General features: G+C 31.6%; 1 protein-coding gene across 1 annotated transcript; it reads right to left on the reverse strand.

Moving 5' to 3' along the window:
- Nucleotides 1–35,443: 35,443 nt before the first annotated feature.
- Nucleotides 35,444–59,217, reverse strand: LOC114331581 (uncharacterized). Its single transcript, XM_028281186.2, has 4 exons — nucleotides 58,528–59,217; nucleotides 56,226–56,431; nucleotides 47,461–47,760; nucleotides 35,444–35,654 (listed from the first exon to the last, which is right to left on the reverse strand). The coding sequence occupies exons 1-4, from the start codon at nucleotides 59,084–59,086 to the stop codon at nucleotides 35,514–35,516; spliced, it is 1,206 nt and encodes a 401-aa protein (XP_028136987.2). The 5' UTR covers nucleotides 59,087–59,217; the 3' UTR covers nucleotides 35,444–35,513.
- Nucleotides 59,218–60,948: the final 1,731 nt, after the last annotated feature.

The raw sequence follows: 60,948 nt of genomic DNA on the forward strand, positions 1-60,948 counted from the left end.
ATATCTTTGTTCAACTATATAATATGTGTATATAATATATACATTACGGATATATTACATATACAGTGACCTAATGATAAACGAAAAAGAAATACAGAAATAGCGGAGTGTTAAAAGAAGAAAGAGAAAAAATAATCATGGCAAGAATAGGATACAAAAGTTAACAGTAGACGGTACAAAATGGGAATGATATGAAGAAAACAAGAAGCTATACGAAATAATACAAGATGAATATGCACAAGGGGGCCAAAAAATTAATAAATAGTAATCAACAAAGGAAAAATGGTAACGACATGGATAAGATACGGATCATGATTTTCGTCAAACAGAAACAGAAATAGAACAATAAACTTAAAAAATAGAAAAAGAAAAAACAGATGAACCGACTGAAATGAAGATAATAGTAGTAATAAGAGAAATAAAAAATAAACAAAATACGGGAAAAATCAGAATGCCAGTAGAAATATTAAAAGTAGGAGGAGATCTACTTCAGCCAAATAATGCCGCTTCAGCCGCAATAATGTTTTTAACAATATTAAAACCCATGAACGCAGAACTATATAAAATATACAACCCGGAACCAGGGTAATTTACGGAAGACCTTGGAGAGGTTTTCATAGACCGGGAAACATTCCGAATAAAGGTACTACTCGAAAAAGGAAGAATTCAAAAGGAGCTATAACTGATAGGAAGTATGATACACGGTGTACAAGAACTATGTCAAGAGACAAAAATCGTAAATTGTAAGGATATAATAGGGAAGTTAGAGGAAGGGCAAAGAAAGGCGGAGTCAGTTAGCGAGGCGTTGACAGTAGAAATAAAAGGAAGAGAAAAAAGAGGTATATTAGAAACAATATTAACCTCCGTATTTGGCATCCAATGACGACCAATATATTCTTCCGGTCCTTACATATGGATGTCAAACATGGACGTTCACAAAACCGAATATGGATAGAATTGCGAAAACACATAGAGCAATGGAAAGACAAATTATCAACGTAAGACTGTCAGATAGAAAAAGGAATTCCTGGGTAAGAAATATCACAAAAGTTAAAGATGCTACTCGTCAAACAGCTAAACTAAAATGGAAATTCGCCGGTCATACGATTAGACAAAAAGACGAAAGATGGAATAAAATTATTACAGAGTGGAGACCATGGACATATAATCGAAAGGGAGGAAGACCACAGATGAGATGGGTAGATGACCTAAAACACCAAGCAGGCTCAAAATGGATGCACATGGCTCAGGATAGGGAATGATGGAGGAGCGAAGGGGAGGCATATGTCCAGTATTGAATATCGCAAGGCTAATAGATAGACAGATATATATATTTGACGTAAACGACGAAGCCTAGAGTAATATTGAGGCACTAGACAAAAACCAGAGAAACTTAAATAAAGGGATCACAGCATCAGACAAAGATAATATTAGAAACAATAACGTCAATCAACCACACGGACATGAAGATAAACGATCAACTAAACAAGTTTCACAAAGCACTAACAACATGTCTACAAAAAATAGCTAGAGGACTAAACGAAGTAGAGGACAAAGCACAAAGATTAGAAACCGAATATAGCAGGTTGCGAATACAAACTGTAGCATTACAAGTTACGGAGTTCATAAACGAATATATTCAATTTTACGAGGGAATAATAAACCTTCACTACAACCATGGACATTTCATTGATATAATAAAACCGGGTCAAATAACCAAGTTAATAGAAGGAGCAGGGCAGATACTACCACAAGGAGTTGAAATACGACGACAACCCATTATAGAAACAGAAGACAGCCATGACGACAGATACATAACAGTCATTGGCTACTTCATAGTGACAGGGCAAAATAAGTACAACATGCTCAAAGTCACTGCTATACCACTAAAAGTCAAGGGTTTGCCGTCCCAAGGAATCTACTGATCTAGATTATAATACACTTCACTACTTCGAATTGACCGCGGAAGATAGAGATGCTTCCGGACATTGAGAGCTAAGGTTACGGTTGGAAAATGCTAATTTATTCTTAAACTATTTATGTATTATTATATTAGAAATATCTTATGTTTATGCTATACTTGTAAACGTCGATACTGACGCTTGGGCCAAATTGGCCGTGGGGCAGTATGTCCAATACCAAATATTCAGAATTAATATTCGATATTGAACAGTATAATTATAACCCAGTAGACCGCACAAAATAATTTGTTTTTATATTTACAGATGTGGATCATTAATCTAGATTCTAATTTGTCAATATTAAACAATATAATTTGGAAATTATACAAAAGTGCTGACGAAAGTAAAACTATTTTCCTTTGTTAGATACACAAATCACGCGGGTCTCGTGTCAACGATGACCCAATTTCAGCTTCTATAAAACTATGATATCTCAGCTAGAGAAAGGGTCTTCAACTAACTCGCGTATAAGCCTTAGTTAGTACTCACCGTTCTCCCGGGGTAACTTCCGTAGTGTCGATCTTTATAAGTAAATTATCTAAGTGCTATTGGTGTTTCAATCAACTGAAGAGCAGCCTCCACTGAGCCCCCGAAGATTAAACATTATGCAATCATTGTGACAATAATCAAATATATTGATCAATGTCTAAAAGTTCGTTGAAACAAAAAATTAATTTGTTGTTACAACGAAATACTATTCAATAATCACTGTTAATCAATATTACGAACTAAATGTTTTTGAGTGAATACTTTGCTATTCAGATGATAACTTAAACGACTACTACAAAAATTTAAAATAACCGCCTAAAAATTAAAGCCTGCGACTATAAACAGAGAAAATTCAATCGATGTTAATATCTAAGAACCCAGTTAAATATATATTACAGGTAATGGATTATAGACACCTGGGTGTGGGAATATCTAGCATCTATGGCATCTATGGCAAGAAACAAAACAGCAGTCAACGAAAGCAGGAAGAATATCTGGTTTACTGAGAGAAATAATCTGGCCGAATAAATATAAATATGAGGAGGGAAAGCAAAGACATGTTTTAGACTGTTATAAGACATGTTTTAGATCCATACTGACATACGCAGCTCAGACAAGTGCCAAGACAACAAAGACCAAACCAATAATGAGAACAACACAGATGAAAACCCTAAGATCCGTAAAAAGTATCGCACTCAGAGATAGGATACGAGACGAAGGAAGACACATTGAGAGAGCTAGGCGTTCAAGACGAAGTGGGATGGACAAAAGAACGACGACGAATGTGAAGAGACCACGTAGATCGGATGGACCATGACCGTATGGCGAAATGGACGAAGACACACAAGCCCAACACCAAGCGACCCATAGGAAGACCCAAAAAACGATGGTACGAGAGCAGGAGCTCCGGATAGCAGCAGATACTGTAACAGAAGAAACAGAGCATAGTTTTATAAAAGAAGAGGAGGAAGAAGAAGAAGAACAATTATGAACAAAATCTACGTTTTTATATGCCTTTTATTGATTTTAAACAGGTCTGAGACACGATCACGAGACGGAATATACAAAGCAATGATATCACCAGGAACACCAAAGTAACTGATATGAATAGTCAAAATAACAATAACTAATACAATCAACAAAGTCGTGATAGAAGAAAGTTTTTCAAATTAGTTTAACATCAATAGAGTATTAAAACAGACCCCTGTCAACAGACTTATTCAACCTAGTACTAGAGAAGATAATTTGAAGGGCAAAGATCCAGACAAGCGGATTTTTCTGAAAAAAAGGCAACAATGCATAAGTTTTGCGGATGACTTGGTCTCTCTTGACACGTTTAAGAATATACAACTTCAAAAAATGTTCACAAAAGAAGAAGAAACTAGAAAATATGGTCTGACCAAATCAAGGGAAAACCAATAAGTATAATATGGAAGTGAGAGAGGGAAGTGCAGAAGAAAATAAAGGAATTACATTGTCCATCTCACCTCATCCTGGTCTTCAGTCTCTCTTAATGTATCCCCATTCCTTATTCTATCTCTAAGGGAAATTCCTCTTATGGTTCGTAATTCTTTTAATTCTGTAGTTCGCACCAATATATTTCTAAGCGAAGTTATAGCTTTTGTTTACACTGCTTACGTTAGCACCCTTGTTACAAATTCTTTATACATATATCCGAATTTTGCTCTGTACGCTCATATTATATTTGTTCCTCTTTATGATATCCCTTAAGTATTCTGGTTGCCTTGTAGATTTTTTTACTTCCTCTGCAATATGTCTATAGTAGTCCACAGTACATCGTCCATTTTGGAAGATAATTAAAAAAAAATAATGTGTGTACTTTGTACGCACGTAAGAAGCTATACTACTATTATATGATTTCAACGAAATCAATATTCTGTAAACAGTTTCTCTACTACTTTCCAAAAATTTTTATTAAAACAATACCAAAAATTAAAAAAAAAATAAAGAAATAAAACACGCACAAACACATTGAAAAATGCCGCAAATGATTTCTGAACAATAATTGTTGCCAAAAATTTTAATTAGATACGTATTTTATGAAAAGAATTATATAATAATATACTTACAATCATAAAATCTACAAAAAAAATTAAAAAATGATATAACTTGCATTGGGCTTGAACCTACTTCCCGTGTAACCCGCCGTACGAGAGTCAAAGCGATTTCAAACTGCACCACCTTCGCGTATACGTCATGTGGGAATATACACAAACTGAACAACTTTTTGACATTTTGTTTATATGAATTTTTATTAGTTTGATTTTTGTCGAATTAAAATACAACAATATATAGAGTAAGAAAACGATACATTAGATGAAAATTTGTAGAAAGTTTGTTCGTAATCAGATTATGTAAATTAAAGCATTGCCTACTAGGAGTATAGCATAGCAAGTACTAGGTAAGTACATTATTTTTTTTACATTTTCCAAATAGGTATGGAGATAATTTTTTATTGGAATACAACTGAAACATTTAAAATTACGTACCTGTGGCTTTTCAAAACTATTTAAAAAGTCACTATAACTATAAATTTGATTTTATTTCTGTCCTCACAACAATAAAAACTAATATATTATACAACATTTTTGTTTACCGATAACCTCCATATTGAACAATTATTGACAGATCATTTCAACACCCAATCAGAGCCCGTATAAAGACTAATACCAAACTGTCGGTGTGCGCATGCGTGCAGATCAATATAAATTCACCCTCAATCTCAATCGCGCCTAAAGAAGTATAACTTCAAAAAGTCTTAAAAATGGTCCTAATTGCTTCGTTTGAGCGAGTCTACCATCTGAAAATTTTCAGAGTGCAGGTTGGACGAGTTTCCGTGTCCCGCATCGTTAACATATTTACGTTGTCGGACTAACAGACTATAATTAAGAGTTTGGTAATAACAAAATCGTAGAGTCCGACACCCACAAGATGTCACTCTAGCGCGGTAGTTTTGTTATGACAAAACTCTTATATTTAATTCATAAAAATTGTCGATCCCTTGTCTGACAAATTTACAGCCGCGTTTTGTTAGTCCGACAACGTAAATATGTTAATGACGCGGAACTCGAAAACGCGTCCAACCTGCACTCTAAAATTTTTCAGAAAGTGGTAGATTCGCTCAAACGAAGCAGTTAAGACCATTTCTAAGACTTTTGTAGTCATCTTCCAAAATGGACGATGTACTGTGGGCTATTATTATATACATATATATTCCCAGGTAGGTAGTTGAAATTTATTACTTTGTCTATTATGTGTTCATGAATTATTAGTTTACATTGGGTGGGGCTCTTTGATATCTATAACTATTGATTGGGTCTTTTCGTAGGATATTCACATATTTAACTTGTGTGCTGTGATGTTAAATTTGTAATGTGGACGCTAGATATCATGTTCATTTTCTGGTATGATAACAGTAAATAGGAACTTTTTTGATATAAAAGTAAGAATTTTTCGATGCTAAGTTTTCTCTCTATTTTATAGTGTTAAATCGTGGACTTTGAACAAAAATGTGTACAAATGAATCGGAGCATTTGAGATGTGGCTATATCGGAAAAGACGTAAGGTCCCCTGAACGCATCGAGCTACAAATAAGAAGGAAGAAAAAGAGTCACAAGAATGAATAAGAACCGGGAGGTACTTTGGACAGATTTTGGCGAAATGGATCCAGATATGCCTTCCTATAAGCCAGCCATTATGGAAAAATATTTGGAAAGCAAGGTCCACAAAGAACAGGAACATACTGGTTAAAAAACCTTAGACTCGGGTTCAACACAACATATGTGCAGCTTTTCAGTGCTGCTGGAGATAACATAAAGATTGCCATGATAATCGTCAACATTTGTCACGGAGGGCACATCAATAAGAAGAAAAATTGGGAAAGCTTAAGTACTTGAAGTATAAATAATAAAATATATAAGTATTATTACAACTTATTCTGCAAGGCAAAATTCAAGAAAGTCAAAATCTTGGAAGACATGTATTCCGACGTGTATCCCGACGTGTATCTATGTGTATCCCGCCGTAATAATCTGAGCGAATGGTGCTTAAAAATAGAACACCGAGACCAAAGTAGCACAATAAAAACATTTTAGTTTTATTTAAGGTTTATAGATGTTTTATTGTGGTAAATAAGAAGATAATGGATTTAAAGTTACCTTGTAGATACTGCCAGAACTTTAAAACTCTTTAGCATTTGTCACTAGTTTTAAAGTATCTAATAAGATTATCAAATAAGACTAATTAATCTTAATAAAATAGATAATTTGTCTTATTGTAGTTTTAAAATGGTTTATTCTCAGTTCACTTTAAAATAATCAGTTTTATGAATAACTTCCGGACTGTTTGGTTTTATTATATTCTAGTTTGTTACCTTTTAGTTTTATTGCAGTTTTAAAGATTCTCCTAATATGACTAATAAAACCTATTATTAAAACTACTTGATCTCAAGACTATTATGTCAGTAAAACATATGCCTTAAAACTATTTTTTAGTTTTCTTTAATGTTGCTTTCTTAAAAGCAACTAGTAGGCTATATTAAAACCAAACGCTCTTAACTGAATCAATTTGATTATCGTAAAGACTAAACTATGCTTCTTGTTAGAAACAATAAAACTATCGCTCACCCCTTCTTCTTTCATGTCCAAAATGGTCGGCCATTTGTTTTAGAGCGAAACAGTAGTGTAGTGTGTTGTAAAAAGTGGAAGTACAGTTAGAATGGAAGAAATAAGTCGCAAGTACTAAAAATATAAACGAACTGGTGATTTTAAAACAAAAATATAACACACACAGCACTATGACACCTCGATTTTAGGTTAGATTCACATTAAAACCGAGTGGCATTATTGACAGCACCATTAAAACCAAACGGTTTTAATTGTAAGGCAATCTCGCTTTTATGTAGGATATATGCTCTTGAAAAGGTATAAAATAAAACCATTTGATCTTAACAATTCTCTGTCGATAGACCAAATAGTTTTATTTGGATTTCGGCCATATTGCTTTCTGGAGATACTAAAAGCCATGAAAGATTACAATATAAAGCTTACATAAAACTTATAAAAAGCGACTTAAAGACATAAATTCGACTTATTTTAACAATAAAACATTAAAATTGTAGATAAAATTATTTTATCGCCAACCGTCACTAAAGTCATTCATTATTGTACTCATTTGACGCCATTTGCGGCAGTAAAGTAACACTTTATTGTACTGAAAGAAGAATTTTACTTTACCTGCCGCGATTAATCAAATTAACCGAGATTGAATGTAAGTGGTCGATGGCAGTAATCGATTATTTATTTGAGTGAACTTAAAATATATTTACTTTAATTATTGAAAATATTTTACACAATTTACGTTATTATTAATTAAATTTATGCCAAAAAGTGAAATTCTGTAGTATTTTGCATTAAATTCATATAAAATTAATCAAAATTCTACCGATTCAGTAATTATTCAATATTGATAACTATCTATCGATTCAAAATCGAAAGCGACATGCAGAAGTCACCTGTCATCACTGTCATATTTAAAAAATTTTAATTGAAAATTGTATTTATTGTAATAAAAGTGTTGATACGAATATAAAATTATAGTACAGTAGAGCTACTTTGGAAATGGAAGAAATTACATGAACGCCACTTGAAATACGCAAGAAATCGTTAGAAGCAGTTTCAGAGCTTCTCTCAGCAAAATCAATCGAAAAATACCATAGGAAATATGACATATTTGAAGCATGGCGTGAAAAAAATTGTATTACAAATTATAGTGAAAGTGTTTTACTGGCATATTTCTCTGAATTACCTAAAGAATATTCTCCATCGACTATGTGGTCCTATTATTCAATGACCACAAATAGAGACATAGATATAAGCAATTATAAGAAAATAACAGCTTTTTTGAAACAAAAAGGAAGGAATTACATTCTCAAAAAATCAAAAACCCTGCAGCAAGAAGAAGTGCTAAATTTCTTATTAAATGCACCTGATAACGATTATTTTTAATGATGAAGGTAATTCAACAAAAATAAAATTACTATTACATATTATATTGTACGTAATAGTATATTACATACCTAGCGGAAAAGTACTCTATTTCAGCCGAGCGGCAAGGTAGTTTACCGAGGTGCGAAGCACCGAGGTAAACTACAGACGCGAGGCTAGAATGAGTTCCCGCGAGGTTTTTATACTATTTTACTCACAATCTACCAATAATAAATAATAATAATATGTTGTCTCATGTAGAAAATCCAGAAACGTCGGCGTCATCATCTATTTCTAAAACTCATAATTTTGAGCAACACGGTCTTACTTTAACCGTTAATAGTAATCATAATTCCAATGTAACTATTAATATTTATAATTCCAAATAGTTTTCTTGTTGTTATTGTTGTTGTTGTTTCTTAATTAAATAAATGTTGAGTGGATTCTATTCTTTCTAAACCATCTTTTAATCAAAAATGACATTGACATTTGCAGGTAGAAAAGTGTCAGATGCTAGCCGGTAAAGTACTTTCCCGGCTAGCTGGGGAAGTAAAGTAAGTAATAAGTCGCTTCCTGATTACTTCAAAGGTTAGAAATCCATAAATTACTAACCGATTGTGATTAAAGTTCTTTTTCATATCCTTGAATGATTTATGTATAATGTCTTTTCATTTGATGTCAATTATTATTTTCTTTACATTTTTTACTTGCCTATTTGTTCTTTTTATACCTAATATCGGCCGTGTCTAGCAAGTGGTTGCGTAGGCTAGCGGTATTTGTATCTAGTTACGGACGTGTCAGTATTTGGTTCGAATCCCCCGTAAAGAAAACTTTTTTGTTTTATATTAATGGTTATTGACATACTTAGACTATTATAAGGACTAAGTACACACACTCTTTTTTCATTAGAAGGATATAATTAAGTAAGTGTTAATGTTTTTTATGATTGGCGATAAAATTTTGTATGCACCACGTCAGTATTAGTCAGTAAAGACTCTTTATCGAACTCGGCTCATAATATCAGACTCGTTCGATAAAGAGTCACTTTACTGACTTGGTACATAAATAACTGTTTCTTTCAAATTAATATTTTTCGGATTTAAATTTTTTTATTATTTTTATTTTTTATTCGCCAAAACTCAGAAATTTTAGGGCCCGTGAATTATTTAGATCTATTTTTGTTAACTTTATCAATAAAGTTGGGTGCGCAAGTGTTTTTCTACCTTAACAGTCCGAAATAACCAAGTACTTTTTATTATTTTATGGTTACAAATACGTATCTACCTATCATAACACATATGTAAAAATTTGTTGGCCTATATTGAGTATATGGGTTTAAAGAATCATTTAATATGGTAAATTGTCTTTAAAAACTCCACTTAAGAAACCTTTTTAAGTTAGCTATAAAACTGCCTGCACTTAAAATGTCTTTTAACATGGTTTAAAAGCACCTTCACAGCAGATTTAAAGCTGGTTGCTTAAGAACACAAAGTTTTTCGAAGGTTTTTATTTGTGGTTTTATTGATCTCTTTTAGAGTGGGTCCTTTTATGCTGAAAACGGTTTTATTGCAACCTTAAGGTTTACTTAAAAACCAAATGGTTTTAATTTTAGTTTTATTCTACAGTTTTAACCCGGGAGTAGTCGCGCTCACTTTTGTAACGTCGATAGTCGCGTGTGAGATTCTATCTCAAAATACGAATTTAAAACAAATTTTTATTTTGTATTATTTTTATCTACTTTTTATATTGAAAATATATATTTATAACAATTTTATTAAAAAAACCTGTGTTAACGGCCACCTGCCAACATCGGCCACTTGTCCTAACGGCCAGTTTAAAAATTTCCCAAACCAATTATATGTCTTCTTCTTCTAAGGGGGCCTATCCGTTCCGGATGTTGGCGATCAGCATGGCTATCCTAACTTTGCTTGCTGCTATTCTGAATAGTCCGGTTGTCGATGTATTAAACCACTTTCTCAGGTTTTGTAGTCTACAATTAATGTAGACTACAAAAATTGGCAATACCGTCCACCTTTCTATATCGGCCAATAGTTCTTTCATTTTTAGTGGCCGTTACTGACAAATTTTACTGTACAATAAAACCTGTGTTAACGGCCACCTGCTAACATCGGCCACCTGTCATAACGGCCAGTTTAAAAATTTCCCAAACCAATTATATATAGACTACAGTAGGAAAAATGAACGAACATATAAAACACGCTGTATTTTCCTGTCACCGTGTCACACAAAAAATTGGCCAGCGCAAGTACATGTAATAATTATTGTTACACGTACTTGCACTGGACAATTTTATTTCATTTTTCCGGCTTTCCGGCTCATTTTTTTAGGCTTTCATTTTTCCGACTGTACAAAACCTGGCAATAGCACCTTTCTATATCGGCCAATAGTTTTTTCATTTTTAGTGGCCTTTACTGACAGGTTTTACTGTATTACGAAAAAGGATGAAATGTGAGATTTCATCTAACGGCGCGACTACTCGCGGGTTAAAGCTAATTGGCTCTCCCCAAAGCCATAAATTCCACAAAAAGAAGAAGAAGAAAATAAAAAAAAAATCCTACGAATTACTACACCCCTCCTCGAGGCACTTACGAAATTTTTTCAAAATTGCAAAATTTTTCATCAAGTTATCGCGAAAAAGGATAAAAATTGAGATTCTATCTCACCACGCGACTACTCGCGGGTTAAAGCATCCTTAAAAGACTTAATATACCCGTTCGGTGCTGCTTGGGGAGTTATTTAAAGCGACGAAAAATAAGATCTGAATTATCATGATAGTTTCCAACCTTCAAGGAAATGGAAATTAAAGAAGAACACGCAAAACTGCGTTTAAAAGCTAAAATTTTGACTCTTCGTCAAAAACCAATTGTTTTCAAGTCTATTACGTAATTATAAGTTTTGAAACTACAAATTTAAAATCTTAAAAAAGTGAAAAATACGGAGATAAAGGAGTGAATGCAAATGTAAACTTCTTCTTCTTAAAATTCCATCTCCTATCGGAGGTTGTATATCATAATGGCTATGGTCACTTTGTTGACTGCTGCTCTGAATAGTTTTAATGAACTACAGTTAAACCATTCTTTCTTGCATAACAATTCTCAGCCACTCATATTTTTCTCCTCTGATGATTTGACCCAAATATTTCTAAGAATATTTATATAATAGTATATACAGTAAGAAAACTATATAAATGTCACTAAATACAAGCTTACACATATTCCATAAAAAATAGGTTACATATGGCAAAAATGTACATTTAAGTAGTTTTTATTAAATTAATCTTTTAGTTTGCTTATTTAATATATTCTACAAAATACACAATTAATTACTTATCCATTTTCCTTTTTAATGCATATTTTTTCATTTACGAACTATTGTTAAAAGACGATGTTAGCCTGCCACATAAAAATATTTGAAATTAACTGTACTATAAGTGATATTTGCTACATTGTTGAATTGTTGATTGTATTCCTAATTATTACTAATATCCTTCTAACAATAATCATAACAACTATTTCTTTTAAGTTACATATTATAAATAATTGAGGAAGAATTATCTAGTTTATTTATCGAACTGTTAACCATATGGTACAATATTTTTTGTGTTGCAAGTCATTTATATTACAAATAGGGTTCCTTTGAAAATTGTAAATAAAATGATGTAATAATCATTAAATAATAAGTTTTATTTTATAATTGTACACCGGCTCCTTAATTGGATTTTGAAACACAGTTTTCATCTTAGTTTTGTAGTGGTATAGCAAAGATTGATGTTAGTTAATATTTTGACAAAAGCTGATCGGCTATTAAGATCGGTAATGAGATCGGCTATTCCAGCTAGGACAAAATTGAAAATCACATTGTCCGATCCAGCTACAGGAAATAGTTATAGAGCTTTGCAGAGGTTATTTCGTGTATCAACATCTGCAATCTCCAAATTTATATTAAAAAAATCAAAGTCGCACTCTGTACTTATGAACTTACTAGATGATCTGTCTACACTTGTTTAGTCGGCGTTTTAGTTGCTAGAAAGGAAAGGTGGGGAAAGCAACTTGCTCAAATAATTAGAAATTGTTTCTCTATTTACTTGAATACACATTTTGCTACTTTAACTAAATTTAGCTACTTAATTTAGTAATTTGCTTTAGCTACTTTAGGGCAGTCAGTGGGGGTATTTGGCTCCGAATTCCATCCTAATACACTGATTTACTTGATATTTTAACAGTAAGTAGGGAATAGCTCAAGAAATCAAGTCTAGCCTATGCCGATGTTCGCTTTCTCTAAATACACCCCCTCTTGGGGGTGGTTCCCACCCCTTATCATCATCATTCTCTTTGCTTTATCCCTATGCGGGGTTGGCTTCCCTAATTGCATTTCTCCATACAATTATATCTTGGATCATATTAATATTAATCCCCTTTACCAACATGTCCCGCCTAATCGTCTCCACCCACGTCTTCTTTGGTCTTCCTCTCCTACTCCTTCCAGGAATCTGAACTTCAGCAATTCTTCGTATTGGGTGGAAATTCTTTACCCCCTTCTCGGGGGGTGGAAAATGTTTTGGTTAAAATAGCTACGGAAGAGACCAAAGAACCTAATTTTAAGCAAAAACTGGTATATAGTTATTTTTTGAAAACTCAATACTTTTTGAGATATTCGTAGTTGAATATTTCATTTTCATTGAAAAATGACACCTTTTCGGACGGAATTTTGCGAATACCTTAAAAACTATGCATCTAACAAAAAAACTATATAAAATATTTCTGTAGGTTATAACAACAAAGAGATTCGTTCCTTCATGGATCTTCTAGTTAAAATACAAAGAGGGATAAGGTAGGTAAGAAGAGTTTGTTTTTTTTTGCTGCATGCTCAAATCGGTGTATTCAACTTGAAATAACAGAGAAACTGTCGATTTTAGGTGTATAATAATGCTACTAACTTTTGTAGTGCTTGAAAAGTGCTTTAAAATGAGCAATACTAAATGTCGATTACATTCAAACTAAGCGAGATATTCTGCAAGAAATTTGATGACTAATGTATTTTAAGATGGAATGAGAATTATATTTAACCCCTCATCCATCACAATTTAAATACATCGTTTTTCTTCTACAATACTTTTTATTGTAGTGTCATTTCTATGTTTCAAAAGTTGCATTGAAAGGACTGCAAAATGAATGGTTTTTGAAAAAAATAAGATCAAATTATGGAGCGCATTTTAAAATTTTCTTAAAAATCTTTCTTTTCCTCCATGTAACTCGAAAAAAATAAGAGATACGAACAAAATATACCATACAAAAATGTGAGGCTTTTTCAGAAAAAAATTTGGTTTTTATTTTTCACTACTGTATCTCTTATCATTTTAAGTTACATGGAGAAAAAGGAAGATTTTTAAGAAAATTTCAAAATACGTTCTATAATTAATTTGATCTTTTTTCCAAAAGCCATTTATTTTAAACCCATCCAACTTTTTGAACATAGAAATAACACTATAAGAAAAGGTATTGTAGAAGGAAAACGATGCATTTACATTTTGGTGGAGGGGGTTAAAATTACTTCTCATTTTTTCTTAAAATACATTAGTTATCAATTTTGTTTGCAGCAAATCTCGCTTAGTTTTAATGTAATGTACCTTTGATATAGCTTATTTTAAAGGTATTTTCAAGCACTACAAAAGGTAGCAGTTTTATATACCTAAAATCGACCGTTTCTCAGTTATTTCAAGTTGAATACACCAATTTGAGAATGTACCAAAACACAAACTATTTTCACCTACCATATATCCTTTTTTGTATTATAACTAGAAGATTTATAAAGGCAAGTGTTTCTTTGTTTTTTAAAACCTACAAAAATGTTTAATATAGCTTTTTTAGTTAGATGTTAAGGTATTCGTAAAAACCGTTCGAAAAGGTATTATGTTTCAATGAAAATGGCCAATTTTCAACCACGAGTATTTCAAAAAGTATTGAGTTTTCAAAAAAAACTATAGAACCAATTTAACCAAAAATTTTTCCACTCCTAAGAAGGGGTGGGAACCACCACCAAGATAAAAGCACACATCGGCGTAGGGTAGACTTTGGATTAGGAGATAAGTAGAGGCTAGGCCCAAAATTTCATTTAAATCCATTCAGTAGAATAGAATTCGGAGGTAATATCCTATTCTTGCTCCCATTGACTGAGACCAAGAGCCGTAAAATCCACACCCTCGGACAAAATGGATGGTTGACATATGAATGGGTGAGCCTTTTCCTGAACTTTAAAATGGGTGTTGGTACAATTTTCAATTTTGTCAGATTAAGAAAATCGAAAATTTCGTGTATATATAGTGTCGCGTGTAAGTGGGGTGGGTGTGCGCCACTGGCGAGAACTGCCGTTCTCTGGTAATTAAGAACTACACCACGAATAACTTTATTTTAATAAATTTTTATGTTTGCCTTAATGGGATCTTCAAAAATAGCAACTACTTTCTAATAACTATAATTAAAACAGAATATTTTACCATTCTGTCATTTAACACATAGTAATTTAAAAATTAATTTCAACCTGTTGGAATGTGTGTAATTTATCAATTACTTAACACTTAATCAAGTACACACCGGAAAGCATGAAGATATAATAGAGATTGGTCATGCGAATATGACCATTAAATCTGTCCACAATTTTTTCTATAACTCACGGTATAAATAAGAGAATTTGGCCTTGGCGAATAATATCCCTGAAGTTACAGACAATTCTTTACATTGCTCGTTTTTGCGAATATTATACAGTGTCCAGAAACTCTACCGACAAACGAAGACAGGAGATTCCTCAGATTATTTCATTCATAGGAGATTCTGACCAATAGAAAGCTACATAAATCTAAATTAAATCGATAATTTTTGATAATTTCCCGTCGTAAAATATATTACGTCAGATGCCCTTCGTTGCTACCAAAAAATTCATTCAGTGATATTAACGACAATTGAAGGGCTTGGGGGTAAAAGGCTCACCGCTTTAAACTGCTTATTTTTGAAAGGGTTATAGTTGAAAAAGCTCGAACGGGTCACTAATCACGAGTGTATGCAAATTTTGAGCAGCCATATTTTAACCAATTTTTGTCTTACGGAAAAATAAAATGAAATTAGCATATTTATAATAGCAAAACCCACATTTTTTACTGTCTACGATTTTTCTTATCACTAATACTTTTTAAGTTATTTCGAAAAAAGGAAATTTTTCTAAAATTTTTGCAAATTTTTTTTCACTGTAAAACCAATTTTTTACAAATGTAAGCACTTCAAACCAATTAAAATTACCGATCGTATAAACAATACATAATATAAAGTTAAAATAAATGGTAAAGCGGTAACGATTAATTTGATTTAGGGTGCTAAATAGAGGGAGGTTTTCACGATTTTTTTACCAAAAAAGGGGCCAACTTTTTTTTTTTCAGTGTAACTCGTTTATTTTTGTTGCTAGAATCTTTGTAAAAAACAAATTATATAAAGCTTTTTTCAGATACGTTAAAAATGTTAATAAGATTTTCCCGAAAAGTGCTTAATTTTTTGGTGATATCGCATTGAATTATTCGATTTGAAATTAGACAAACAAGAATGTATTTTTCATGAGCTGCAACTTTGCTTTTACTTAATTTATAGACTTTACTGTTACACCATTTTTTTCAATTTTTTATAAGCTACAGTTTTGCTAAAAATTTTTTTTTCCATAAAATATTTACTTTTTGAGTTATTTGCGAAAATCTCTTAATTTTAATTTATTTTTTGAAAGAATAAGGAAAACTAACGAATTATTTATTAATATTGAAACTTATGTTGTTAAATTATTTAATGAAATCCCACTTGTTTGGGCTGTGGTTTCACTTCTAACAGAAACTCCTGCAGAATCGCATACATTAGTAGTATCCAACATTTATTCTCTTCAAATACGCGATCAAAGTTGAAAACTTGGAAATGTCAATGCCATCATAAAGAAAAACGGTGGATTTAATCATTGAATATTCTGCCTAGAGGCTTCCAGGAGCTTTCAACTGCATATGTCTTTGAACGAAATATGCCAATAGAGTCTTTTCTTCGATTCTTAAATTCTTGCCTTCGCACCATTTTTTAAAACTGTGGTAGGTATTTTCATAACGGATTTTGGATTTTTCGGGAATAATTGCGGAACACCCTTCTTCCCAAGCCCGGTCAATTTCTTCAAATTCACTTTCGCTCATATTTTAATTTATAATAATTAAAATTGTACTTAAAATTATTGACAACTAAATAAAAACTCAATTCTCCATTGTTGTTATGCACCCTAGTTACTACCTAACAACCAAAGTATCTATCTTGATAAAATGAATGAAACTATAGTCCAGAGAAATAAGATTTTTCTCGTGACACATCCCCCTCCAGGCCGAAATCAAATTTTTTGAGTAGTATGGACATCTATATTAATAACCTTTATGTTTCCTGCAGCCGATTTTGATGATATACATAGTTCTAAACAAATGAAGATAAAAAAACGGTAAATTTTCGCTTTTTTCGTCTATTACTAAAAAGTGAAGCATTCTAAACAAATTTGAGAGTAAGAAACTCATAAATCGTCTAAAAGATTTCAATATGGAGTTCGCTGAATATGTCAATCCTTACTGGTTGCTTAGAAAATTGCAAAATAAATCATAAATTTTGAGTTTATATAAATATTTATAACTTATGTAAAAACTGACTTAGAACCTTCTTATTACACGAATTGCTGAGACTTGTGGTGCTTAAATTATATCTTAAATTTCAAAGCAATTGGTAAAATAGTTTAAAAGTTATTTAATTTATTTTTTCCAAATTAATTTTTTTTGCAACACTATAAGTCAGAAAATTATGAGGTTAGAGTAAGACTTCTGACAGTTTATGGAAGAAGAAAATTTATGCTATTGATTTAATTAAAAAAAATGGCAAAAAGTAGTTTTAAACAGTGTAAAATTATTTTGCAAAAACAAGTCGAATTTTTGCTTACTTTTAAACAATTAGAATAACTTTTTAACCGTTACCCGTAGAAAAATTATTTTTTCAGATTTGGAAAGACTGAATTTTTATGCACATTTAGAAAGAAAAACAATTGTCCTAGGACAATTACGGACGAAGTTAGCCCCCCTTTTTTTTAATTCACATGTTTTTGCAAAATAATTTTGCAGTATTTAGAATTATTTTTTGTCATTTCTTTTTAATCAAATTAATAGTATAATTCTTCTTCTTTCATAAACTATCCAAAGTATTAATGTAACTTTACCATTTTCTGACTTATAGCGTTGCAAAAAAAATTAATTTGGGAAAATCAAATTAAATAACTTTTAAACTATTTCACCAATTGCTTTGAAATTTAAAATATAATTTGAGCACCACAAGTCTCAGCAATTCGTGTAATAAGAACGTTCTACGTTAATTTTTACGTAAGTTATGAATATTTATAAAAACTCAAAATTTATGATTTATTTTGCAATTTTCTAAGCAACCAATAAGGATAGACATATTCAGCGAACGCCATATTGAAGTTTTTTATACGATATATGAGTTGCTCACTCTCAAATTTGTTTAAAATACTTAACTTTTTGGTTATAGACGAAAAAAGCGAAAATTTACGGTTTTTTGATCTTCATTTGTTTATAACTATGTATATCATCAAAATCGGCTGCAGGAAACATATAGGTTATTATTATAGATGTCCATTCTACTCAAACAATTTGGTTTCGGCTTGGAGGGGGTTGTGTCACCAACACGATATTTTTTTTTCCTTATTTCTCTGAACTACTAGTCAATATGACGAAAATGTATAATTTTATAATTTATAATGGTATCAACCGTGCAAAAAACGTTACAATTATGTCGAACGTTAAGGGTAACCGATCTCAGATAATAATTGGAGTCGATAAAACCCTTACCGTTCTCCATACTTAACCCTGCTGTCCTGTTCGGGTCTATTTGACCCAAAAAATAATTTATTTCTTATTTTACAAATTATTACGCGGCGTAACGATTTGGTGTTTCGTGACTTTATTACCTAATATGAGGTCTTTCAATTGCATATGAGATAAACAATCAACTTCCTGATTTTTTTGATAAAAATGAAATTGTTACCTATGGTACGTTCGGGTCAATGTGACCCGAGTATTTAAACCGTTAAAAATTACTTGTGTATGTGTGTTTAGTTGGCAGTATTCTATATTAGCAGTACCTGTGTGTTTGTCAGCCGCATACGTCTGTAAATAAAAACAGGTTACTGCAAGCTAAAACTTGTAAAATCAACTGTAGTGTAGCTGGACGATGTTGCAAACCAAATTATAAATATGACCAACATGGACAGACAGCATGTATTTGGAACCAACTGGAAAGACATAAATAAAGTTGGTTTCCAAGCATACATTGGTTTTTTATTTTTAGCTCGAGTTTATAAGTCCCATGGTGAATCAACTAAAAGTTTATGGAATGAAGAAACGGGTCGTACTATATTTAGATCAACAATGTCGCTTGATCTATTTACAGAAAGTTTGCCAGTAATACGTTTTGATAACAAAACTACTAGACAGGATAGAAGACGTTTTGATAAACTTGCGGCAATACGTGAAATTTATGAAACATGGGTAGAAAATGTAAACAGAACTTTTAACCCTGATAAAAATGTTACCGTCGATAAGCAACTAGTTGCCTTTAGAGGCAACCGCTCTCCCTTCAAATGGTATATTCCAGCAAGCCAGCGAAATATGGCACAAAACTTTAGGGTTTATGTAATTATGAACAGTAAAACTTCTTATGCTCTAAAATTGAAGATCTATACAGAAATGCGTGTGATGTGTGACTTGAGTAGTGATTTGAAATGCCACAATATTACGTGTATAATAACTTTTTTTCATCGTAAAATTTGGGAAAATTTCTTCTAAAACAAAGTAGATACAACGCCTGGGATTATAAGTAAAATAAACCGGAGCTTTCAGCAAAAATCGCGAATAGAGAAGTTCATAGCTCGTCTTTTTTGCTTCATGCAAGATTTGACAATATTCCCAAAAATAATAAAAATGTTGTTCTTATGAGTACTTTGCATCATGAATCGAGGCATCATGCATCATTTTCATCAAATGAAAAAGCCCCAAATTATTTTAGATTACAATTCCAATAAGGGAGCAATGGATACTCTAGATTAGCTTGTTGGCACGTATATATGTGAGAAGAGATAAATCGCTGGCCAATGATTGTTTTTTATAATCTACTGGACATTTCTGCCTACAACGCGTTCGTATTATGGGCATCAATAAATATCCAATGGAATACCAATCAATTGGGAAAACGGCGAATTTTTCTTGAGGAATTGGGAAAAAACTAATGAATCTAGTCATCATTTCCAGAAAAAATATACCAATAACTAAAGGCTCTTACGAACTGGCAAAAAGGACACGAGAATGAACAAGTAGACAAGATGGAAATGCTAGTGAACCGTCTATTAAATCTAACTCCGCCTGCTAAACGAACACGCTGTAAACTTGCCGTAAAAACGATGACAAGACAAATTGTTATATTGGATTACATCACAAACATATTTGTAAAATCCATTCTTTTTATTAATGTCCCAGTTGTAAACTGAATTAAATTTTTGTAGATATTTGTTACTAGGCTTTTTTGAAAGAAAAAATGTCTTTTGTTTTTGTTAAGAAGGTTTAAGTTACATTAATAACATAATTTTTGTTTAGTTAACCATAATTTATTGTTAGTAAAGTTTTATTTATCACCATTAGCTTATTTTATTTCGATTAAGGAGCGTAAACCATAGTTGGGTCATATTGATCCGAACAGTACATTTGTGTAGTTGACTCGAACGGGACAGCAGGGTTAATATACTATTCTGCTTAGCTATCCTGGACTATGGTTCCCGTAGCTTGAATTAAGTTAATCTTCAATTAGTTTGAGTACATACATTTCACCAGCACCCTTCTGCGATATGATAGACCTCGATCCCGAATATAAAAAAAAGTTGATTAATAGCAAGCTGAAAATTTGTTAATGGTTTAACGGTGTCTAGATCGACAAACTTTTATGTACGGGAACACAGGAGCAGGGAAGTTTTAATTGAGGAACAATTTAAAAATTTGGGACGTCAGATTACGAAAACATCCCATGTATTTTGTCGGACAGAACATCCAATTTTTATTACCCTTTCATTAAACTCTCATGCAAAAATCAGACTGCTATTAATTACTAACCTACATGATTCCTGTCATTTGGCATGATCTTTGTGCTCCTTTTATTAAAATAACCACCAGATAAACACCAGTCTGGTTATTGCATGAGTGTTTAATGAAATGGTAACAAATTAATTGGAAGTTCTGTCCGACAAAATACATGGAACGTTTTCGTAGTCTGACGTTCCAAATTTTTAACTTGTTTCACAAATAAAATTCCCCTGTTCCAGTGTTCCCATATATCAAAGTTTGTCCGACTAGACACCGTTAAGCTACTAACAAATTTTCAGCTTACTATTAATCAACTTTTTTTTGGTACGCGGGATCCAGGTCTATGAACTATCTTTCAATAAATTTGCCCCAGTAAATCTAACTTGGCATGGGAATATTCAGAAATATCATTCAGATCCCATAATATTTGTGCATTGAGATTCGGATGGCGTATATCGAATGTGTGGTACGTATCCACATACACTATTTTCAAAAATGGACTAAAACTGATAAATTGAAGCTGTATAACTATTTATATATTACAAAAATTTATTTCTGAATGTTGGGACACAGAAGGTTTAATTGGCATTTCCAACGATGCATTACCTACCTCTCTGAAAAGTTTTAGTTGTCGTAACTTCAATCGCTTTAACATAAGTAAATAAAAAAACCTCCAGAAATATTTTCACGAATAGGACAGGACAACTACCAATGAGGATAAAAGATGAATCTTGTCTTACTTTTCAGGAAGGTCATTATGAAAAATTGTTGTAGCTTTGCGCCTATTTTAAATTTTATTAGTGGTACTCTTCTTACAGGTTGTCAATTGGTAATGAATCATTACATTGAAACCTGTTGTAAAGAGTCATAGAAAAATATAAAATATATTCAAATCGAAATTAAATCATCTTAAAAATAATAATTCATTCTAAAATTTTTTTTGAAGTGCAAAATATTGTGCTATTTTTGGATAGGGGAAAAAGCATTGAATTCGCGACCGTCATCGCGACCGTCATTGCGACCGTCATCGCTTATGCTATATATTATTTGTATGTATACATATATAATAATAAATTTAAAATAAATGTAAAACCTATTTTACGATGGGAAAAAGAATTTGTTTCGCGACCGTCATCTCTTCAGAGAAGTAAATTTTGTACGTATCTATATTATGTATATGTATACATAAATTGTATTGATGTATTTAAATTTAAAATAAATTTAAAACCTATTTTTGAATGGGGAAAAAAAGATTTATTTCGCGACCGTCATCGCGACCGTCATCTCTTCGACGAAATAAATTTTGTACGTATATTTATTGAAGTGAAGACTTCTTTAGGGAGGTTGTGCACTTTTTGGATGGGAAGATGTATGAAATTGGTGACCGTCATCGCGTCCGTCATTGCTTCGAAGAAATAACTTTTTGAAGTGAAAACTTCTTGAGTGACGTTGTGCACTTTTTAGATGGGAAACACATATTGAATTAGCGACCATCATCGCGACCGTCATCGCTTCGAAGAAATAAATTTTTTAAGTGAAACCTTCTTGAGAGACGTTGGACTTGAGAGACGTGAGAGACTTTTTGGATAGTATAAATGTATTCAATTAGCGACCGTCATCGCGACCGTCATCGCTTCGACGAAATAAATTTTTGAAGTGAAAATTTCTTTAGGGACGTTGTGCACTTTTTAGATGGGGAAAAAGTATTGAATTAGCGACTGTCATCGCGACCGTCATCGCTTTGACGAAATAAATTTTTGAAGAGAAAACTTCTTTTGGGGACGTTGTGCACTTTTTAGATGGGGAAAAAGTATTGAATTGGCGACTGTCATCGCTTCGGCGAAATAAATTTTTGAATTGAAAACTTATTTAGGGACGTTGTGCAGTTTTTGGATGGAAAAAAGTATTAAATTAGCGAACGTCACCGCTTCGATGAAATAAATTTTTGAAGTAAAAACTTCTTGAGGGACGTTATGCACTTTTTGGATGGGGAAAAAGTATTAAATTAGCGACCATCATCGCTTCGACGAAATACATTTTTGAAGTGAAAATTCCTTTAGGGAAGTTGTGCACTTTTTGGATGGGAAAAGTATTAAATTAGCGACGTCATTGCGACCATCATCGCTTCGACGAAATAAATTTTTGAAGTGAAAACTTCTCTAGGAACGTTGTACACTTTTTGGATGGGGAAAAAGTATTAAATTAGAGACCGTCATTGCTTCGACGAAATACATTTTTGAAGTGAAAATTTCTTTAGGGAAGTTGTGCGCTTTTTGTATGGGAAAAGTATTAAATTAGCGACGTTATTGCGATCATCATCGCTTCGACGCAATAAATATTTGAAGTGAAAACTTCTTGAGGGAAGTTGTGCACTTTTTGTATGGGAAAAAAGTATTAAATTAGCGACCGTCATCGCTTCGACGAATTAAATTTTTAAATTGAAAATTTCTTTAGGGAGATTGTGCATATTTTGGATGGAAAAGTATTGAATTAGCGACCGTCATCGCGACCATCATCGCTTCGACGAAATAAATATTTGAAGTAAAGACCTCTTGAGGGACGCTGTGTACTTTTTGGATGGGGAATAATATTAAATTAGGGAACTTCATCGCTTCGACGAAATTAATTTTTGAATTGAAAATTTCTTTAGAAACGTTGTGCACTTCTTGGATGGGGAAAAAGTATTGAATTTGCGACCGTCATCACTTCGCTGAAATAAATTTTGTGCGTATATAAATTATCTGTATCTATACATAAATAGCATAGGACATACGCATCGCATGTATGATATAGGTATGCCACTTCTTTTTGGATGGGGAAAAAGCATTGAGCTCGTAATTTATTTACTATAAGAAGTTTTCACTTCTGTCGGCAATCACACGAGTGCCTTCATTTTTTTTTTTGTTTAGTTTAAATGCTTCGACTGCTAAGGCCATTGGCATGGTATAGTTGATTTTGCAGTCAGAGAGTGTTATGTGTAGTGTGTATGTTGAGCAAATGTCTTGTTACTTTGAAAAGTCGACTTAATTGTCTGTACAAAGAGGCCCTAATTGTATCCAAACGTCTGCGGTCCCACCGGTGAGTACCGATAAAAACAAAATTAAAACACTTTTAATAAAAAAAATAAGCAAAATATTTCAAACTAGGACAATTTATTTAAATTTTGGAACAGGTAGAAATAAAAAAATGATTTAAAAAAGTTTTTTTAATAAATGTCTTTGTTAATGCCAATTTTCTTTTTAAAAATAACAATTAATTTCTAATCAGCGTAATTAAAATTGAACATTATAATCCCATTGTCTTTATATTAGTAATTCGCTTAATTTGAAAACAAGTCTCAACCTGTTGGAATGTGTGAAGTTGTTAATTAACATTCGATTAACTATAGACATAAAACTACAATATACAGGGTGTAACGAAAATACAGGTCATAAATTTAATCGCATATTCTGGGACCAAAAATAGTTTGATTGAACCTAACTTACCTTAGTACAAATGTGCATATAAAAAAAGTTACAACCCTTTGAAGTTACAAAATGAAAATCGATTTTTTCCAATATATCGAAAACTATTAAAGATTTTTTATTGAAAATGGACATATGGCATTCTTATGATAGTAGCATCTTAACAAAAAATTATAGTGAAATCTGGACACCCTATAAAATTTTTATGGGGGTTTAGTTCCTTTAAACCCCCCAAACTTTTGTGTACGTTTCAATTTAATTATTATTGTAGTACCATTACTTAAACACAATATTTTTAAAACTTTTTTGGCTCTTAGTACTTTTTCGAAAATTCAGTTTTTATCGAGATATTTTGAATATTTGTCAAATCCACCACATATTTGTATATGGTTAAGTACGATTATGGAGACTTGGTAATAATATGAAAATTTATGTATGATTTACATTTTTAGGTATATTTTGAACCGTATTAAAAAAGAAGCCATATCTCGTTAAAAGTTGCCTTCTCGAAAAAATACAAAGAGGCAAAAAAGTTTTAAAAACATTTTGTTTACCTAATGGTATCGCAGTCATAGTTTAATTGAAGCGTACACAAACATTTGGGGGGTTTATAGAAACAAAACCCCCATAAAATTTTTATGTAAACATATTAAAAAAGAAGCCACAACTCGATAAAAAATGCCTTATCGAAAAAATACTAGGAGCCAAAAAAGTTTTAAAAATATTGAATTTAACTAATGGTACCACAATAATAATTTAATTGGAACGTACAGAAAAGTTTGGGGGGGTTTAAGGGAACAAAACCCCCATAAAATTTTTATGGGAAGCACAAATTTCACTATAATTTTTCTTTAAGATGCTCCTGCCATAAGAATGCCACATATCCATTTTCAATAAAAAATCTCTAATAGTTTTCGATATATTCGAAACAATCCATTTTCATTTTGCAACTTCAAAGGGCTATAACTTTTTTTTTGTGCTTATTTGTACTAAGGTAAGTTAGGTTCATTCGAACTATTTTTGGTCCCAGAATATGTGATTTAATTTATGACCTGTATTTTTGTTACACCCTGTATAGTGATTATACAGGGTGTAATAAAAAGGCAGGTCATAAATTAAATCACATATTCTGGGACCAAAAATAGTTCGATTGAACCTAACTTACCTTAGTACGAATGTGCACATAACAAAAGTTCCAGACCTTTGACTTTACAAAACTAAAATAGATTTTTTGCAGTTCCAAAACTAAAATATCAGTGAAATTTCTACACCCCATAAAAATTTTATGGGGGTTTTTGCTTGTTTAAACCCTCCCAAACTTTTGTGCGCGCTCCAATTAAATTATTACCGTGGTACCATTAGAGTTAAACACAATGTTTTTAAAAAAATTTTCTTCTAGTATTTTTTCGATAAGCCAGTTTCTATCGGGATGTGCCTTCTTTTTTAATATGTTTACATAAAAATTTATGGGGGTTTTGTTCCCCTAAACCTAATGTTTTTAAAATGTTTTGCCTCCTAGTATTCTCTCGATAAGCCAGCTTTTTAATCATCATCATCAATCAAACCTTTGCATCCACTGGTGGATATAGACTCCACTGTTTTCTGTCCTGGGCGCTTAGAATTTAATTAATGGTCATTATTTTTTATTTTCCGTCCATCTCGTGGGAGGTCTTCCTCGACTTCTTTTATCAGCCACATGACCAGCTCAGTTCCATTTTAGCCAAGTTTAACCACCTGATATAGAACATCTCTGACTCCTGTTCTCAATCGTAGTTCTTCGTTTGTTATAATATGGTCCCGCAATGACACATTGGTGTCGACCTTTCCATCTTACGTTGAGCATTTCTTAGCTTCTTAGCAGATGCGGTTGTTAACGTTAGAGTTTAAGCACCCTAGGTCATAACCGGTAAAACGCATTGGTTAAAGACTTTCCCTTTCAAGCAGATTGGAAGATCACTTTTGAATACGTCTCTGAGTTTACCATATGCGGCCCACTCCTTCTTAAAGTGCCTATCCGTTTCGGATGTTGGCGATCATCATGGCTACCTTGATTTTGTTTACCGCAGCGCGGAACAGTTCAGTGGTAGTCGTGTTATACCACTTTTGTAAATTTTGAACCCAGAAAATGCGTCTTCTTCCCGGTCATCTCTTACCATTTACCTTCCCTTGGAGAATCAGTTGGAGAAGGCCGTAACGTTCTTGATTTCTCATTACATGTCCTAGATATTCTAATTTTTTTGTTTTGATGGTTATGAGAATTCTACACTCTTTCCCCATTCTACGCAGGACTTCCACATTAGTAATTCGGTCAACCCAGGATATACGTAAGATGCGCTTATAACACCACATTTCGAAAGGTTCGAGCCGATTCATAGATGCAACAGTTAGTGTCCACGCTTCCATTCCGTAGAGCAGAACTGTGAATATATAGCGTTTCAACAGACGGTATTTTATTTTTAAAGATATATCTCGACTGTTGAAAGTGGGTCTCATTCTAACGTATGCTGCTTTAGCTTTTATTATTCGCTGTTTAATTTCTGTCAAGTGGTACCATTGGCTATTTAAATTCGTGCCCAGATATGTATAATGAACTCTTTCGATATTCTGTTGGTTGATTGTAAGTTGAGCGTTTAGTATTGGTTTTTTACTAATTGTCATAAATTTGGTCTTCTTTATGTTTAGAGCTTGTTCGTATCTGTTGCTGACTTCTGTTATACCATTTGTTAATATCTGTAAATCATTCAGATTATCGGCAAAAATTTTGGTGTCATCTGCATATCTAATGTTATTCAACTATTCACCATTTATCAATACTCCTTTCGCACAACCGTCTAAAGCTTCCTTAAATACCCATTGGGAGTAAATATTGAATAGTAGTGTAGATAAAATACAGCCTTGTCGTACTCCTCGTTGTATTGCAATTTTATCAGTCAACTGGTCTTCTATTTTGATTTTGGCCGTTTGATTGTAATAAATAATGTTTCTGATAATTCTCAGATCTTTGTTGTAAATTCCAATTTCTTGCATTAGAATTATTAATTTGTCATGTTTTCACTTGGTCAAATGCTTTCTGGTAATCAATAAAGCATACGTATATATCACAATTTAAATCCCTGCATCTCTGAAATATCACTTGTTAAAGCAAAAAGGCTTCCCGTGTTCCCAGATATTAAAAGATTATCGCTAAATTCATTTTAATAATTGTAATATTGAAAATTTAAATGTATCCACAAAATAATGAATTAATCCATATAACTACTTAATTTGTTTGCTTTACAAAATTAACAAACTTGAATATATTTTTTGTTGTGAATGATCATAGAAAAAAATCATGTATACAACTTGTAATTAACTATCATTATGACGCTCATATTATACTCGCCTCTATGCGGCTCGTTTCGTATCCGTCAAACTCGCATCATAATGACCACTATTAAATGTTCGTTGCCTAATGTATGTAATATTAAAATGTAAACCTTTTGTATTACTTATATAATAATAGGACACACTAAATATTGTAAAACCAGAAAGACGTCCATATTATTTTTTTTATTTTTCAATCAATTTGATTCATTTGTAATAATGTTTGGTTATTAATGATCTAACTCCCTTCTTAGTCCATGTGGTAAAACCGCTCCCGTCTGAAAAAATTTCTGATTCGGTTTATTTGTGGATTCCTATTCAAAAATGTCCCCTTTAAACAAATCTGAAGGATGCCGGGCGGAATTTTTGGGCAGAAATTGTTTAAACAATTTTTTTAAACAAATACAGAAGATCACGTTTTTTTCCTCTAAAATATATATTTTGTGGTTTTTTGGGTCATTCTAAACTAGAAATGTATCAAATCAAAAATTGATAGTTTTCGAGTTATAAGCGATTTAAAATCTGAAAAATGTAAATTAGTATTTTTGAGGTTGCCAGACACTTAAATTGAAGATTGAACATTCAGCTTCCAGATTCTAAAGAGTGATCGCTTCTAGCTTTAATTTATACCGTTGATTTTTAATTGTTAAATATGCATGTTTATCCGTTTTTTTTGCCGGTGCGGCGCCCTCTATTGCAAAAATCTCCTATTTTCTTCCCAAAAATTATTTTTCTAGATTCTTTGGAATAGTCTAAATAAAATAAGTTTTTTGACATTTTTCTCAAAAGTTAACAGTTTTAAAGTTATAAGCGATTTAAATTCCGAAAAATAACAAAAAACGTATTTTCGGTTTTTAAATCGGATATAACTTTAAACCTATTAACTTTTGAGAAAAATGCCAAGAAACTTTTTTGATTTAGAATGTCCCAAAGAATCTATAAAAAATATTTTTTGGGGGAAAATAGGAGATTTTTGGAATAGAGCGTGCCGCACGTTGAAAAAAATCGGATGGACATGCATATTTAACAATTAAAAAACAACGATTTAAATTATGGTTAGACGCGATTACTTCTCAGAATCTTGAAGCTGAATGTTTAAACTTCAATTTAAGTATATGGCAACCTCAAAAATACTAATTTAAATATGAGTTTTTAAGCCTCGAAAATGCGTATTTTCGAATTTTTCAGATTTTAAATCGCTTATAACTCGAAAACTATCAATTCTTGAGAAAATTTTTAAGATACCTTTCTTGTTTAGAATGACCCACGAAACTTAAAAATATATGTTATGGAGCAAAAAACTTTTGTATTTGTTTAAAAAAATTGTTTAAACAATTTCTACCCAAAAATTCCGCCCGGCACCCTTCATATTTGTTTAAAGGGGATATTTTTGAATAGGAATCCACAAAGAAACCAAATCAAAAATTCTTCCCGACGGGAGCGGTCTCACCACATGGACTATCACTTTATCAAAACTAAGTAAGAATCAACTAAGGCCGTCCGCACATGGGGCGACGCTCGAACTACTCGACTCGATTCAAGTCGCGTAGGTCTCTCCCCGCCAGTCAAGTTCCTTCGTTGTGTCATTGAGCTCCGTACACGGAGCGTTTAGGATTGCGAATCTCCTCGTCTTGTACGACTCTCGTCCCTTGCGATCCGTAGTACACGAGAAAGTTCGAGTGAGACGCACGTTTCCAGTCATATAGGTATTTTATTTGATTTGTTTCCTTCGTTTTTTGTTGTTTTTTTGGGCTTAATTAAATTTTAGTTTTATTTAAAGATCAGTGCATGCTATGTTCGTTAATTGTAATACTACCTACTAGCTTTGTGGAAATATATTGTTTGTAATATAAAATTCTGAAAACATTGAACTTTTGTTTCTAGGTGTTTGTTATAAAATTCGTTGGGGAAGTAGAAAAATACCCTCAATTGTAGGGTATTTGTAATGTTTATTGTATACAAATTATACTAAAAACGTAATAATAGCGTACTTTTTACAGATCGAAATAGTCGTTTTGGTTAATATATAAAAAATGCGTTCTTCCTCGTTGGAAGATGTGAGCAAACTGAATCGACAAGTCGCCTGGTGAGAACAATAGTCAATAGTGACGAAACTTCAAAATGAACATTTAAAGATGAACATTTTGAAGTTTTGATGAAACTGCTAAACAGTATAACTGACTAAATAGGTCATCATTTTCCAGAATTTTTCTAACTATTTACTTCTAGTCATTTAAACCAATTAGTAGAAGTAATTTAATTTGAAGAAAAGATGGACATTGTATTCATTTTTGATTTTTTTCTGCGTTACGCCATTATTGCATTATCGAGGATGTTTACTGTACTACAACAGTTTACATAGTTTCTGTTTGAAATAATTAAAAAAATTACTTTTAAAAATAAATTAAACGCGTCAAATAAAATATGTTATTTTACACACCAGTTATTCGCAAAATGAAACTAAAGTACAATAGAAAAATAACAAAATAAAATCTTAAGTCATAATTATTAACATTATGTCTGTTAACAAGAAAACGATAAACATGATAAAAGATAAAAATTAAGCAAAAGAACTATGAGTAGTAAAATTTTCATTTCACTCACCTATGTTTCGTATTTCAAACTACTAAAGAAATTATTGTGTGTAGAAGGAATTTATTTATTTTGTAAGACTTCTTTTTAGAAATGAATATTGGTTCTCGATAATGTGGAATTAAACAATACTGATCCAAAGTGGATAGACGCTTTCTTGATTTGCTATTTCTAAGTACCTAAGAACGATTGAAACTGAGTTTCTCTGTAAGAAGTTTCATAAAAAAAACACAAAAGCAAAAACGACCACAGAGACAAAAGTGCTCATTCGCCACTATTGCACATTGTACTACTGTCTTTAATAGTTCAGCGAAATAAGAACAAAATAGCCTGTTGGTGACACAACCCCCTCCAGGCCGAAACCAAATTTTTTGAGTCGTGTGGACATCTATAATAATCACCTATATGTTTCCTGCAGCCGATTTTGATGATATACATAGTTATAAACAACTGAAGATCAAAAAACGCTAAATTTTCGCTTTTTTCGTTTATTGCCAAATTGCTAAGCATTTTAAACAAATTTTGAAGTGAGAAGCTCATAAACCATGTAAAAAACTTCAATATGGCTCCCGCTGAATACGTCTATCCTTATTAGTTGCTTAGAAAATTGCAAAATAATTCATAAATTTTGAGTTTTTATAAATATTCATAACTTATGTAAAAATGAACTTAGAATCTTCTTATTACACGGAATGCTGGGACTTCTGGTGTTTAAATTACGTACTAAATTTCATAACAATTGGTCAAATAGTTTAAAAGTTATTTAATTTGTTTTTCCCAATTTTTTTTTTTTTTTTATTTAGCTAATGCCTCGACAACTAATGGCCATTGGCATGGTAGGTACGGTAATTTTGAACAGTTAGGTACCTAGTGTCATGTGTAGTGTGTGTGTTGAGTAAGTGTCTTGTTACTTTGCAAAGTCGACGTCATTGTTTTTGCAAAGAGACGCTAATTGTATCCGAACGTCTGCGGTCCCTCCGGTGAGTACCGAACCGGAGGGACCGCAGACGATCGGATACAATTTATCCCAAATTAATTTATTTTGTAACACTATAAGTCAGAAAATGATGAAGTTACAGTAATACTTTGGATAGTTTATGAAAGAAGAAGATTTATACTAATGACTTAATTAAAAAAGAATGACAAAAAATAATTCTATGTATCGCAAAATTATTTTGCAAAAACATGTCGATTTTTTGCTTATAAACAATTAGAATAACTGTTTAACCATTACCCGTAGAAAAATTATTTTTCACATTTAGAAAGGCTGATTTTTTATACAAATTTGAAAAAAGAAAAAATTGTCCTAGGACAATTAGGGACGAAGTTGCCGCCCCCCATTTTTTTTAATTCACAGCAGCTCTCTTTATAACAATTACGAAATCAAATCAGTCACATTGGAAAGAACATACTTCAGAGTTTTAATGTACCAAATATTAAAAATATATACTTTCAAACAAATCGTCCACAAAGCTTCAAAATGTGACCCTTAAAATCGGCCGGCTTCGAAATTTGGGAGATCGATGAGAAGGGGGAAGGAAATGTTAGCTGTATCTCTTGTTCTCGCCGCCTATGAATTTCGACGTTTCTTTTTTAATTTGTATGTACTTTTTGCGTACAGTACGAGTATGCATTATTTAAATCGATTAATTGTTATATACACCATCAAATTTGTTTAAACAATTTTTTTTCAATTTTTTTTAATAATATTTGAAGTAATTTTAATCACAAAACATACATATTTATGAATAATATAATAATACATAGTTTTTTATTAAACTTAGTAATAATTAAAAGTATGAAAAAACAAAATTATCCCATTCGATTGTTTCTAAAAATAGTATTGGTCTATGGAAATCAGAAAATCTCAAATAAACCAGGTTTTATTTTTTTAGTAAACATGCTATTAGATGAATGAAAAACTGAAGTTACAGAACCACCAAAAAAGAGATAAACGTAATTGATTGGGGTTGGAAATTAACAGATCTTCTTTATATCAGATATTTTATTAAAATAAACTATCTGCTCTCGCAAAATTGGTTAACCGAGTACTTGTTAGTACAGAGATATAAATAGTTTATGGACTTCGATTATCAAAACCTCAATCTTTCTCTATTATCTATTTTGGAGTTTCTTTTTTAATCAAGTATTCCTAGATAAACCTCCTTTAATTTTATTTTAATAGTCTTGCTATCGTACCAAAATGTATGAAATATATTTTGTTTTTTTGCAATCTTAAAATTATAACTTTCAATGTTGTAAGATACAATTATTACAATATTGTAGAAAATTTCTGAAAATAATTTTGTTCTTTTTTTCCTCTCTCTAATTTTGTTACATTTCATTTTTCGTTTATCTAGTAGCATGTTTATCAAGAAATAAATCCTAGTTTATTTGAGAGTTTTTATTTTCAATTTAATATTATAAGCCAATTTTAGATTTAGGAATGATTGAATAGGATTAGTAATATAATAATTACAGGGTGTAACAAAAATACAGGTCATAAACTTAATCGCATATTCTGGGACCAAAAATAGTTCGATTGAACCTAACTTACCTTAGTACCTATAAATATGCACATAAAAAAAGTTACAGCCCTTTGAATTTACAAAATGAAAATCGATTTTGTCCAATATATAGAAGAGATTTTTTATTGAAAATAGACATGTGGTATTTTTATGGCAGGAGCAGCTTACAAAAAAATTATAGTAAAATTTTGACACCCCATAAAAATTTTATGGGGGTTTTGTTCCTTTAAACCCCCCCCCCCCAAACTTTTGTGTTCATTCCAATTAAATTATTAATGTGGTACTATTAGTTAAACACAATGTTTTTAAAACTTTTTAGCCTCTTAGTACTTTTTCGAAAAGTCAGTTTTTATTGAGATATTTTAAATATTCGTCAAATCCACCACATATTTGTATAATATGGTTAAGTACGATTATAAAGACTTGGTAATCGTATGAAAATTTATTATTTATAATTTACATTTTTAGGCATATTTTGAACCATATTAAAAAAGAAGCCACATCTTGAAAAAAGGTGCCTTATAGAAAAAATACTAAAAGACGAAAAAGTTTTAGAAACATTGTGTTTAACTAATGGTGCCGCAGTAATAGTTCAATTGGAACGTACACAAACATTTGGGGGTGTAAAGGAACAAACCCCCATAAAATTTTTATGTAAACAAATTTAAAAAGAAGCCGCAACTCGATAAAAACTGCCTTATCGAAAAAATACTAAGAGGCAAAAAAGTTTTTAAAACAGTGAGTTTAACTAATGGTACCACAATAATAATTTAATTGGGTTATACACAAAAGTTTGGGGGGTTTAAGGGAACAGAACCCCCATATAATTTTTATGGGATGCAAAAGTTTCACTATGATTTTTCTTTAAGATGTTCTTGTCATAAGAATGATACATGTCTATTTTCAATAAAAAATCTCTAATAGTTTTCGATATATTGGAAAAAATCGATTTTCATTTTGTAACTTCAAAGGGCTATAACTTTTTTATGTACACATTTGTATTAAGGTAAGTTAGGACCAATCGATCTATTTTTGGTCCCAGAATATGTGATTTAATTTATGACCTGTATTTTTGTTACGCCCTGTATAACTAATATGTACGTTTTACAATAAAAGTTACACCAAATATTTTTAAAAAAATTGAAAAAAAATTGTTTAAACAAATTTGATGGTGTATATAACAATAATTGTAACTAATTATTAGTTTATTTAAATAACGCATATTCATAATGTACGTAAAAAGTACATACAATTTAAAAAAAGAAACAACGAAATAAATAATCGAGAACCAGAGATACAGTTAACAGCTCCTTCCCCCCTCTCATCGCTATCCCAAGTTTCAACGCCGGCCGATTTTAAGGGCCATATTTTTAAGCTTTGTGGACGATTTCCTTGAAAGGAAATCTTTTGTATACCTGGTACGTTAAAACTTTGAAGCATGTTCTTTCAAATGCGGCTGATTTTATTTCTTAATTGTTATAAACAAAGCTGCCGTGAATTAAAAAATGAAGGGGGCTAACTTTGTCCCTAATTGTCGTAGGACAATTGTTTTTCTTTCTGTATGTGTATAAAAATTTAGTCTTTCTAAATGTGGAAAAATAATTTTTCTACGGGTAACGGTTAAAAAGTTATTCTAATTGTTTATAAGCAAAAAGTCGACATGTTTTTGCAAAATAATTTTACACTATTTATAATTATTTTTTGTCATTTTTTCTAAATTAAGTTAATAGCATAAATCTTCTTTCATAAACTGTCCAAAGTATTACTGTAACCTCATCGTTTTCTGACTTATAGTGTCGCAAAAAAATTAATTTGGGAAAAACAAATTAAATAACTTTTAAACTATTTGACCAATTGCTTTGAAATTTAGAATATAATTTAAGCACCAGAAGTCTCAGCATTCCGTGTAATAAGAAAGTTCTAACTAAATTTTTACATAAGTTATGAACATTTATAAAATCTCAAAATATATGACTTATTTTGCAATTTTATAAGCAACAAATAAGGATAGACATATTTAGCGATCGCCATATTGAAGTTTTTTATATGATTTATCAGTTTCTTACTCTCAAATTTGTTTAACATGCTTCACTTTTTAGTAATAGACGAAAAAAGCGAAAATTTAGCGTTTTTTGATCTTCATTTGTTTATAGCTATGTATATCATCAAAATCGGCTGCAGAAAACATATAGGTTATTAATATAGATGTCCATACTACTCAAAAAATTTGGTTTCGGCCTGGAGGGGGATGTGTCACGAGAAAAATCTTATTTCTCTGGACTATTAATAAAATATCTAATATTTTAAATACATGCAGGCACTGCGTAATTACAGATTCGCCAGTGTTGATATAAAGTTTGGTGTGCTTTCGTCGTTAATGCATCAAAATATTTGACAAATTCACAATACCATAAAGACTTGTAGGCGCCCTCTAATAATAAGGAAATTAAATCATTGTTAGCCGATATTGCACATAAAAGAGGGCATATTTAGATGTCGGTTGATGCACTTAACTCAGAAACGTTGATTTTCCTGTTTCGCCACTATTTTTCTCACTAAACGAAGTGTGCGGAGAGCAATCGCTTGTGCCACAGGGTTCGTACAAGAAAGCAAGTTCGTACAAGCAAGACGCGCGAACTTAGAGACGTGTCTTCGATCGACCCATGTGCGGACGGCCTAAGTAAGAAGGAATAAGGTAGGTTATATTTATCTGTATCTAAATGTATACGTATTTTGCGATAATTTTTTTCTTTTATTAATTTTTTACTTGTGTTATTTTTCTAAAGTTTTGTTTTTTTCTCATCACTTTTTTACCGTTTATTAAAACAACATACACTTAAAAATAAATTTATTAAGCTAGAATAAATAATTTTAGGTAGACAATAAATATTGCAAAACGTTCGTTATAAAAACTTGTTTTTGTACAAATGTCTCATTACTGATAGGCTAGCTTTTTTAAAACCTGTAGAATCCTTATTTGGAACTATTTGGCTGAAATTGTCGGTTTCGGAATCTCCGTCCAATAGTTTAGCAACGTCTGGAGTCTAAAAATGTTATCGTGATTGAATTTGTTTTTTCATTTTTAAACTAACTAACATAGTAATTAGCTAAAAGATTTTGCGCCACGTTTCAATAAAAAGTTTACAACAAATTATTGCCGAAAACCTTATCTTAATCTTGTTACACAGATTTGTATTTGAGTAGTGTCGTTAAGTTTCGAGAGGTAAAGACACTGAATGGCAGGTATAATAATTAAATGTTCAATAGATTAACATGTATTATTTTCTACCTGTGCCGGAAACTTAACGGCATCGCTCAAATACACACGACATTATAATAAGCTTAAGTTAAGGTTTTAGGCAATACACGTAGGTAGTGCAAAAATAAGTTGCACGTTATATACTAATCAAAAATATCTATGAGAACGCTACATCAAGTATTCGACTACACGAAGGCACAGAAAAATTCAGCTTAGGTCGATGAGTAAAACAAGAAGACAATATTTCACCTAGATTGTTCACGATGCCAACTTCAGATACAGACTTCCAGCTATGTGCCTGCCGCTTCGCATATTTACAGATGCTCCTATATAGTCTAGGCGCCAGAGGGGTCACCGTGTCCTTTTTAATTCTGATGGACAAACTCAACGGGTTCTTATGGATTTTTGGCTGCTGATTACGAATTTCGAGGGTGGATTTCGATCCGAGTGGTCAAAAATTTGTTATAAACAATTTAATTGTTTATAAATTGTTTATAAGGCTCTGGCTCATAAACTAAAAAAAATAAAAAAGAATGTTTTAAATAAAATTTTGTTAGTTAATAAAAAACGAAGAAAAAACCGTTTACTAAACTTAAATCCAACAGTTAGAACTCAAGATATTGTAAAATTAGTGCACAATGCCAATTGCAAATTGCAAAATAAGTATTTTTCGAAGCTTTATCGATCGTAACTCAGCTTCTGCGCATGCAAATGAGCCGTAGAAGGTCTAATTTTAAAGATTTGTTAAGAGGCTTCCAAACAAAGTTTATTAAATTATTTTATCTTCATTTGTTTTAATGTTACACCCGTTTGAAATTATAAATTTCTTAAAAAAATTGTACATTAATTGGTTTATAAGGGTTTCAAGTAAATTTAAGCTGTAAACATTTATACTTTAATTAACAATAATGATAGAAAAATTCAAAAGGAACATTTCAGCTTTTTAAAATGTTCTTAAGTTTATTTTTGGTCAAGATATCGATATTTTAATGGCGCGCTATGAGGCGCAAAATCGGCTCACAGTCAAGTATGTAAGTATTTTTCGACGTTTTATCGATCATAACTCGACTTCTACGCATGCAAATGAGCAAATATGTGATATCCATATAAAAACGGATCGAGTTTTTTTACAGCATCATAATTTCATATAAAACTAGCATTTATGTTGTGGCGGCATACACACAATTGACGTGCCTTGATGATGTTGCAAAAGAACTAGATCCACTTTATATGTGGTTAGTCCACATCATATACTAGTAGATAATTACACTGAAGCCCCAGAAAGTTTTAGTTTTACTGCCTACAAGAACAGACTTAATACCACCATGTAACTGTAAAAATTGCTTTAAGAACTTATGCAGGTGTAAAAAAGCTGAGATTCTTTGTATATCTCGATGCAGATGCAGGAATGATAATGTTTGTAAAAATAGTATTAATAAATAATATCAACTTCCTTTTTAGTTATATATCTGAAATATCAGTTTTTAATTTTTTTCTCATTTAGTACAAAAAATAGAAGACAAAGTAAATAGAATGAAAGGTGATACAAGGTACAGTATGATGATTTAATTATAAGAATTATATGATAAAATTTTATTAGGATCTTCAAAAATGAAAAATGAAGATAACCTATATACATAGAAATTATAATTTGCATCGAGAAGTTAGCACGTGAACCTTTACGCGGTGAGCCAATCTCGCGCCTAAAAGCGCGCTATTAAAATATCGATATCGTGGCCAAAAAGAAACATACGAACATTTTCTTAAGCTCAAAATATTCCTTTTGAGTTCTTCTATCATTATTGTTAATTAAAGTATAAATGTTTATAGCTCAAATTTGCTTGACACCCTTATAAACAAATTAATGTACATTTTTTTAAGAAAATTTTAAATTCAAACGGATATAACTTAAAAACAAATGAAGACAAAGTAATTTAATAAACTTTGTTTGGAAGCCTATTCATCAATCTTTAAAATAAGACCTTCTGAGGCTCATTTACATGCGTAGAAGCCGAGTTACGATCGATAAAGCTTCGAAAAATACTTATTTTTGAATTTGCAATTTGCATTGTGCACTAATTTTACAATATCTTGAGTTTTAATTATTGGATTTAAGTTTAGTAAACGTTTTTTTCTTCGTTTTTTTAATAACGAACAAATTTTGTTTGAAATATTATTTTTTATCTCTTTTAGTTTATGAGCCAGAGACTTATAAACAATTTATAAACAATTAAATTGTTTATAACAATTTTTTGACCACTCGAATCGAATTCCACCCTCGAAATTCGTAATCAGCAGCCAAAAATCCATAAGAAACCGTTGAGTTTTTCCATCAGAATTGAAAAGGACACGGTGACCTCTATTTGGCGCCTAGACTAATACTACGGCACCAGAGTGCTGAAATCGGTTAGCATTTGCTGATATACACTATTACGCTACAAACCCTCATTGATTTCGGCACCTATTAAATTATAAGACTGGAAAATATGCACTAAAAAATGTCTAAAATATGCATGCAATATGCATTTTAAAACAAGCTGAATATGCACAATTAACATGCAAATATGCATTTATATATGCACTTATTTTTATATGAATAATTTTATGGTTTACGTTAAATACATAAATAAATAAAAAATAATAAAAATAAATAAATAGGTTTGAATTTAAACCAAATTGTATTATTATTTCTTAATATATTTTTTTAACTTCAGGTTTTGTGACAAATAAAACGGCAAAATATTTTATTTTGACCACAAGATAAATAAGAGTACAATAAAATAAATGTACATATTTTTATTGTTACAATATTGATTCATATTTTCTAAACTAATATTATAAAAAGAGTACAATAAAACAAATTTACATATTTTTATTGTTACAATAAATAATCATATATTGATTCATATTTTCTAAACTAATATTATGTCTTCTATCTGTTAATATTTGTTTATAGGCAGAAAAAGATCTCTCAACGTCACAAGATGTAATTGGGGCATATTTAAACTTTGCTATTAGAGACGGATCCATATTAATATTTTCATCGAAGTTTCCAAAATTGATTATATTATTTATTGAACGCAATAAAGTGAAACCCTCATTTTTGTTTAAAACGTCATCAAGTTTATCTTTAATTTTTACTCCAATTTCCCCATTCAGATTTGTTATTTTCTGTTTAACCGAATCAACAATAGACATACTATTGTGAAGACATAAATTTTGAGCCTCTAATTTTGTAATTGAACTTTCAATGATATCGAAATTCGATTTTATATACAACAATTGATTTTTAATAGACTTTTCTTTAAAAATATTTTGACAGTTATCAATAGCGGTACAAGTCGGATCAAAACTTGAAATAACGCTTTTGATGTCGTCGTAGTGTTCAGATAAAAATATAGCACTTTTAAGCCAAGTTCCCCATCTGGTTAATACTGGTTCTGGTGGTAAAGGAATATCGGGAAGCATCTCCCTATATACCTGTACACGTAGTGGTGCTTTCAGAAATACTTTTTTTACATTATTTATTAAGGTGTTTACATTGGGAAATTCAATTCTAACTTTCTCTGCAACTCTGTTTAGGCCGTGCGCCAAACATGTACAGTGAATTAAATTAGGGAAAAAGATTTTAAGATTGGATGCAGCTTTCATCATATATGAGGCGGCATCACTAAGCATTAATAATATTTTTTCAAATGGTACTTGATCAGGTAAAAAAAAATGTGTTAGGGATTCGTTAACAAATCTAGCTATTGTAGCATAGTTTGTTTTTTCCAAACATTTTACACTAATTAAGTATGAGTTTTTAAAATCGCCAGAGTCGTTAAGAACTCCAACAATTAGATTCGCAATTTGTCGACCCTTTGTATCCGTTGTTTCGTCGACGGAAATCCAAAGATATTCGGCTTTTAACTGATTTTTAATACTCGTCATCACATCTTTGTAACATGCACTGACATATTTTTTCCGAAGAGTTGAAGAACTTGGTATTTGAGCTGGTTTATCTTTAATCTTGCAATAAGTTTTTAAAAAGTTTTGACACGATTTATGTTCTAACTTGTGCAGAGGGATATTGCAGTTCAAAAAAAAATGGCATAAATCCTTTGCAAAGGTTTCTTGCCCAACTGACGTATTCTGAATCTGCAAACTGTTCTGTAGAATCTGCTGGCGAGGTTTATTATCATTTTTTGATAGCTTAGTTTGGTGAAGTGAAGTTTTTATGTGTTGAACTACTTGGAATTTCTTTTGACATGGAATCTGGAATATAATGATAATGATGTTTTAGATGTTTTCGTAAATAGATACCTACATTAAAATGATCAAACTTTTTAAACCTCCCCCAATTTTTTTTTATTTCTCAAAGTGAAATTGAAATCGTCAAACAATAAAGTACAGTCAGTGTACCGTAGTATACAGGGTGGGCCACTCTCAACACCTCGCTCTGTATAAACCAAACCGTTGCGAACTTTAAAAAACAGTTTTTGAAGAAATGGGACGGTTTGTCATTTTAGAATAGACAGACACATAGATGTGCAAAGAAGTTTGATAAGTTTAAAAATCTATTGAAGTGGAGAACTTACCTTTTTATCACAAATGGTGCAAAACATACTTTCACTGTCGATAACTTTTAGATGATTGTTACTTCCAATCCAACTTCTGAGAAGACTTGATTTTTCCCTTGCTACTTTAGGCATTTTCACAATAATAATAAAATGATTTTTTTACACAGTATAGTCAATAACTTGCAATCACAAAAGTTGAATAATCGGCGATTGATTTAAGACTAACCATTCATAAAATAAAATAATCTATCCTACCCTTAAAATGCTTAAAATTTCGTTTTGGTTGGTTTTCCCAGAATAATTCATAGTTGGCCGACACCAGCAGAAAGTACAGGTAATATTTGTAATGTTATTCAAAATATAATCGGTATTTACTTAGGTAATTTGTAAATTCTGAGAAGTCTATAAATCTTAAATATCCGGATAATGATACCTGCAGCTATAAATAACGCCCATTATGTTTATGGGTACAACAACAAAGGAGCTTAACAGCAAAATATTTACTTTCACATTTTATTTTAATGGATGTTGATGTTACTAATATATACCTTATTTTTAAATGGGGTAGAGTAAATTCCCATCAAAATATGCATTTATATGCTCTTAAATCTCCAAATATGCAAGGCATATGCATTTATGAAAAACATGAGAAATATGCAGCATATATATGCATATGCATTTTGCATATAATCCAGTCTTTAATTATAAGACATCTATTAAATTTTGGTGCCTAAGTTTTTATTGCCATTAATATTATTGTAAGTATTCTATATTTATATTTCAATTTATTGCTTGAAATCAGGAATAGAAATATCTTTTCTTTTCTGAAAAGTCTTTGACGGAGCCAATTAGCCAGACTTGTTTGTGATTGATTGCAGATTCATAGTCATAAATTTCTTATTTCATAACATAAGTACTTACTACAATATTATTTTTATAGATACATAGGTACATTGTATTGCTTAATCTACAATTTTTAATAAACAATCTAAGCTGCAATAAACCTCGCATATTTAAGAATGTGTTTTTTGACCCTAACCCGAGAAACAAATCAAACAAAAATTATAAAAAACGCCATTGAATAAAAAAGTAATAAAAATATTTTTATTTTTATTTATTTATAGGTACAGATATAATTACTCGTATACAGTGCGTCCATAAAGTATCGCATAAATTCATTATTAGCTAAATAAACAACATTATTAGAAATTATCGAAACAGGTCGACCTTTGATTTTAATTTATTACATTTGGCATATATATCATACTAGTGACGTCATCCATCTGGACGTGATGACGTAATCGATTATTTTTTTAAAAGGATAATAGCTGTCGCGTGCTAGCTCATTTATAAGGCAATTCAATTCTCTATTCAATAATATAAACATTAACATAATTATTTATACAGGGTGTCCAATTTTTTTTATATTAAATTAATTGACACAGAAAGACGAATGTGCGTAATTTATTTAATTCATAATACATTTTACTGCTGTCATGAAAGAGAAATAAAATTTTTATTTGGCAAATAAACATTGCCTTTCGCTTAAATTAAATGTTCAAATTGTCAAGAGGCAGGTGGGTGGCAGCTTAAACAGTGAATTTAAGCAAAAAGTAATGTTTATATTTGAAACAAACATTTTATTTCTGTTTTCTGACAGCAGTAAAATGTATTTTGAATTAAATAAACTACGCAAAGTCTTCTTTTTGTGTCAATCAATTTAATTAAAAAATTATTTTTGGACACCCTGTATAAATAATTATGTTAATGTTTATATTACTGAATAGAGAATTGAATTTCCTTTCAAATGAGCTACCACACGATCCCTATTCTTATTGAAAAAATCATTGATTACGTCATCAAATCCAGACGGATGACGTCACTAGTATGATATTTATGCCAAAAAATCATAAATTAAAATCAAAAATCGACATGTTTCGGTAATTTCTAATAATGTTGTTTATTTAGTTAATAATGAATTTGTGCGTTATTTTATGGACGCACTGTATCCGAGTAATTATATCTATACTTATAAATAAATAAAAATAAATGGAGGCCCTTCTTCTTCTTAACGTTCCATATCAAGTCCTCTTGACCTTGGCGATTAACACGGCGAAACTGTCTCTGTCTCGAGCTATTCTAAATAGTTGTTCTGCTTTCTTTACTCCTGTCCACTTCCGGATATTCTTCAACCAAGAGGCCTGCTTTCTACCAATTCCTCTGCGTCCTTCGATTTTACCCATCATAATAAGTTAAAGAATATTATACCGGTCTTCCCTTACTACGTGTCCAAAATAGGCCATCTTTCTATATTTGATGTTATCAAGCAGCTCGCGGGCAGCATTGGCTCTCTTAAGGACTGCCACGTTTGTCAGCATAGCCGTCCATGGTATTTTCAGTGTACGTCTGTGCAGCCACATTTCAAAGGTCTCCAAACGATTAATGGTGGATATTTTTAATGTCCATGCTTCGACACCATACAAGAGGACTGAACAAATGTAACATTTAATCATGCGAATTTCGAAGTTGAAGTTGCAAGTTATCATTACAGAAGAATGACCTCATTTTTAAAAATGTTGTGCGGGCTATTTCGATCCTACATTATTCTATCTCTTTATCTGGATCTAGTTGTTTACTAATATGGCAACGAAGATATTTAAAACTGGGTACTTTTTGAATTATATATGGCCATCAACATATAACCTTGAATCTTGATATGCCAAACGGCTAAATACCATGTATTTTGTTTTTGAACAGTTTATGTTTAGGCCAAACTCTCTTTCCACTGTGTCAATAGCAGTTAAAAAGTGTTGTAATCCATTCATATCATCACTTAAAATAACTGTATGGTCTGCATATCTGATTGTATTTATCATAATTCCATTAACTTTCACACCCCATTCCAAATTATGCAGCGCTTCCTTAAATATTCTATCTGAATATAAATTGAATAACAGTGGGGACAGTATACAACCCTGTCTGACACATCTTTGTATTTTGCATATTTCTGTTGATTTTCCATTTATGCAAGCTGTCGCTGTTTGACGCCAGTATAATTTTTCTATTTTTTTTTTCTGGAAGCCGTCTGTGAACCGGTTGTACTGCAGCCACTTGGCTTATTGTACATCTTCCATTCGTTTATGAAACCCATTCCAGAATTCTGGAACCCTGTACCAGCTTGTACAGGTCTAGTGGGTCGGTGCCATATATATTTGGAGTCATTTAGATATCTCCGAAAAGTGTTTGCCGCCTCCGATCCGATGCCTCACAGTCATGCAAAATATGGTTGACTGTTTCAGGTTCTCTGTTACAGAGTCTGTAGCTCAAATCTTCATAAAACAGCCCCATTGTATGCAGGTGACCCTTGACTGGCGCATGTCCGTCCGATATACATCTTGCCACGTGTTTGACCGGGTACACTCTCCCAGTGTGAGTTATGTTGGCTTCGGATCCAGGCTTTTTTTCGTTTGCGGACGGTGCTTTTTGGCACTTCCACGGCCGGCTCTGGACCCAGGTATTTTGTAGCTGATGCTCTCTTGGCAAGTGAATCAGCTCTTTCATTGCCATATATGCCCCGATGACCTGGAACCCATACCAGTATAATACTGTTATGTTGTGCCAGTCTGTCAAGTTCTTGTCGACATTCCCACACCAGCCTAGAGTTCACCTTAGGGCTTATAAGAGCCCCAATGGCTGCTTGGCTATCTGTGCATATGTTAACCCGCTGCAGTTCGAATGCCCTCAAGTTGTTTTCTCTTGCACATTGCAAGATTGCAAAAATCTCTGCCTGAAATACGGAGGTACATTCTCCCAGTGAAATAGAAATGTTGAAATTTCCACCAATACAGAATATCCCTGCTCCCGAACCGTCTGCAGTTTTAGACCCGTCCGTATACCAGGTGTAACCCCGCAGTCTGGGTCGAGAGTTTCCTCTGTCCCATTCGTCTCGTGGGCAAATGTCCACTTGAAAAGGTAATTCAGGCTTGTATCTTGATGGCATATGGTCAGAAATCATCATCCATTCGGCATCATTAATTTCATTCGTTATTCTACTATGTCCTGATTTAACTGGTACGTTGCTCAGGTTTTCTCGCAGTCTATAATATCCCATTCTCGCCTCACCTTTTATTGTTATATGCAAAGGAGGGATATCCAATAGTGCCCCTCATAGCCTCCGTGATCCCGAGACAAGCAAGTCTTTGCACCTTGCTTAATTTGATGATGGCACTTTTTTGCTGCACTTTTGGCCACCATACCACTGAAGCATATGTAATTGTGGGTTTTACTACCATGTTATAAGTCCAATATACCATGTCTGGTCTCAAACCCCACATTTTTCCATGAGTACGCCTGGCTACCATTAACGTAGTTACCGCTCTCTTCGTTATTCTTTCTATCTGCTGATTCCAAGTAAGTATTGAGTCTAATCACCAGATTTAAATGCAGGCATTTAGACTTAGAGGACCCAATTCCTCTGAATTCTTCCTTTTAGTAAATTTTATGATTTTTGACTTTAGAGGACTGATGTTAAGCCCTACATTCCAAATTATGCAGCGCTTCCTTAAATATTCTATCTGAATATAAATTGAATAACAGCGGGGATAGTATAAAATAGGGTGGTGCGAAAAAAGTCAAGTTGATAATTCCGTGTCGCTATAGTGCGGAAAAGTTGCGATTGGTAATTAGAAGAAAAACAAAAAAACATTTATTCAAATCGGACTTTATCTTCCGATCCCGCAACGGGCCTAAAGATTATGAAAAAAAATGAAATGTTACCTTTTTTTCGAATTCTTTTATTTATTCTCCATGTACGTTTTATTTACCACTATAGTAAAATTTATATACAGTTTGCATGGTTGAGTGATAAAAAAAATAGTTTTGCACATTTAACGAATATCTTCCGATCCCGCAAGGTCAATCAAAATCTATAAAAATTAGAAATTTTTGAGGATTTTGATAATTTAAAAAGCATTTAGTTATCTAATTTTTCTATTACATTGTAAAGCTCTTCGCCTGTTTAGATATTGTGTGATAATAATAAAAAAAACAGAACTCAAAACGAGGGGGTGGTTGCACTTCTAGCTCCACACGCACCATTTTCTCTAACCAGCCAATGAGTGTGTGTGTTTTTACATTATTTACATATTTTCATTTCTTTTTCATCTGTTTGTGTCCAGCTCTTAAACGCCAACTTTGTATTGTGATTTGGCTGTAAAATCTGGCAGCATGGACCTTGATTTTAGTGTTTCCTTGATGAATCCTTCCCTTTATTGAGGCCCACATACAATCTACATTTCTATATTAGACGATGCTTTCATGACCAACTATGTGCACCGCTCGACAGCTTGCTTGTGGCAAGGATAGTTTTTTATATTCCTGCCTGGCATGTAGCCTGATGTAATGCAGGAACTTATATCATCATGTGAAACTCTTCGAAGAACTGATGGAGAAGTTATTTTTGTAACATTCTAGTCTATTATTTCAGTGTAGTCCTTTGCTCGAAAATTTAAAGTAGGATGGATGAAATTTCTAATACTTCTGCCCTTGGCTTTAGTCTGTCCGGCTTTTAACACTCTCCTTAGTCCTAGCTCTCTAATGTGTTTCCTTTCTCCCTACTACTTGAAATTTTAAAGCATAGGACTAAACTAAAATAAAAGACAGGAATGTTACAAAACTATCTTCTCCACCAATTCCTCGAAGAGTTTTAAATATAGATATAACTTCTTGCATTAGATCGGGCGACATGACAGACTGGAATGTACAAAACTATACCTGTCACACGCAAGCTGACGAGCGATGTCTTAAGTTGGTCACGGAAGCATCGTCTAATGCTAATTATGTGGGCCCCAATCGAGAGATGGATTCGTCAGGACAACACTTAAATCAAGGTCCATGCTGCCAGATTTTATCAAGAAATCACAATACAAAGTTGGTTTTTAAGAGCTGGACACAAACAGATGAAAAAGAAATGTACATATGTAAATAATGTAAAAAACACACACTCATTGGTTGGTTGGACACAAGGGTGCATGTGGAGCTTTTGAGTTCTGGGTTGTTTAAATATTGTCATACAACATACAATATCTTAACAATCGAAGATCTTCACAATGTAACAGAAAAATGAGATAACTAAATGTTTTTTATTTCATCAAAATCATCAAAAATTTCAAATTTTTATAGATTTTGATTTATCTTGCGGGATCGGAAGATATTCGTTAAATGCGTAAAACTATTTTTTTATCACTCAGCCATGCAAACTGTAAATAAATTTTACTATAGCAATAAATAAAACTTACACGAAGGATAAATAAAAATTTTTGAAAAAAAGGTAAAATTTAATTTTTTTCATAATCTTTAGGCCCGTTGCGGGATCGGAAAATAAAGTCCGATTTAAATAATTCTTTTTTTGTTTTTCTTGTAATTACCAATCGCAACTTTTCCGCACTATAGCGACACGGAATTATCAACTTAACTTTTTTCGCACCACTCTAGTATACAACCCTATCTGACACAACTTTGTATTTCGCATATTTCTGTTGATTTTCCATTTATGCAAGCTGTCGCTGTTTGACGCCAGTATAATTTTTCTATGATTCGTACATCTTTACTATCAACTCCTATATCCTTTAATATTTTAATTAATTTGTGATATTGGACTCAATCAAAAGCTTTCTTATAGTCAATAAATACAGCATAGACCAGGATGTGTCGTTGACCAATGGAGGCCTAGAAACTATAAATGCTATAAAAGAAGCCGAGGACGACCAGCTACTAGATGACCCGATGACATAAAAAGAGTAGCCGGAAACTGGCTACAAGCGGCACAGTGTAGAGAACACAGGAGCTAACTGAGGGATGCTTATGTCCAGCGGTGGACGCGATTGGCTAATTGATGGTGATGAAGGTTTGCTGCAATAATTTGTTGGCAACCATACCTAATTTTCTCGTTTATTATACAAAAAATACCCTATTTATAAAGTACATACCTTATAAAAATATCGAATGTTGAAATCTGAAAACAAAACTTACTTCACTTGGTTCCAAGTTTTTGTTATTCCATATCAGTAACCCCAATAAAACACCAAATGCGTTCTGTTCTTTCCATTCTTTTTTTAGTTCTGCAAATGGTACAATTTTTTCTGCACTACATCCATACTCCTTCAACGTCTCACTAAGGCTTTTGTAATATATTTCAAGGAAATGATCCAACTTAGATAAGCTTTCTTCGTCAGCTCCTGAGTAAAAACTGTATGTCAGATCCAAAACAGGTGAACCTACGCCAGCCATTTGGAAGTCGAATAATTTAATATCTTCTATATCTCCCGATTTCTAAAAAAATATACAGTATGTCCCTGTAAGTTGTATCCATATGGAGAACTTTTTTATTATTAATTTTACGAAAAAAAGTTATTCTTCATAAAAAGCTCTGCATGGTCCAAAACCTAAGATTTAACCATTAAATATCAAATTTTTTGAATATTGTACGAGGTATGTCAAAAAGTTTAAATTTCACTCAAGAGTAAAGTAGCTTTATTTTACAATATTGAAAATTGCTATTAGGAAAAGTTGTTTGGAATTAAAAACTATATTCTAATATGCAATTATATCCTTGTAATTAAAAAAAATTGAAAAATTATGGATAACATAACTTTAATTTCTGATATTTCAATTCTGATAACTCTTTTATTATTAATTTTAAGAAAAAAAGTGATTCTTAATAAAAAGTTCTGCATGGTCTAAAACCTAAAATACAACCATCTTATATCAAATTTTATCAATTTTATACGAGATATGCCAAACAAGACAAAATTGAGATCAAAAGTAAAGTACCTTTATAGTTCAGAATATTTCAATTAGAAGAATATAATTACATACTGAAACAGTTTTTAATTCTACATAACTTTTCATAATAACAATCTTACTCTGGGCTAATTAGCAAAATACAAGGAAAAGTTATTAACCAGCAATTTTATTGCTGGAATCGAATCTAATTATTGTATGTATTAATAACATAGATATGCAAAGTCCGCAGATAGTGTGCTACTTTTTTTATAAACAAAATGGCGCCCGAAAATCGTGTTTTTTTCAATTTTTGCTCTATAACTCCAGTTTTTGCTCTAAGATTTTAACTTTAGACCAAAAATACCCAAATAAAAATTCACCGCAATTAAATTCTGCATAGAGACGTGTTTTTTCCGATTTACTTCGACGAAAACTTCCCCCGGAAAAAGCGGGTTTTTCCAACAAAATCTTTAATTTTCAACTAAACTTTTAGATAAGTAGTTGTTAATCAATAATTAAATAACTTGGTAATGTAAAAGCCCTTTCCGTATATATTATAATTCCAGGAGTCTATGGAAATTGAATGAACAGTTTAGCAACAATTAAAATGTTAATTAAAAATTTACGGTCCCTATAATAACGACAATAATTACGATGCATAAGAATAACTATGATTTTTTCATAAAAAGACACTATACCTATCTAATGTACTTTACAGGTTTGAAATTGGATTATTAAAGCGGCCTCAGGAATATTTTAAAATTATAAACAATTTTTTGGTTTAAAAACAAATCGAATATATCGGTAAATATCAAACTAAATTAAATTTTGAAAACGGTATTCGAAAGACAGCGGCAGGACGCTTCTTCTAAAAGAAAAAACGTTTAATTATGACGAGTGGTTCCTAAGCTACGATCGGTCAAATTTGACCAGAATTTACGGCAAAGATATAAACAATAGGATCATAATTTTTAAACCCTCACCTTTCTGTTTTTGTCCTCTTTCTCCACATCAATTTTCATATCTTTAAAATCCTCATAACATATATTATTATAATAAAAACTATCGATAATACGTGTGAAAATTGCCAAAAATAGCAAAATTCCAATCAAAAATTAGTCTGGAGAAAATGTAACCCTCAAAGTTCAAAATCGGTATACGTTAACAAAATGCAATTTCTCGGCTTCCCATGGAGCAATTTCCTTCATTCTTTTTTTTGTTCCCTGATAACCCGAGTAGAGCCATCGAACTAACGCATTATTAAATGTCAAACTTGCTTTTGTTTTGTTATAATAGATTAATTTATTTATAAGAACAGAAAATTACATATTTTTTCCAGTTGTAGGCTTTTTTTTAGATAAACTTACTACAAGTGTACCTCTTAAAGTTTTTTTCTTTGGAGTTGTATGACTAACATTTTAAAGTTAAAAACATAAATATTCTCATTTGAAAGCTGTATAATTATTTAAACAATTTTTATTTAAACAAATTAAAATATTGTGTTATAATAAATAAATTGATTTATTATAACAAAACACAAGCAAGTTTGACATTTAATATTACGTTAGTTCGATGGCTCTACTCGAGTTACTTGGGAACAAAAAAAGAATGAATGAAATTGCTCCATGGGAAGCCGAGAAAATGCATTTTTTTAACGTATACCGATTTTGAACTTTGAGGGTTACATTTTCTCCAACCTAATTTTTGATTGGAATTTTGCTATTTTTGGCAATTTTCACACGTATTATCGATAGTTTTTATTATAATAATATATGTTATGAGGATTTTAAAGATATGAAAATTGGTGTGGAGAAAGAGGACAAAAATAAAAAGACGATGGTTTGAAAATTATGATCCTATTGTTTACATCTTTGCCGTACATTTTGGTCAACTTTGACCGGTTGTATCTCAGGAACCACTCTTCATAAGTAAACGTTTTTTCTTTTAAAAGAAGCATCCTGCCACTGTATTTAGAATGCCGTTTTCACGATTTAATTTAGTTTAATATTTCCAGAGATATTCTATTTGTTTATAAGCCAAAAATTTGTTTATAATTTTAAAATATTCCTGAGGCCGCTTAAATAGTCCAATTTCAATTATTCTTTTTATGAAAAAATCATAGTTGTTCTTATGTATCATAATTATTGTCGTTATTATAGCGACCGTAAATTTTTAATTAACATTTTAATTGTTGCTAAACTGTTCATTCAATTTTCATAGACTTCTGGAATTATAATATATACGGAAAGGGCTTTTACGTTACTAAGTTATTTAATTATTGATTAAAAACTACTTATCTAAAAGTTTAGTTGAAAATTAAAGATGGCGAATGGATTTAGTGTCCGCAGTCATATAAACCCAAACAAACAACAAAATTAAAGATTTTGTTGGAAAAACCCGCTTTTTCCGGGGAAAGTTTTCGTCGAAGTAAATCGGAAAAAAACACGTCTCTATGCAGAATTTAATTGCGGTGAATTTTTATTTGGGTGTTTTTGGTCTAAAGTTAAAATCTTTGGAGTTATAGAGCAAAAATTGAAAAAAACACGATTTTCGGGCGCCATTTTGTTTATAAAAAAAGTAGCACACTATCTGCGGACTTTGCATATCTATATTATTAATATATACAATTATAAGATTCGATTCCAGCAATAAAATTGCTGGTAAATAACTTTTCCCAAAAATGGCCTATTCTCCGATAATCAGCATAATTCGATATTGTGAAAAATAAAGGTATTTTACTCTTGTGCGAATTCATATTTTTTGACATACCTCGTATAAAATTAATAAAATTGGACATAAGATGGTTGTATTTTAGGTTTTTGACAATGCAGAACTTTTTATTAAGAATCACTTTTTATCGTAAATTTAATAATAAAAGAATTATCAGAATTGAAATAACTGAAAATAGTTATTCATAATTTTTCAAAAAAAAAAATTCAATTAGAAGGATGTAATTGCATATTAGAATATAGTTTTTAATTCCAAACCACTTTTCATAATAGCAATTTTCAATATTGTGAAAAATAAAGCTACTTTACTCTTGAGTGAAATTCAAACTTTTTGACACACCTCGTATAACATTTATGAAATTTGATATTTGATGGTTGAATCTCAGGTTTTGGACCATGCAGAGCCTTTTATGAAGAATAACTTTTTTTCGTAAAATTAATAATAAAAAAGTTTTCCATATGAATACAACTTACAGGGACATACTGTATATAAATATCAGACACAGAAAAAATTCTCTATAAGTCGGAGTGTAGAATCATTGGTAACTATCTGTTGCCTGAATTTTTACAAAGGTGTCGAAGTATGCATATAAAAATTAATAATAAATGCGTAAGGACACGTTAGCGACATTTATCTAGACACAGAGAAAATTCTCTATATGTCGGAGTGCAGAATCCTTGGTAACTAACTGTTGTCTGAGCTTTCTACAAATTTAAAATGATACAGGCCGATAAATATCGTACATGGGAGGATTAACAATACCCCTCTGTGGCTCAGTGGTAAGAGCGCCTACCTTTGGATCGAAAAATCCGAATGGTCGTGTGTTCGAATCTCACCAGGGTCAGAAATTTTTCGTTTATTATAAATTAATAAATGAAAATAGTTTCTGTCCTTGTGGGATCGGTACTCACCGGAGGGACCGCAGACGTTCGGATACAATTAGCGTCTCTTTGCAAAGACAATGACGTCAACTTTGCAAAGTAACAAGACACTTACTCAACACACATTACACATTACTCCTCTAACATATTGATAAGTTATAGTACCTATAAAAAATCATTATGAAGTTGACTGGCCAGTTGGTTGTGAAAACCAATGCCAATAAAACACAAAACACACACAGGATTTACAATATACATCCATTACCTGTCCGCTTATTAGTGTAGTAAAATAAGATGTATATATGTACAGGTCGCAACAAATTTTATATAAAAATTTAGGTAAGTACAAAAGATATTTTCAAGAAAGTATCCAAATCATATAAGGGGATCATTGTTTAAATAATTAAAAAGGGGTAATTTTTGCACAATATTTATTTTTTAACTGCTGAGGTAATTTACATTTTAATGAAGGTATTTGGGATTTTTTTTCTACAAAGCTGAAGGACAAATCTTTCACAAAAGGCTTACTAAATTAAATTTGACCCCCTATTTACTTAATTATATTTATAATTATATATAAAATTTAAAAACCAAATTTTCAAAAAAATGTTTTTTTTGCTTTTTAAAACAGCACTATTACATAAATTATATTATTTAATAGGACAAGTTGCGCTATGTTATCAGGATTAAGCAAAAAAACTGGTTAAAATATATTTAATAATTTATGGGATAATTAATTTGATTTTCAAATGTTACTATATATTCAATTGCAAAAACACGGTTATTGCCAAAAGAATATAAACCTGATTAAATTCTCATTACTTTTATTTTATGTATGTTTTCTACAAATGTATTGATAAATTCAAATTTCAATTTAACTCCCCTCTAAAATGACATTTGAAAATTGTTCTAATTTGTTTATAATTTGATTTTTTAATAACGTCGGGGGGATTAAATATTTTTTTGAAATGCTGTTCCGATAATCGGGTTTCTGGGAATTTTTCACTAATTAAGAAATTTTTTTTGTCTTTTTTTCTTCTTCTTTTTTTCCTTATAGTATTTAAATTCGGTTTAAATTGGAAAATATTTTTTTGGTTTCACAAGGCAATTAAAAATTTCACTTAAGAAGGGTATACTAAAACATTCTTTTTATAACAAAATAGCCTAACTTATCCGTCTCCCTGACGTCACCCAAGTTTTTTAATACTAAAATAAATATAAAGCACAGTACAAAATTAGGTATAAAAATATTACAAAAAAAAATATGGTCAAAGCAGTCTATTCGAAGATGACTTCCGATTTAGCATTAAAGTCAGGCATAGTTTTTCTGGAATCAATTCGAGTTTTATAAATCCATCCCTCGAATACGCTGCAAAAACTGCTAGAAAAGCTTTTGTCACAAGCTTGAGACATCGTTCTACACATTGTTTGTGGCAGTGATATTTCTCAATCTCAATGTTAAAAGGGTCTAAGTTAGGATTCTTAATAAAATCTCGCAGATTGTCACTCGAAAATCTAGAGAATATAGGTGGTTCTGTAAAGTGATATAGTTAGTTAATTAACTTAAAGTAGTCGTTTGAATCAAAATTTTTATAGGAGAAAGTTTGAAGACCCTCACGTTTTTTGATTTGGTAACTGGCAAACTTCTTTTGATGTCCAAGAGGTAGATCATTTGAATGTCGCAGACATACAAAATACTGAAGCAGTTTTTTAAGATGTTCTTCCAACAGCCGTATTACATCACCCTTAACGCCAGTATTTACGACTGTTTCGTCACATGCAATAGCTGGATTTGATACTTTCTGATATACCAGACAGCGGATACCCATATCCCAAATATTTGCACCCCAGCTCATGGACAAGTGTTATGTGTTCTTCCACGATAGATTGATCATAAAACTTGGTACTGTTTTTTACTTGAGCTAAAGTCTTTGCGTCGGTAACTTTCTTCTTTTACCGTTGTTCTCTCTGATTATATTTGTTTTTGTTTTCCCTATCAATCGAGCTTATCACCATTTTCTGGGACCTCTTTGATTTAATAGAAATTCGGGCTCATCCAGAGGCATTTTTTGAGATTTGCTACAAAGACAATTAATCATAGTGTCACATTTGCATGCTGCAATATCGAAACGTATAGTTTTACCTTTGTTCTTAAAGCATTGAATTTTATTTTTGTAAAATTCACTGTTTTGCCTGTTCTTAAATGGTTTCATAAGTTTCATATATTTGTCATGATAGGCTTTTAAAAGCTGAATAATTCTTGTATGTTAAATTATTGGAATTAAAGCCTTTTTCCATATTTCTTCCAATTTAATTGCAATCTGTTGCAATCTGTACCAGACAATTCTGGCTCTTTCTTGCCAAGTTTTTTTTCCTCTTGCAACCACAAAACTTCATCGCTTGTTTGTATTTCGGTAAAACATTTTCAGGTATATTTGGTGGTTGCCCAAAAGTGGGGCGGTCCACAGCACATCTTGATTTTATTTCCCATAGTCCTGGTTTATCTATTTTAAAAATCTTTAATTTACAAACAACAATAATAAGAAAGTAAGGCATCGTACCAAACATAAGTGAAAATTACACGCACGGACTCACGAAGTGGGACATTTCAAAGGGGTTGGGGAGACTGAAAAAACAAATAAAACTTTAAATATCGTTTAAATTTGTAATTGTCAACATTTTAAGTTTCCTTTAATTGATCTTAGATCGAGGTAGCCCATATTTTATACCAAATAATATAAATTGAAATTTCCATAAAAATCAGATATCTAATAAAATTCAAGGTCGTTGGGGAGGGTGCAGAAAATTCGCTTAGAAAAAAAAATTCAAAATACTAATATGCTGAAAAATAACACTAGCAACTTTTTCACGCTATTAGATATAGCATTTCCAACTTTTATTTTTTCGATGCACCCTACTATACACCCTATGAAATTATGTTAAATGCAGGTCTCCGGCTATTACCAGAGGCGTACGACAGGAGAAAGCAAATGGTTTACCCTTCCCAAATTCTACGTCACTGGCGAAATTGCCATTTTAGCGTTTTTATCACAATGCTTTCTTGGAAATTTGATTTTTAAATTTTATGTGTAATTATTTAGATAAATAGGGGGTCAAATTTAATTTAGTAAGTCTTAGGTAAAAGATTTATCCTTCGAACAGTTTTGTAGAAAAAAATCCTAAAGACCTTCATTAAAATGTAAATTTCCTCAGCAGTTAAAAAAGTAAAAATTGTGCAAAAATGACCCCCTTTTAATTATTTAAACAATGATCCCCTCATATGATTTCGATACTTTTTCAAAAATATCTTTTGTATTCACCTAAACTTTGATATAAAATTTATTCCAACCTGTATGGAACTACATTTTGATTTTTTTTTTATTTTATTAGGCTATATCTAGATAAAATTCCAACAGAATTCTGCATCCTCTGTACTCAAATTTGAGTAAAATGAAATAAGGAAAGACAGCCACAGGCAACTTTGAAGACGCTGAAAAGCAGAAAACATGGTCATCTGATGGTGATGACTCCGAATCGAATTTAATCTAATGCTGTCTTTCCATATAAATAATATCAGTTACCAATTTTGCATTTTGTCAATTTTATATCGCCGGTCCGGAATAAGAATGACGTACCTGCAAATTTGTCAATTCCTGTTTATTGCGTAATTAACTTCTAAAATACTGTATATAGATGATACAAAAGCGAGAGACCTGTAACTATGTGCTGAACCACCACAAGGTAGTTGCGTTATTATATTGAAATACGCACCATTTTAGACCTTGTTTCAGATGAAGAATGACGCAACTGTAAATAAGGTTGAAAATGGGGAACTAAATTAAGATAATGAAATTCGGATCATAGGAATGAAAATAAGAGCATTTGCTGTAAGAATAAACGACATCATAAATATTTAAAAATAGTTTTTTTGTACAGAAAATTTTTTAGATCAAGAATGACGCAACTGTAGATAGGGTTGAAAATGGGGGGATTAAATTGAGATAATGAAATTCGAAACAATGGAGATGAAACAAAAAGCCATCATTGTAAGAATAAACGCAATACCGATGCTCCGGACGGTTACTCCTTATTTAATCACTATTTTAATTATTTAAAATTTTTTAGATGAAAAATGACGCAACTGTGAATTGGGTTGAAATGGGGGAATTAAATAATTAAAATAATGAAATAAGAACCATTAGGGATAAAAATAACAGTCATCACTGCAACAATAAACGCCACACCGATGCTCCTGGACGATTACTCCTCATATAATCCCTATTTTAAATATTTAAAAATCGTTTTTTTGCTCTCCTGAGAAATTGGCCTTTTTGCAGTTACGTCATTTTTATTCCGGACCGGCGTATAATCATTCGAAGTGGGGATTACTAATTCACTTACATTATGTTTGAACATCATATTGTTACTCCAGCAGTCACCGTGGAGAAAAACTGAGTAAGGACTTTTATATTCAAGTGCATCAAAAAACATTTGAGGAGCGTTATCACTAAATTTTTTAAAACTATCGATAATTTTTATTTCATCTTCCTCTTCTAAAAATTCTTTTGTCGTGGTGCAAATACTGATAAGTCTTTGTTTCATCATACCTACAAAAATAAAACATATTAATATAAAACTATTTACATATACATGTACATATATATGTATAAATTTTAAAAATCAAATTTGCAAAAAAATATTTTTTTGCGTTTTAAATAATCACTATAAATTATATTAATTAACAGGAAGAGTTTCATTATGTTACCAGTATTAATAAAAAAACATTGGTTAAAAAATATTGAATAATGTATGAGATATTTAATTTGATTATTAATTGTTACTATATTTTCAATTGCAAAAACGCGATTGTTACCAGAAGAATATAAATCTGTGTATAGCATTATTCTTTTATTTTTATGTAAGTTTTCGATAAAACTATTGATAAATTCAAATTTCAATTTAACTCCCCTCTTAAATGGCATTTGAAAATTGTTCTAATTTGTTTATAGTTTGTTTTTTTAATAACGTCGCGGGGATTAAAGATTTTGAAATGCTGTTCCAATAATTGGGTTCCTGAGAATTTTTCACTAATTAACAAATTTTTTTGTCGTTTTTTCTTCTTCTTTGTTTCCCTATAGTAAAAGATATAGTTTTGCTTATGGAGGGGGTTTCGTTAAGAATGTCCAATCTCTGAGTTGTAGATTCCAGACCTCAAAATATTTAGATTTAACCAAAATCGCTTAAATAAAATATGGCTCCTTATTGAGTTACCAGGTGTTTTATTTAGAAATTAAAACAAAATATTTTTGCTCAATATTTTCAAACTATGCTAAGTATCCTTTTAATACTTGATAGAAAGTGTAAGTACTATACACCCTATGAAATTTTGTTAAATACAAGTTTCCGGCTATTACCAGAGGCGTACGACAGAAAAGAGTAAACGGTTAACCTTTCCCAAATTCTACGTCACTGGTGAAATTGCCATTTTAGTAGAATTTTTAGATTTTTTAATACTCTCTGTGTAAATATCATCCTCTTGACTCGTAACGATAAAATCATTAGTTTTCGAGATATTTGAAGTTAAACATGTAACGGCACAGTTATTTAGTTATTTTGATTTGAACATTTGATAAACAAATTAAATATCTCATCAATTATTAAATATTTTTCAACCAATTTTTTTTGCTTAATACTGGTAACATAGCGGAACTTCTCCTATTAAACAAAATAATTTATAGTGTTTGTTTAAAACGCAAAAAAATTTTTTTCAAATTTGATTTTTTAATTTTATATAAAATTATTTAAATAAATAGGGGGTCCAATTTAATTTAGAAAGTCTTAAGCGAAAGATTTTTCCTTCAGCTTTATAGAAAAAAAACCATATAGACCCTCGTTAAAAAGTAAATTACCTCAGCGGTTAAAAATGTAAATATTGTGCAAAAATGACCCCTTTTTAATTATTTAAACAATGATCCCCTTAATTTGGATACTTTCTTGAAAACATCTTTTGTACTCACCTAAACTTTGATATAAAATTTGTTCCAACCTGTACGAATTGACAATTTGATTTACATGTAGTGTAATCTTATTTTACTAGACTATAATAAGACCGGTTTCGATATATGGGGCTGAAACGTGGACCTTATCTCAAAATGATGAAAGACTTCTTGGTATTTTTAAGAAAAAATTCATAGAAAGATTTTTGGGGCTGTAAATTAAAATCGGTTATGGCGTCGAAGATACAATTTTTAACTCTATCAGTTATACACCTATCCAGATTTTGTGAAATTCGTTAAAGTGCAGGAACTTAGATGGGCTGAACACATTGCTAGGATGACAGATCACGAATACAATAAGAAATTAACAAAGCCAGAGGGCACAAGAATGAGAAGACGACCACAAAGAAGATGGATTGATGATGTGGAAGAAGACCTAAAGGTTCTAGGGGTCAGAAGATGGAGGGAAAGTTCTAGGAATCGACAGGAGTGGGGACTTCTTTGCGCTTAGGCCAAGATCCATAACGGATTGTCGAGCCACTTATGATGATGAAGGATTGTGAGAGACATTTGTTACCCATCAGGAAGACGATCAGTGGGATGACGATGAAAGCGATGGAACAACAACTTTTGCTGGAGGCACATTGAAAAAACAGACAGTCAGGTCTATAAAAAAGAAGAAGAAGATAAAATAAAAAATTACATACCTTGCTCAAAGAACATTTTTAGATTCTTTTGATATCGTGCGCCTAACTCGGTAAATTGCTCAGGATGGTAATGTTTAAAAGCGTAGGAAATTCCATGAAATTTTCCATATGTTTTAAAAATAATTTCAAACATTTTACTATTTAGAGGTATTTTCTTAGGGTGGCCTTTGTAACCTTGTAGATTTAAATTTTCCATAACCAATTTTTCTTCTCTTTTTTTTGAGCTCGTTGCAAAACATTTTGGTATATTGTTAAAAAGTTCAACTTTGGGATAAGACTTCTGGAGCGCTTCTACAGCTGGAATCACGTTTTTATAAAAATGCACTTCGTTGTTAAAACACATCGACATAAATTTGCTAGTTTCTTCAGCACCTTCGAGACATTGTTTAACCACTAAATGATGATCTTCGCCAGTTATTTTGTTTTTCAAGGACAAGAATACCATTTCACCTAAATGTCCCTGACCTCTTTGGTTGCCTTCATGTTCCTCAATTTCAAAATTTTCTATCTTCTCGTTTAAAGACTCTTCTAGTAGATCACATATATCTTTTGGTAGCATCTTTCAGTGATATAAAAAAGTTACTATCAATCTCAAACCGCTCTTACTTTTTTATATTGTAACTAAACAATATAAGAGATGATAATCATATTTATCTGACGATTCAAGGCCACCCCATTTTTTTTACTGTACATGTATATGTATATGTACAGGTATTTCTTATTTTTACACTTTTAAAACCGGTATTTGTTCTGCATTAAGATGTATTTATAGTAGTATCAGTTTCTCTGTAGATAATAAGATTTTATTAAATAAACTGCTCGTCAAAAGTTAGGGATATTATCAGAAAAAGGTTTGAAAACAAAAATCTCCAAAACGTTAATGACAAAAATTCTTTATTATAAAATAAATTAAGATTCTTCTTCTTCCTAAAGTGCCTATCCGTTTCAGAGATGTTGGCGATCATCATCATGGCTATCTTGACTTGGTTTTGATGCCAGGAAATGCGTCTTCTTCCCGGTCCGCTTTTACCATTTACCTTCCCTTGGAGAATCAGTTGGAGACGGGTCATAACGTTCTTGGTTTCTCATTACATGTCCTAGATATTCTAATTGTTTTGTTTTGATGGTTATGAGAATTTCGCACTCTTTTCCCATTCTACGCAGGACTTCCACATTAGTAATTCGGTCAACCCCGGATATACGTAAGATGCGCCTATAACACCACATTTCGAAAGCTTCGAGCCGATTCATAGATGCAGCAGTTAGTGTCCACGCTTCCATTCCGTAGAGCAGAACTGTGAATATGTAGCATTTTAACAGACGGTATTTTGTTTTTAATGATATGTCTCGACTGTTGAAAATGGGTCTCATTCTAACGTATGCTGCTTTCGCTTTAATTTTTCGCTGTTTAATTTCTGTTGAGTGGTCCCATTGGCTATTTAAATTCGTACCCAGATATGTATGTTGCTCAACTTTTTCGATATTCTGTTGGTTGATTGTAAGTTGAGCGTTTAGTTTTGATTTTTTACTAATTGTCATAAGTTTGGTCTTCTTTATGTTAAGAGCTAGTCTGTATCTGTTGCTGACTTCTGTTATACGATTTGTTAATATCTGTAAATCATTCAGATTATCGGCAAGGAGTATGGTGTCATCTGCATATCTAATAATATTCAACCGTTCACCATTTATTAATACTCCTTTCGCACAACCGTCTACAGTTTCTTAAATACCCTTTCAGAGTGAATATTGAATAGTAGTGGAGATTAAATACAGCCCTGTCGTACTCCTCGTTCTATTGCAATTTTATCAGTTAACAGGCCTTCTATTTTGATTTTGGCCGTTTGATTGTAATAAATGTTTCTGATAATTCTTAGCAGTCTAGTAAAATAAAATTACACTACATGTAAATCAAAATGTAAATTCGTACAGTTTGACACAAATTTTATATCAAAGTTTATGTGGGTACAAAAGATATTTTCAAGAAAGTATCCAAATCATATAAGGGGATCACTGTTTAAATAATTAAAAAGGGGTCATTTTTGTAAAAAACTTACTTTTTTAACTGCTGAGGTCATTCAATTACTAATGAAGGTGTATAGGATTGTTTTCTGCAAAGTTGAAGGGTAAATTTTTCACATAAGACTTACAAAATTAAATTTGACCCCCTATTTATTTAAATAAATATACATAAAGCTTTAAAAACAAATTCGCAAAAAATTATTTTTAGCGTTTTAAATAAGCACTATAAAATATCTTATTTTACAGGAGAAGTTGCGATATGTTATCAGTATTAATCAAAAAAAAATTGGTCAAAAATATTTAATATTTTTTGAGATATTGAATTTGTTTATTAAATGTTACTCTATTTTCAATTGCAAAAACGCGGTTGTCGCCAAAGAAGTATGCACCTGTATTAAATCT

This window comes from Diabrotica virgifera, chromosome 5 (assembly GCF_917563875.1).
Source record: "Diabrotica virgifera virgifera chromosome 5, PGI_DIABVI_V3a".
In the NCBI taxonomy this organism is placed as follows: Eukaryota; Metazoa; Arthropoda; class Insecta; order Coleoptera; family Chrysomelidae; genus Diabrotica; species Diabrotica virgifera.

Coding starts and splice junctions, on each gene's coding strand:
- LOC114331581 (XM_028281186.2), bottom strand. CDS start 59,086: ATGCTACCAAAAGATATATGTGATCTACTAGAAGAGTCTTTAAACGAG. Junction 56,432..58,527: donor AAAAATGTTCTTTGAGCAAG/GTATGTAATTTT, acceptor TTATTTTTGTAG/GTATGATGAAACAAAGACTT. Junction 47,761..56,225: donor ATATGATGTTCAAACATAAT/GTAAGTGAATTA, acceptor ATATTTTTTTAG/AAATCGGGAGATATAGAAGA.